The sequence below is a fragment of the Thunnus albacares genome, chromosome 9 (assembly GCF_914725855.1).
Source record: "Thunnus albacares chromosome 9, fThuAlb1.1, whole genome shotgun sequence".
Lineage (NCBI taxonomy): Eukaryota > Metazoa > Chordata > Actinopteri > Scombriformes > Scombridae > Thunnus > Thunnus albacares.
Window position 1 is genome coordinate 16,489,572 of NC_058114.1, and position 60,981 is coordinate 16,550,552.

At 43.1% G+C, this 60,981-nt stretch overlaps 1 protein-coding gene across 2 annotated transcripts; it reads right to left on the reverse strand.

The window, feature by feature from the left end:
- Nucleotides 1-458: 458 nt before the first annotated feature.
- her6 (hairy-related 6) lies at nucleotides 459-59,175 on the reverse strand. 2 transcript variants are annotated; one of them, XM_044361666.1, is made up of 6 exons: nucleotides 59,109-59,175; nucleotides 58,383-58,547; nucleotides 1,954-2,595; nucleotides 1,678-1,773; nucleotides 1,467-1,554; nucleotides 459-1,298 (listed from the first exon to the last, which is right to left on the reverse strand). In XM_044361666.1, exons 3-6 carry the CDS (start codon nucleotides 2,059-2,061, stop codon nucleotides 757-759), a joined length of 834 nt encoding a protein of 277 aa, XP_044217601.1. In that variant the 5' UTR covers nucleotides 2,062-2,595; nucleotides 58,383-58,547; nucleotides 59,109-59,175; the 3' UTR covers nucleotides 459-756. The 2 variants fall into 2 exon arrangements, with proteins under 2 accessions (XP_044217601.1, XP_044217602.1); XM_044361667.1 differs by lacking the exon at nucleotides 59,109-59,175 and adding an exon at nucleotides 58,912-59,004.
- Nucleotides 59,176-60,981: the final 1,806 nt, after the last annotated feature.

A 60,981-nucleotide genomic window follows, 5' to 3' on the forward strand; every position in this document is an offset into this window, starting at 1 on the left:
TCTTAAAGAAACTTAAGTAGGATGCATGCCTCTTATTTAACACCACACTGTTTTTTTGCACGGTTGAAACATAAACCTTACTGGATAGGATGGAGCAACCCTTCCTTTTTATGTTTACAACAAAGTCTGATAACTGATGCTGTTGGTGTGAGTTTTTATATCAATTTTGTTCCTCATTGCGCGCAAAAGGTAGTTTTAAATACTTGTTGATTTAATGTGTAGATGACCTCAATAGAAAGTAATTTTCACTTAACACATAGGATGACTGAATTGAAAAAGTTTCTGGTAGCTCATTAAATATGTGCCACCACTCTCAATTTTGCTTTTAAGCACATTCTACAAAAGTAGGCTACTAAATAAACCACATTAGCAGGCTGAAATTCGTAACATCTTACGCACCAATAAGGATATCAGGTTTACTTTTTCCAAATAAATAGGCAAAAACAAGCGCACATTTGTTCATATCTTTACAAATTTATTTGTCTTCCAAAACGAAGAATAGCATAAGCGCATTGAACATATCTTTGGCATCACACAGTAAAAAAAGACAAATATATAAAAAAAAATGCAGTGAACGGACTTCCACAATACAAATCTCATTTCAATATGAACTTTACTCCCTTGTTAGCTGTACAAATATAGTGCATACTCTTTCCATTTTACAAGAAAAACAGATTCAAAACAACTTTTCTAACATTGAACAAAAACAGAACTATTAAGTGTCACTTTCAGAGTCTTTACGGTCCTTTCCACATTTCACCAGGGTCGCCACACTGAGTCCGTGTTGCCTGAAGGGGCTCCGGGAGAAACCGCAGCCGGCACAGGGACCGGCGTGCTGACGCTGTTGGCATACACAGGAATAACGGGGCCGTTAGGCGCAAATGCCGCATTGGGTATGAGGAAAGCAAACTGTCCGTCTGTGGCAGGCACAATCTGGAAACCGCCGTACACTTTGGTGGCGTCTGAAGGTAAATTGGCCGGCGAGGATCCCCCTTTACAGGGCACCGCGTTCATGGGCAGGACCTGCGGAGGTGAGCTGGGGATCTGCACCATGGACTGGCCGAAAGAGGGGTGGGTTGGCCCGGCGGTGGAGGGGAGCTGGTGTTGGTGCTGATGCTGGCTGGGGTAGTTCATGGCGTTGATCTGGGTCATGCAGTTGGCCAGGTGGCCGAGCAGCCGCGTCCTGACCTCGGTGTTAACACCTTCGCAGGTGGAGAGGAACCGGGTGACTTCATTCATGCACTCGCTGAAACCGGCACGGTATTTTCCCAAGACGGTGGGGTCGGTATTTAGCGCAGCTGTGGAAAAAACAGACAGGAAGAATAAGTCAGGATATCCAAATATCCACCGACTTTTGTATCTGAAAAATTATCAACGATCGCACTGGACAGGATTGTTGAGAGTAGCCCAGATATGAACAAAAACGCACAGTCATGCGACAGATTAGTCCGGAAAATGCGACTTACCGGTCATCTGAGCCCTCTGGAGGTTCCGGAGATGCTTCACCGTCATCTCCAGGATGTCCGCCTTCTCCAGTTTGGAGTGTCTGGAGCTCTGAAGAGACGGAAAACACACATGGTTAGGATTACGCGCTCTCTTGTTCACTGTTTGACAGTGGCAGTTTTGATTTGCAGGTAAAAAATCTTTTAATAACCAGGATGCCAAGTGAGTACTTACATCTTTTTTGAGCGCATCCAGGATGAGGGTTTTCAGCTGCCCCAAGCTCTCGTTGATTCTGGCTCTTCTCCTCTTTTCCATAATTGGCTTGGATGACTAAAGACACAAACAAAACGAGACAAATTGTTAAGTATCCGCTCTTGTTTCGTGCGTAAAAGTGAAAATCCTCGCTTTGGACGAGGAGCTTGTGCACAACTGCGGTCAACATGAATTGTTTGAGGATGTTTGCTTTTAGATGCCGGTGAATGTGAAACGCTTATAAATAAAAATACTAACCTTTCTGTGCTCAGAGGCTGTCTTGGGTTTATCGGGAGTTGTGTTCATGCTTGCCGGGGTTGCAGCAACCGGAGAGGAGGAGGTTTTTTCCATCATATCGGCAGGCATCTTTTTATCGGAATTATCCCACAATACCACAGCAAATTACGGTCCACTGGTGCAGGTAAAGGGATGATGAATATTTTCAGGTTGTGATATTCAAAAGTTCCCTCTCCCACAAAAAAAAAATCCTGAGATATGTATCAAGTTAAAATCCGTTAGAGCGGTGCGCAAAAGCAGCAGCAGCGGTTATCAGGAGCGGATGCAGAGTCTCTCTGTTGGGTTCTCTGCGTGTGGCTTGTATTTATATCTTGCACTGCACGCGAACGGCTCGTGTGAAACTTCCCAAACTTTCTTTCCCACAGTAACTTTCCACCAATCAGGGCGAGGGACACGCGGCCCGAGGGAGGACGGCTCGTGGTCGGCGCCCTCCCATTGGTTGTTTGGCCGCTGGAGCTGGCGGCCAATGGCGCGCGGCCCGGGTTCAGGGCACAGCCGGGGAAACTGCCTTCAGTCTTCAATCATCGCACCGTTTACATATTAACAGTGGAGCCGCTGACTGGGCACCGCCACCAGGAGCGGGCTGAGGGACTTTTTTTTAATCTACCAGACAACATAACATAACAGATAACAGCAAAAATATTACACAATAATACGAAAGTATATATAAATTAATTGTTAAAAATACTACAAATCCAAATACAAACAGCAATACAACATCTTTACTAATAATAGGCTAAACATAATATGCATGTTATTATTATTCTCTTGCCAGACATCAGCAACACTACACAATCAAATCAACTTTTCTTCAGCCTTGAGCAGATTACAGTTCGGTTTGTCTCCACAAAGTTACCTTCTAAGTCTTGTAGGCTGTAGGCTGTGCAAAAAAGCTTTCCGAAATTAATTGAAAACTGCTTACAGTGAAACAAAAAAATTAGTAAAACTCTGAAGCACTTTTCTAGTGTAAAAACCACCACTACTGGGAAGTGGTAGGCTATCTGACAGCCGGGGTTTCAGTCATGTGGGGGCACAGGAGGCACACTTTTCATTTCAACAAAAACTTCCCAGCAGATAGTTATAGTAAAATTAAATTGGCGAAATAAACAACTTTGGATGACAACTAAAAACCAAAGGAGGAGACAGACACCAATCTTCAGACACATGCAGGAAGACAACAATTATATTCCTAAAGTAACGTTAATTTAGCCTGCGCTCAGAGGAGGAAATAAAATTAAATACGCACATTACATTTCCATGTTATTTACCACTGTAGTTCCTAACTCTGTGGTACAAATTTTGGCATTTAATCATCTGTCGGTGTTGTGAATGTGGAGCACGTGCCAGGATGTTTTATGAGCGCGGTGGTTGGAGGTTTGGCCGCCGGGCCAGGGAGGAGGGTGGAGGGGTGAGGGGAGGGTATGTGGCGGCGGCGGCGGTGGTTTACATTAGAGGGGAAGGTAAATAGCAGCTGCTGTTTTAAAAGCCTGGGAAAACCACGCCTACAGAGAGAGCTGGATCGGGCTCCCTTATCGGAATGTGAGCCAGAGCAGAGATATTTCTGAGCCCGGAGAGCTCACACGATCAGACCGATGCCTCCTCCTCTTTCTCCTCCTCCTCCCCGCTTATGGTCGCCCCACCGCGTTCAAGGCTTTTTTAGATTTCAGGTCATAATTTCATTTCCTTATCTTTATTGCAGCTGGAGAGACGTAAGAGCAGACACGCAGTAAAGAGAGAAAGATATAGGGCCCATTATTGCGTCTTATAAGTTTATTGACGGACAGCAGCTCCAACATTTTTTTTTAGATTGTGCGCCTGTGGTTACAAACAGGGAAGTTCATTTGAACCTGCGTTCTTGGTAATGCATTTCACCGAGTGCAGGACTCTTGTGGGTGTTTTAAGTTTGAAGAGTCCGTGAGGTGATCAACATATTGGTTCCTCGACCCCTGCGTATATATATAGCTTAAATATTAATTTCAGAAAAACCGAACACTAAATTCAGCAGAAGACTGATGAGTTTACTGATTTTATCATTAATTATTTATGTTTGATCATATTGTTGTCTTTTTTATAAGAGAAACAGTATAAAAGTTGCTTATACCCGCTATTATAATGAAGAAGACAAGAACATGGGTCATGCGTAATTCCGCAGGCTTTAATTGAAAAGTGAGCCAACGTAAGGAGAAGTATAACCAGGAAAAGTAATGTCATTCTCTCATATTAAAAGCAACTAACCCTTTATTTTTTTTTGAATATACGGAGCTCAACGGATGTCTCTCTGCTGAGCTCACACACCTCCAGCTGCTGCAGAGACCGCGACACGTGGCGCGCAGGCGACCAGGGGAAGGCGCTCCTCTCGCCGGCTTGCCGCCTGGATCTGCGGGGCGTCGCCGGCGGCTGGCCGCAAGATCGTGAATTTGATAGGCAACACGGAGCTCCGGTTCCCCGACTGAACACGAGAGAGGCGCAGAGATGATTTTAGGTTTTCTCCAAGCCTGCATTTGAGCACGCAGCGGTAAATTACAATGTCTGCAAACTATAGGCTATGACATCACCACCAGCAACTTAAGGATGAATTTTGTCATCAGCAGGCTAAAACATTCACCTGTGCTTTTTCTGACATTCAAATCATTTTATTCTCACAAGACTTTGAAACTATTATTGACTTAATGCCACCCAGATATCTGTCTAAAAAGTCACGTGAATTCTTGTTATGTGGTGGATTACAATAAGATTTACACTCTATAAGCTATAATGTCAGAATGAGTAACTGGCATGTGGAGACATCAGTGAAACCACACACGTGTCTTGTGTGTAATTGCAAACTTAGCTTTTGGCAAGAGGGAGGCTGGTCTGTACATGCACCTAAACCATATAATCCTAAATATCATGCACAACAATACTGCCTCTGTCAAACACATCACTGACATGTCTCATTGTTGTGAACTGCACACCTGAGTCATTTTTCCCTGCACAATGACACTGACAGAGTCCCAAAACAAATGTATTGATGTGAAGCAGACAGAGTGTAACACTCTCCGCCCGAATGACTTTCTCACGCTCATGTTGCAAGAGGTCTCCGGTGGTGAACTGAGTCATGGAGCCTTGGGTTTGTCGGTCCCTCCCTTTCCCTGAGTTTAACATCTTATCGGGCGCACCTGGCTGCCGTCAGTCCCCCGAGTGTTACCTGTTGCTATGTGTCAACTCCTCTATCACAAGAAATCTGTGGGAAACAGGCCGACTCAGGGAGCATGGCTCTCTGTTGTGAAAGCTTTTGATCACATGATGTTCAGAGATACTTTACTGATGAAAAGCAAAAGATGACAATTGTCTGGCCAGTAGACAGGAAAACAAACAACTGTTATTATTTTACATTTTATATTTGGGACACCCAGCCCTCACTCTCCAAATTCTCACATTCCTTTACCTATGATCCCTTCCCCTGTCCCATGCACCAACCCTTATCCCTCTTGATCTTATCCTCTCTCCCCTTTTTATCTCTTTATTTATATCATCCCTCCCCACCTCCCTCCCCCATTTATCTCCCTCTTCCTCTTTTCTCATTCCACCGCTCCCAGTCTTTCCCAGGGCTCATATCTTTATTGAGCCCTATCGACCATGGACCTCCACACACTGCAATAATGCAATTAGGCAGAGAGATTGTGGGGCTAAAGTGTGTGTGAAAGTGTGAGATATTGCGCTTACAAAACAATCTGGCCTGCTGTCACCCACTGCTCATGCATTAATGTGTAAGCCATTGGCGAACAGTACTGCTGCCAACGGGCACTCCTAGTGCCACAAGGGTGACAAGGTTGTGTGTGTATGTGTGTGTGTGTTCAGTGGGGTGAGGAGTTGGGGGTGAAGCTTAAATGCCTATGCTGACATTTAAGCTTCGTTAATGGCTGGCAAGAAGAGTGGGAAGTAAGCGGGCAGACAGGCAGGCTGTATCAAGGCCAGCCTTGAGGTGTCATGTGGCTGCCACTGCCAAACTGAGGGTGGCACTGTGTTGACGCAGCCTGCTTTCCCAAGAGGCTGCCACACAGTGGCTGACTATCTGACTGACTTATCCAGCAGTTCACAGTGTGATAAGCATGTTCAACAAGTCACCAGAAGTTCATCTCTATCAGAGATGAGTGGCCAGTGTGTGCACTGTCACTGCTTGTCAACAGCCAATGAACTTTGCAGTTCTGCTTGGAAACTGCAAAATAGATAAGTGGCTCATAATAAACATTCAGAGATTTCCATTTATCTTGAACTTTACTTGAATTACTACAGGAACAAAGATGCTTGGCAAAGGGTTGCTTCTGTACTTTTATAATTTTTATTTAATTGGTACAGCTCAAAGGTACCCAGTACAAAGGAGGATTGAGTGTATTGTGTGTGAATTGTGTTCTACCAGCATGCACACGAAGATGCACAGAGACAAAACCAGCAGATGTGTGACATGATTCACATTTCTGCTGACTGCAGAGGGCAGTAACAGATGTTAGTGGTAATGTACTCCAAAAAAGAAGCAATGTGCCAGTAAAAAAAGATGATGAAAAACCACAAGCTGATAAGAAAAACAGTGTAGATGTCAAAACAATAACTGTATATAAATCTTTTATAAGGTAAGAAATGCAGCAAAGTTAGGCCTCGATGTTCACAAAATGTGTCTTGGTGAGAAACGCTGAACATAGTATGTGCGATAAAGATGCTACATGGTAGCATGCAATAAATCTTTCAATCGTAAATCTTTGCTGTACATCATAAATCCTTTAATTCTTCAAAACAAAGCGACACTGTGATAAGAAATTTCAAATAAGCAAAATGATCTGATTCTCCTATTAAAAACATAAAACATAAAAACATACTGCATCTACAAGAAACCATTATATGATTGTATTTAGAGGTTCCAGCACCACCCACAATCAGCTGGAATAGAGTGACCCGTCAACCGAGTTGCTCACAGTGTGAGCACAGGGTTACAGCAAACAAAGGGCTGTGAGAAAGCGATAAGGTCTGACAACTTACAGAAAGCGCTAAATGATAGCAGAGCCAATCGTTACCGATTTTGGAGTGTGTGAGAGAGGGAGTAAGTGGAGCAGCGAGTGAGAGAGTGTGTGTGTGTGTGCGCGAGTGTGTCATAAATGTGTGTTATTAGTGGGAGTGGAGTAGGACCTGTGCTCAGCTGCTGTTAGCGAGGCCAGCCAAGGCTTGGAGAGCAGGATCAAAGCAGGCACAAAGAGAGAGAAGGAGAACTGACAGATCCTCCAAGCAGAGAGAACAGAAGGAGGAGAGAAGAGAGGAGATGAGGGAGTTTGGAAGCTCTCCAGATACAGCCGCACACATCGCTTACCTCCCCTTGCACACACACTTACACACACACACAAACCGAGGTGCCTGGAGCAGCCTGGGAGCAAAGAAAACAATAAGTACAGTGAATGTACTCACGCTTGTTTTTTCTCGCACACACACACACACATACAGAAAAGATCAGCGTGGGTCACTGTAAGCCTCGCAGACACAGGCGCTGGGGTCCGTTTTGGCTGGCTAAAACAGAGAGAGAAATGTTTTAAGGCCTCAGTGCTGGGCTGTAGACTGGAGCCTCCCTAGGCGGCTGCCACCGCCTCCCTCCACTTCTCTCCACTTCAGAGACCAAGATGCTCGCACTTCCTTTAGGGGTCTCTCTCTCCCCTTCGCTCACCGACACCTCCCTCAGCTTCCATCCATCCACGTCACTTCTCTTTCTCTTTTCTTTCCCTCCGTCCGACCCTCTCCTTTTCTCTGATGCCTCCTGGAGCAGACCAGCTCTATTTGCATGTGTGGGGGAGGCGGTGTAGCATCGAAGGTCAGAGGTCATGGTGAGTCAAACCCAGCAGCAGTGGAGAGGAAGTGGTTGGGGAGAGGACCAGTGAGTTGGCCTGGGTCTCTGGTTAGCATGCCTGAGGCTGGAGCAAACTGGGAATACGGCTGCTGCTGCTGCTGCTGCTGCTGGTAGTGGTGCGGGTGGGGGTGAGGGCCACTCATGCAAATGCAGCGTAACCACCATTTACTGGATGTTCTGGCTGTAGACATATTTATATACAGAGTTTAAACTGTCGAACTACAGGAGAGATAAAAGATAACATAGCATCAGATTTGGGTCAGATGTTCGGGATCCACACTGGCATATATTTACATTTTGTTGAGGTTGATAATGTATTGATGGGCTCTGCTCCTATGGCTAAATATGTATGGATGTACAGTATGTGTTTTCCATTAGTTGCTCAGAGCAGAATCACTGGCTAAACAAGACCGGGCTCGGAACAAAGATCAGTCTTTAGAACAAGACATTTTCGATTTGTCTCAAAGACACTTTTACACAAGCAGAAAACACTGAAGCTGAAACATTAAGTTTCTCGTCGAGCCCTTGAACAGATCTGCCCCTTTCTTTTTCGATCCATTAATCATCAAGTCCACATAAAATTGAGTGGGGGAGAATCTCACTTGTTTACTCTCAGCGAGCACTGGGACATTTGAATTACAGGTGCATGAAGCCTCCCTATTTCCTCCTGAGGAAGCCGTTTGTTGACTGTAGATAAGAAGGCCAGCCTTTGAAGAGGCAGGCACACATGCACACACACATAGACACACTCAGCTCCCTAAACTGACAGCTTGATGCTGTGAATCATTATCTCTAATAGGCCTAGTTTAGTGTAAACAAACACATGCAGAGTAAGAGAGTAAGAGATAAAACGTGTCAAAATCAGGGTTTACTCATATTTGCATAAAGGTGATGAGTTTGAATTCTTTGTCCGGGAATGGAGAGGTGAAGGGTTATAGAAAGAGAGATGAAACCGTTTCATCTTTTCCATCGCTTGTTTCAAGACTGGATGGTCTTGTCACAATGGCTGCTGCATCAACTGTATCTCTGGACAATGATCTCGCTGTAGACATTGAGTAGTTGAAGGAGGACTTTAATGTGCACTGGCAAGATGTATTTGTGAATGGAAAATGAAATAAAGAGCAAGAGGAAAAGCCTGATCTTACAACAAATACATATTCATAAATAAATCAACACTGCAGTATAAAATGATGGTAAGGTTCATGCCCTGTGTCAGACAGCCAAGTGTTCTTAAGCAAGATGTTAAACTTAACCAGATCAAGAGCAGCTGTTCTGTACAGCAGCTGACCTTTGACCTCCCTGGAGGGAAAAATGCTAAAAGAAAGTTTCGCCATGGGAACCAATATGGTATTACATTGTTATCAATCAAATGTAATTATAACTTAATGTCTTGAGTAATAATTCATGAAATTTCCAAGATTTCCTTATGTGCTAACCTGGCAGAGGGCGGAGCTGTCTGCGAGGATGCCCTGGGAGGCCTCGGAGCCCTTTTTGTCCTCCTACCTGGGCCAAGGCCAACCTTATCAGACATGAGGGCCTGAGGATTACCCTCCCCCAGAGCATTAGCCTCCCTCCTGGAGAAAAAGGGCAGCCATCTCTCCCTCCTCTCTTCCACCTCAAGCCCCCATATCCCCCCCTTCGGCCCTCAGCACTCCACCTTTCCCGTGGGAGTTTGCAAAGCCAGGATAACCTTGAGACCTCAGCTGGTCTGCTGCCAGAAACATTAAAGAAATTCCCTCCTTCCCTCCTTTTCTCTTTCTATCCTCACCTCTCCTGTACACCCCCACCCCACCACCCCTCAAGCCCTCCTCCTGATCACCGGGACATTACTCTATTTTTTTCCTCAGCGTACCCCCCCTTTTTTTTCCTCTCCTTCCCTTCATTTTTGGGCCCTTTTTTGCCTTCTCAGCCTCCTCTGATTGTGACTAAGATTAGCCCTTTTTCTCTCTCTCTCCCTCCCTCATTTCCTCCTTTCTCGTCTTCGACAGGAGAGAGAGGGTGGGGGCTCAAGTAAAGTGAAAGAAAGGGCTGTTCACATGATCTCCTGCGTAGTTGACTATTATCTGTAGATTGTCGAGCTGCCAATTTCAATTTAGCGAGCCCTGTTATCAGGCCAAAAATAAACGCCTCATTTGAAAAGTGGAAATCAAACTGTCCCGACAGGAGGGATGACTGACGTTGATTGCAAACTAACTGTTTTGGTGGCAGCCTGCACTTTGTGTGGCTTTTGTCTCTTGCCTCTCGCACCCCCTCTTTGCCTCTCTCCCTATTCTCTCTGTCGGCTTCACGGCTGTCATATTCCTTTAGTGCTGGAAAGGTCAAGTGCTGCTTGCTGCCTGTGAGATCTGAGGGAGCTCAGGGATATTCAGCTGCCCCCCTCCACCTCGCTTTGTGGCAACAATGCTTCTTGCTGCGAGCTCCCCTGCACTGCCACCAGCCAGCAGCAGCAGCAGCAGTAGCAGGCCGGGTTGCAGAGGAATGCGTTTATCCCCTGTAGTTAGCTCCCTCCTTTCATGTTCCCAGCTCCTCCAAGTTGATCTGTTTTCAACGCGCCGCAGAGAGGGGCCCCATGCTCCTGCAGGATAGCAGCGGGGATCAGTTCACAATGTTTACGGTCAAGAGAAATGATAAGTAATGAAGACGAGAGGGAGACAGAGACCGAGGGGAAGAGATCGGAAGAACATCAAAGAAAAAGTAATGATTTACATCTTGTCCAAGTTGGAGTACATTTTCACTCAGTACTTTTTACTCCGGTCTGGTAATGTTACAGTAGATTGCCCTCAGACATGCTGAGTTTTTATTCTGCAGTTCAAAACGGAGGCTTTCATGTGGCCCTCAGATTTCGACGAGGAAATGGAGAGAGTTTACAAACAGCCGGGATGGGCTTTGTAATAGTTTCCCATGACATCACTACTGATGGGGCCTCAAGGGGCTTTGAACCGAATCCTCTCTGAGACTTCTCTCTCTCTCTCAGACACACACACACACACACATATGCACAGGTATGAGATCATCACTGCCACATTCTAGGTTTCACCTTGCTGCCCCCATCCCCTCCACAGTCTCTCGCTCTGTCATTTTAACACCCTATCTGCTCCCTCACCTCTCCTTAGGCCATATTCTATCCTTAGACTAAATCAGGCGTTGCGGCGCACCTCAGCAGGGTTGTGCAGAAGTGTGCGGGGATGTGGGTGTGTTTATTTGCAACTGCCGTGAAACAATCAGAAAATAACGTTATATATCTCTCATTCACCTGCTTTCTCGCTCTCTTCATTCACTCTCTAGCTCGCTCGACCTCTGCTGCCCTCTCTCTCTCGCCGGTGCTCTCAGCTCGCTTGTGCTCCCTCTCTCTCTCTTTTCTCTCTTTTTCCATCAGCAAAGCCTAACATTACTTTTAACATTATCCGACAAAGAGAAATGGCCTCCCTTCATTCTAGTAACGTCTTTGTCCTTCATCATGGCAGGGTTGTATGACTCTGATCAATCTGATCGCCAGCTGTGATTGGCCACTGCAGCGTGGCCTCGGGTTGCGTTTCTCCAAAAGTTTATTCTGGTTCAACTTTCTCACCGCAGGCCGCTGTGGCGCCCATGCAGCCCCCACGCCCACAACCTAAAAGCATTACCCCCATTCAAATGAATTGGAGGACTGGCGTTTTTGCTGCAATACCTGATTTGGTGTAAATTCAGCCTTACTGCCACACCCATGTCAGGCTCCATTCTTTCCCATCAGAAAGTATCAGCTTTCAACGAGGAGATGAACTAACTAATGCTGCTGTAAGATTGCAGTCCTGCTGGCTACAACCCTCAGCATCACACTGGTTTCAGCAATCAGTTTGTTTCCTCCACCCCACCGATGTATTAAGAAAACTGGATACAGCGTTGGGGGCATGTCCCAATTTTGCCACATTGTTGTTGTCCTGAGACCAATTTAGTATGATAGCCCTGGGACAACAGCTGCATCAGCCAATCAGTGATTGTGATGTCATCAGAGAGAGCCCTGCTGCCGATGCCTGCATTCTTTTTTTCTTTTTAATTAAATGGCTGTGCAAAAAGGTACAAATTACACATTAAAAAGTGCTACATCCAACATGGAAAGTTTTAAAGTTTACTTAGTTTTCACTAGTCTGCTACTACAGCTTTATTATTATGATGATATTAAAATGTATATTTGCTTTTTAGAGTAGCATTTTTCCACCATGGAAGTAAGGTAACATTAGCTTGCATAGGTGAGCTAACAGTTAGCCAGGTTGCTACCAGCCAAAACTGATGAGCATTACTATCTTTCTGGTTCAAATTGAAACAATCTGAAAGTAATATTTAGATGTTGATATTTTTATATCCTGCCTTCCAACCGCATGTGCATCAGAGACTTCTGCCAGCTGAACCAACTAACTTCCAGTTTAGCCCTCCGCTAACTTGAATGGGGATAAAATCATTCAAGCGTGCGGCTTTTCTAGACTTTTAAGATGTTATCAGACCAAATGGATCAAATTCTGATTCTGAAATAAGTCATTTCGTGAGGGTTGTGATGCTCAAAAAAATGTATCCCCCATTTTACAGCTACTCATTTTCCCACGATTGTTTGCAGGAAAAGTGCTTTTTGGGCCCGTCGGATCCGCAAGTTGTAATCACTGGGTTTGGCCACTATGTCAAATTGGCTTCAAAGCCTTCCTGGTGCACTTCTTGGGGGCTTGCTCCACCCACTCAAGCCTGCACGCAGTCATCACTGGGCAAAGGATTATGGGAAAGGCCATTGACATGTAAGTGGTTGGGCTGGAGTCAAGTGTTGCTGCTGCAGCATTGATTTCAGTGATTTAAAAGGGCTGGTTTGCTCACCACAGTTCCTCAAGGGCCATTAGAGGTGCTACTTGCTTCACAGCATGGTCTAACAATGAAGAGAATGATATCTACTGTACATAATCTTTATTCAGTCAACACAGAGCTGCACCGTGCTGACTACTTCTATTAACCTCATACACCTTTCCACTCAACTTAATCCATATTGGATAAGAAATTCCTTTAAGCCACCTTAAATGCACCACCTACAGGGGTAAAGTAAACTGGCTGCATCAACATGTCTAAGTTCTTGAGAGGCTGATAGTATTATGTGGGGGACCCTCTTAAAGGCATAGTTCACCCTGAAATAATATTCTGACATTATTTACTCTGTTGAAATTCTGAAACACAATTAAACATTGCAAGACAACACAGCAGGTTATAGATTGAAGTGGCTTAACTCACTGTGTGTTTGGTGTCCCTTCCAAGTTCAGTTGCATATAGGGTGAGAGGGGGTGAACTTGCATTTTCATTTTGGGGAAGACTATTCCTTTAACTATTATCCTATGTAGAACAACACTTCTTATTACGCTACTGAAGTGATGCACTGCTTAACTCCAAAAGGGTCAAAAGATAAAGAAAAAAAACTTTAAGAACAACAATGACCACCGGCATTTTCTTTAAATGTAAAGAGGACAAACACAAAAAGCTGTACTCTCCCTCTTGTAAACAAAAGCAACTAAGAAAGCGGTAATATTATTCCAAGGCCTTGTTTACAGTTCTAAAATATTTCTGTGGACAGAGGCATTACCTGTCCTTGCTCTCTTTAGCCAAGTAAGAAGATATTCTCAATTGTTTTTATGCTGCTATCCTGCCTGTGGCACTCTTAGCGTGGATTGCAGGGTGTGTGTGTTCTTCCGCTCTCTCTGTATCCTGCTGCATTGTCTCTGACTTCATTCTTCAGTCCTTCATTTTCTCTTTCCAGTTCATAATTTGTTTATCCATATGGACAACATGTGAGCGGATAAATTATTGATTTTTCAAAACAGTGAAAACTCCTTGATAGACACTTGTTGGCTGCTGTACTGAATGTGTAATCTTAATGTTCTGGGGCAGATCTTTCCAACTACTCAAACATTGTTTATGGTTTCATGAAACCACATTTAGCTTGCATGGCAACTACAGTAAGGTTAAGCTATGGTTTAGGTTAGACCATTTAAAACACTTGATTAAGGTTAGAACAGAGACACAATGCAAACAAGCAGCCGCCATCTCCACCCTCTCATCCTTGCTTTCTGCTGCCCTATATGACAGTCACAGTCCTTTTCAGCATTGGTACTGAATGTTGCTATTGAATGTGAATTATTAACGCATATTTATTGCATATATACATGTGATTTGTTGGAGACAGTGGTGAGGCCATTCCTCATCATACATAATTCACCTCGCTAGCCACAGTGAGGGGTCAAGGGTTCAGAGAAAGGGCGTCACTGAGGAAGCTGGGCTCATGTCCTGGAGCAAGGTGACTTAACAGGATTAAACAGCAGCCTATCAGATCCATTTGGGATAACAACATCTGTCAAATGAACCACTTCACTGGCTAGCCTGATAACTGTCCTGCCTCTACTTATCTAGAAATCAACCCTCTTGTTGCAAACACATCAGGAGCAACTTGAAAGGGTTTGCCTTTGGCTCAGTGAGCCATTGCAGTGGAGTCTTCTCGGGGCTATGAGGAAGGCAAAGGGCAGGGCAGGGCAGGGACACAGCCTCATTCTGAAATGGGATTTTTCTCCATTCGGGAGCATATTTTACGCTTTTTTTCCCACCTGTTGTAGGCACAGCGCAACGCAGGTGCCCTCAGCAGAGGGAGTCATGCTTGGCAGGAAGTAAAAAGCCAGTCAAACAGGATTTAGTGATTCGGTGGCCTGTTAAAGGTCAGTGACCAGTAGGAGAGATATTCAGGCAATTATTGCCAGCCCCCAGGGATAGTGCTGTACTGTGCAATGATTTTAGTGTGGTAGCCAGAGACGCAACTGCAGGTCACAGGGCCTCTCTTGGGCCAAAAAAGACATTTTGCCACAGCAAAAAATGACTATTCAATTTATGACACTTTGAACTATTTCTTTTAAAAAGCCTTAAAGAGCTGCATCAAGAGGTTTTTTTTTTCATACGATTCATGTGAGCCAGCAGTTGACTGAGTTTAGCAAGAGAAGGGCAGTAATGATCTTGCATTCCTGCTAGAACAGCTTTCATTTGCAATAATGTGTCACCATATTTGGATACTTTATACATTTTTATTACATTCATGAATTATTGGGGTGGAGAAGTACAACAGGGACATGTTTCCCACACATTGGCCAATCACTCCCCTGAGATGGCAGCTAATCCGCACCCGCCCCGGCCAGGCATTTGCCCACCCAGACCCTACCTTGTTCAGCCCTCAACTCTCGGGCCGAAGCTTATGCTAAAAGCCTCACTTACAGAACAATATAAAAGCTCCAGTGCCTATGACTTATCCCTGCTCCAACTGAAGTTAGACATCCTGTACGCCCGGCCCCAAACTCCCACTCTCATCTCACCCATTGCCTCATTTCAGCGCTCTCAGACGCAGTTCTAGTCAAATCCTCTGACTCACTCCCTGATCCCCTTTCCCTTCTTTTCTACCCAATCCCCCTTCTTCTACTGAGTAACTTTAATTGTCCTGGGAAAGTCACGGTTGGTCCGCGGGGCACAAAGCACCAGTTTATAATTAATGTTACAGAGGAGGGATTACAGGAAGCTCTGGGCAGCCTGATTTGAGAGGCTGTGACAGACAGTGTGTGATCTTCCTGCTTGAGCCCGACTCAGAGGGTCGTGAGCAAGTGTGTATGTGTGTGTGTGTGTGTATGTGTGTGTGTGTGCAATCCATCAGAACAATGGGGGATCTCCCTTCCTTGCACAGGCTAATTTATGCCTTCATCACCCAGGCCATCTGCACCATCCACACATGTGATACATCCTCTCTCTAAACTGCGCTGGAATGTGGGCAACAGGTTTCATTCAGACCTCTGAGTGCTGTTTATGTGATTGAAGAACCCAAAAGAGGTCTTGTGCTGTCCTTCCCTCTCATGGGTGTATGGAGGCAGAGCTGGAGGAGGGGGGTTTAATGTAGGAACAAGAGGAAGAGGGGTGGGACCAGAGCTCCTGCCAAGCCAGGTGTGAGGCTGGGGGCAATGCACGTAAAAACATGAAGCATTGCACCACGCAGAGCGAGGCATTATGAGCAATACAGAATCACGCACATATAGGAAATGTTCATTAGACTGCTTCTCAGTTTCTGCACAAGCAAACAACTGCTTTTCTTGCTTATTTCCATTAAAGCGTCAACTTGGAGACCTCAACTTGAGACCTGCTAATTGGTTTTGTCATTCAAATCCGGTTCAATGGAAAACAGAGGAACCTGGCTAGATGCCTTTTAAGATGAGAGAGGAAAAGAGTAAGCGCAATAAAACTGTGCTGAAATTCAAATTATTTCAACAGTGATGAAGACAGAGGAGGAGGAGGAAGATCAAGAATCCGCGGGTTCCTCTCAGGTCTTGCCCTCTGGCACTAAGACAGGAGCCCGGCTGCCTGTCTTTCATCATCAGCATGCAGGATCAGAGCGTGTCTTACACATCAACTCCTCTGTGTGCCTGTGTGTGTGTGTGTACATCTGTGTGTGTGTAAAGAGAGGGCACGTAAGGGCCCAGACTGCCTGCAGGGCCCCCCACGCAGATGAGCAGGGGCACAGGAGCGCTTGGCAGAGAAAGGAGAGGAGTGTGTTTATGAGTGTGTGTGTGTATGTGTGTGTGTGTGTGTGTGTGTGTGTGTGTGTGTGTGTGTGTGTGTGTGAATGCTTGTGTGTACTCGGGGGAGAAAGCATATGTGTGTTTGTGAGTAAGGGAGGGAGGTAAGGAGGGAGTGAGTCAGCCAGCATGGGCATATTTTGTCTCCTCCCTCCTTCCTCACCTCTCATTTTGTTCCCTCATCCCTCCCTCTGCTACTCACTCATTCCATCCACCCCCCCCCACCCCTTCACCCCCATCCCACCACCCCCTATCCCCCCGCCGCCTCTCATTCTCAGACAGTAGCAGCCGGGGGCCAGGAGCCTGCTGGTGGAGGCTGCATCGATCTTTTCCCAGCTGTGGGGGCGGCTGCAAAACACACACACACACACACACACATCAGATTCCTAACCTTGAAGCAGTGGCGGTGGATGTAAGAGGGCTCGAGGTTCGACCTGGTGTGACTCTCTGAAATCTGCCAGGCTTTCTTCAGCTAACCTCTAGAAGCTTGTCCAAAACCCACATGGGCACCCACACAAACACTTAATCGCACACATGGAATCAAACTGGAATACATGTATGCATGCTAAATATGGGCAAACCACAGATATACAGTAGCTGCTGATTTGAATACAAAGTAGAAGATTTTACAGGCTGCACATCTGCGAATTGTTAAGATGATGAATAATAATTAAACTAAATTAAATATGCAACAGGCAAGATCATTTCAGGCCGATGAAAATACAGTGTTTACTGATGCTTAGTCTCTTTTCCCCTTTAATACAGTATATTGAGTGTTCATTATGAATTCTGGCCTGGTTGGTAAACATTTCAAACAGTTACCTCTTGTTACTATTTGTGACTGTGTCTGTGTCCAACATATGAAGCCAGTACACCTTTAAATACAATATACCAAAATCAACCAGCGATCTTGGGTCATATACAAACAAAAACAGGATGAAAATTAAAATCAAAAGGCACCTGTATTAAGACGACAGAGAGTGCTTGTGAGTGTGTGAACATGTATGAGTGTTTTGTGTGTTTGTGTCCTGTCAAATGTGCTGTTAGTAAAAGATGCTGCATTCAGGCAGACTGGCAAGGTCATCATTTAATCTCTGCAATATGTTCTATAATGGTTCACCACTTCTCATTCATAGCAAACACCATAAGAAAAGCAGGCTAGGGTGGTAATAGACAGGGGGTGGGGGGGTCCTAATCCTTAGCAAAGCCCCAATCAAAGTGAAAAACATAGGCGACGGAAAAGACAGGGAGGGGTGCAGGTCTTAAGAAAAAAAAAGAGGAGTGGGGGCACTGATGAAAAGCCAAATATGCGACATTCACAGAAAAGGAGGCCCTTGTTGATGTGCGGAACCTTTGAAGAAGAAAGAAAAAAGACAGAAAAAAATGTGTGTGCTTGTGTGTGTGTGTGTGTGTGTGTGTGTGGAGGGAAGGGGGGTCCACTGTATTGAAGCACATTATGTCATGGCAGTCAAAACAGCGTAAAGTTGACAGGATGGGACCCCTGCTGACACACACACACACACACACATAATCATAAGTTCCCCCCTCACCCCCCTCCTGGCAATGGAGCATGCAGAGTGTGGGAAACAGCGGCAGAGGCACGCGCCAGATAAGATCTTGCTTCTCAGGGCCTCTCCGGAGATGCAAACAGGACCCTGTTGGCACGCAGCAGCCCCCCCACCACCCATCCACACACACCCACACACACACATAAACACATCCTCTTTGACCACCATAACCCCCAGTGACCTAATACAGCCATGCCACTGAGTGTGTGTCATCTACTTCCTCTCTTGTCTTTGCTTGTGAAATCACTCACCCTACAGACTGCTCCTTTCAGCTATATTTGACCCCCATAGGGCCACCCACTCTAAGAATTAATGAATTCATGGTACTGTAACACACTTCACATGCAGCATGTGGCATCTATAATGTGTTTACAATATTTTGTTGCTTTTCAGGATATGAATACCACTACAAATCCTCATCTACTGCTCTACCACTTAGATTGTTAATCCCGATGCATTAGTGTGTAAGCAGCCTTTTACAATGTTTACTGTGTTGTGAGGTGGAGCTAGTTTTGATTATTTTTCATACAGTTAGTGGTTTATCCCAGTGGTCCCCAACATAGGGGTCAGGCAGGAGGTTGTGAGATGATTAATGAATCAGAGAAGATCTGCAACACAAATATGTGTTCATTTTTTGGGGACTGTTCTATAATCTTTGCATTTTCTGTGAAATATTGGATACTTTTACATCTCTTAAACTTGATCAGTTCACCTCTGAAACATGACAAAGGGTCCAAAAAATACTTTTGTTGTTTTTGGATCACAATCCAAAAATGTGGTTTAATCTAAACCAATACATTGTATTTTATACACTTTTGATATTTTTAAATGGAAAATCTGGAAATCTGAAATGTAGTTACTATAGCTGTCAGATAAACGTAGTGGAATAAAAAGTATAATGTTGAATATACAATGAGTAGAAGCAGTAAAAGATAAACACATTGCTCCACTCTGCTACTCTAACTTATGTTTCAGTCACTCTTTCACATAAAGTGACCCACAGACATACATACATAACATTTGAGGTATGACAGTGTGACTTGTTGTTTGCATGAGGTCAGTTCATCCATCATTCAGACTGAGCTGATGAAATCAGCCATCATTGGCATGATCATAGTGGTAAAAACAGGACAGTCTGGTGCTGAGTGAGATCCTGATTCCCAGACATCATCCAAGCAGACGATGACTAATCTCTGACTGGTGGGATAGTCCCTTGTTTACCGTTTATGTCGTGACAGTCCTTACATAAAAGTAGATACAATGAGTGAGCAGAAACAGATTTTGTTTGTTGTTTGAGTTGACCTCATTTGAAACTGATTATGTGTATAACAGCACAGATGTTGTTCATATTTTATTTGGACAGCATTATATTGGTCATCATTTTACTTTAAAGAGGATATAATGAGGTTCAGATGAGGTTAGGGTTATCATAGTTTAAAGAGATGCACCCAATAGGTCAGTATCAGCATTGCCTGACATGCTCATCACATTAGCATTGAATTATATTATGTAGTCCATCTAGGAGATAAATTTCCTATTAACACCTTTATCACACTTTATTATACGCAACAGAAATAGTTTGTACACAGCTTATCAATATTAGAAAAAATGTTTCTCAGTCCAATTCTTGTTGTGCTGTCTCTGTTAACCACAGCTGTTAAAGACTCAACAAAGTGGAATAAGACTTTCTTAAAATACTTTCAAAATGGCTACACACGCAGACACACACATACAAATATTCTCACATGTAGAGAAATGATTCCTACTGGAAAAAAACATACATTCTTACACACACACACAACCTTGCAGAAACACGCGCATGTTTATGATTACATGCTCACACTCTGCTTATACAAACCTTGCAATTGTCCCTATACTGTACACACAGACAGTCATGTGCACATGCACTACATGTTCACTCACTGCAATCAGCATGCACACGCAGCACATCCGCCAGACTCCCTGTGCCAACATATCCAACCTCTTCCCTACCCACAAGCCAAATATTTACTCTTGTTCAGATATGGGCCTGAATGACGGGAGAACATTTCAGCACTTTCTTTTTGCCCTTCATCTCTTTCATTCCATACACTTACAATCTTGCCTGTGGTGAGTGACTTCCTACTAAGGGCGTATTCAGACCAACATTAACACAACATCAAGAAACGCAGCTTCCTCATTTATTTCAATGAGAACAATGCATCTGCACCCTGAGATCGAGCAAAAAACATGCAGCGTCACCTGGCAAAAAAATGGAACCTTGCTCAACTCCTCTGCACCGCAATGCAATGTCATCTGACATCTGACACCGGACAGCCAGTGAAATAGGAGCAAGTGCACATTTGTTGTAGATTACTGTTAATGTGAACTGTGTATTTCTACTATTTACCTCATGATTGTGGCTGCGATAACTTTCCAGTGTTATATAGCAACATGCCCCATCCAGACAGCCCCTTGCATTTTTTTAATGAAACATCTGGGCAGCAGGATTTACTTACCTTAAACTAGCAACAGATAAGTATCAGTGCACGTCCAACCTCCGCATTCTCACAAAAAATACGTTACATTTTCTTTATCTTTAAGTAACAATGCATCCAAAAGTATACAAGCTGAAACTTCACAGCTGTGAAATGAGCAGCTGGATGTCTTTGCTGAGACTCCATGGTTGTGTGGTGAAGCTACAAAGTTACATGTTGCCAAATACAGAATTTGATAAGATCAAGGCTACATAATGCATCCCAGCATTATGACATGTCCTCATATGTAGCTTATAGAAAATGTGATGTTACAAATCATATATTTTGAATTTGACTTGTAAATATTCATTTCAGACTTTAAACATAAAAACTTTTGCATAATAACGCTAAATGGGGTAGGAGGGATGGAGAAGCAGGCCCCATTCCCTAGTTTAACCCCAAACTAGAGAGAATGGGGTAATGTAGAGTCAAGGGGTGGATGGCGAGGTCATTGGAGCTGTCGCAGTGGATGGACCCTCACCCCCCTCCCCCCCGACATGAACACACACCCCGCCCTTTCTCTAGGCCCCCGTACGGTAATTGGGCCCTCACATCAAAAAGGCTTCATTAGAAGGACTCCAGGAACTGCTAATCCCCTGCCTTCACACACAGGGGGGAGAACGGTTTTGTGGTGCATGGCGTCCGCCAAGCCGAACAAAACATCTTGAGGAAACATCAAAGCGCTCCTCATCCGCGTCCCCCAAACTAAAGACTCATATGTGTGTGTGTGTGTGTGTGTGTTATTCCTTTGCCTTCACTGCGCCATGGCTATCTGCGCGTGGAGATGGCTGAACAGGACAGACATTTTTGTGCCGGCAAGTCATCTGGAAACAAAAGAGCATTTCGTCTGCCTTGAAAAACATCAGACATCAGTGGGAAACAGTCGCCTCTCGGGTACAATGGGGTAACCCTGATTTTCCAACTCACCGTTTGGGTGGGGCCCCAACATACAAACATGAGCGTTCACTTTCGCTCACCAACACACTCCTGCACTCATTGACTTACACAACCACACAAACCAAATGACACACAGAAACGACTTACCTGACAACCAAAAAAAGAGGAGATTAACACTTCTGACGAGGTTACTTTTTTTATCTTTAATGTCTGCTTTTATGTTTGCCATGAAGATTGCCCTGTAGCACATAAAGTTAATTGCACTTAAATAAATTTTTAAAAAAGCACACACTAATCAAAGAAAGGTAAGGCAGCGTGTCATGACAGATGTTCGTCTGTCAAACAGAGGATTAACATATGTACACACACGCACACACACACAATATATAGATATATAGAAATACACTTTAACTTAACCTTTACAATGCTGCAACAGATGGTTATATACAGAGGCAGTATGTGTAGTTCTTTATCTTTATGGATGTTTTACTGTCTGTCGCAGAAAGAATTGATGCACTCATTAAAAATGAATCCCTGGCTCGATCTCTGACATGAGAACGAACGTACAGGTGATTTCTAAAAGCAGCCTCCAGCTCCTCTGAATAACACCTCCATCATATCATTCATTTTCTTTTATTAGCACATTAAACTGTTCAGCAGCTGTCCTCCTGATGTCTCCATTGAAAAAAACATACACATAAAACTGGCAAAAGATGAGAGGCACTGAACTACCAAAACACACCTAGACCAGCTTGTACTACAGCATCACACAGAAAAGTGTTTTCTCACACACACGCACCAAAACTCCAGTGTTCATTCCCACCCATCCCTTCCTATCTCAACTGACCTGGCTCATCAGTCCAGCTGACCTCTCTGGCCTCAAACACATACACACACACACGTACACACATGTGGTTGAGGATGTGCTGACAGGGAAGAGACTGCCGGCTCTTAATTAGCAGGAAGTTGCAGTGTCAAGGTGTCACAGGCGTGTAGTGCGGAATAGCAGGGCTGCTCTGTCCCCCTATTGATTCCCTCGGGGAATACTTTGTTGTCGCTTTCCCGGCATCAAACGCCCGCCTGCCATTCCGCCACCTGGACCGCAGCCATTTTCCTCCCCGCTGTGTTTGGATTCTCTCGTAAATTAGAAACACAGCCATTTAGAGACTCAGATGTTCTAATTTTGACCCCATGCTTGAAAGCAGGAAGAAGAGGGAGGGGGGGAGAGAGGACATCCTAATTGGCAATTTGGGATCCTCCATAGCGGATGGGCACTCGAGTAAGAAATGATTTGGCCTGCCTACTTTCATCTTCCCATCTTCTCCTCATGCCACCTCCCTTCACCCCAGGTTTCTCTTGCAACCATTTCTTTTCCTGCTTGTCAGGTCTTTAACTTGGGTGCTTGCACACACACTAACATGCACACACACACTCAATCATGAGCGTGTATGGGTGGTCTGTGTGTCTGTTGGCAGGGGCGAGCCGGTGCAGCTTCACGGAGCGACTCTTCCCAGGCTGCGTTGTAATTGTCAAGGAGGACGACCTTGGCTTCCTTTTAAAATCCTGCGGAGCAGAACATTTATTTAAGGAAGCACTGAGGGCTGGAAAGGGGGTGGGAGTGGGGGGGGCTGTTAAGTGAGGGGGGAGAACGACAGGACGGACCCACAGCCTTGACATCAAAGACTACACAAGGTAAGACAGAACGGAGAGAAAAAGTGACAGAGAAAATGAGAGGGGAACCACAAGACCACATTCCTAATTTTTTCCCTGTTCTGGATTGTTATTATACATTTCAAGGAGATTAGCGTAGTCTGTCTTACTTTTCCAATGTTAATATTTTGTCCTTTCTTGCCCATGATAACCTGGACTAAATGGATTGCCACAGAGGAGATACAGAGGATGAGACGGTGTCAGTATCCGGTCACATGACTGTATTTGATAAAGAAAGAATACAGGGACCCTCATTTAATAAGTCTTTTACAGAGCCAAGGAGGCAAAGAAGTTTGTGCAATTAAGACAGTTTGAATTTTTTATCTCCATTAAAGTTAATTACCCTGAGGGAAGTGAGGAGCTGGTGAAGCAGTATGCTACATCTGAGTGAAATTAGATGCATTAGACCTAAGAAAATAGCTGAATATCCCCAAAACTCAGTCTGAGGTGGTCATTTGATTCAGCATTTTTCATGGTTTTAATTTTGAGTAACATTCACATTAAAAGGGGTACTCCATTTATATTTAGTATTGCACTTCCATAAAGTTGGGAATTTCGGGGGTCAAGCTCTAAAACCATTGTATCCTACATTTCCCATAATGCAGCTGATCTTTTATTAGACCCTCCTTACCTCCTATTTGTCCACCTCTAGTTAATGTGTTAATGCAGGCTTTCTGTTCAAAGTGAAAAGACAAATCAAGCTGAGATAACCCTGATGACATCATTGGACATCAGGGTTATTTAACTATAAAGGAGGGTCTGTCTGTCCTTCACTTTTCTCGACAATCATTCATCCAATCTACTAAACACTTGGCGGTTGTATTGCTGAGGACCCAAGAAAGTGCAGTGTTGAGTGTGAGGTTGTTTGGATGAGAAATGTTAAAGATATCATTAAAAGAAAACATTTAGTGTATCTTGACCTCTCCATCTATCTTGACCATGGATGTATTAGAAGAGCTGGATATGGCACCGCTGCTCAGCCTTGCAGGCAATTTTTCCTAGTGGTCACTTTTGGTATTGCAGCAAAAAAACATTTTCCCCATAGACCACCATTGTAAAACTGTTGAGAGGACACCTCAAGCTGCAAACAACATCAATTATGACTCTTTCTTTTATGAATTTTTGATCCATGGAGGTTTTATATTTGTAAAACGTTCCTCAAGCTGAGAAAAATGGTTTTAATCTCACGATTTAAAGTCTATGGACTAAGCGGGAACTTGTGGGTGGGGCCAGCGGGAGAAACACTCCTGCGCATATTCAGAAGGCCGCATACAACCAGAAGTAAATCTGGAAACTAGAAATTTTTTTGGCGTATGCGCCAGATGAGCAATTCTTATCGGACTGAATAGGTACCATTTTCAGTCCAGTATCCAGCTCTTATAATAAATCCATGGCGCAGATGCATAGCTGCAACATGCGGCAGCCAGGTGTCATTTCTGTATCTATACAGAAACAGCAACATCATAATGTTTTACCTGTTATAATACATTACTCTTAGTTTCATCACTGTTAAAAAGGTTATCGCTTTGGCTGTTTGTCTCTCTCTCTCTGCTCTCTCTACTCTGTCTACCTCTCTACCTCAGTCGTCAGCCAATATTTGATTTTCTTGACAACTGCTCATCCAATCAACTTCACACTCGGCGGGTGTATTACTGAGAACCCAAGGAAGTGCAGTGTTGAGTGCAAGCTCATTATAACTGATAAATTATTAAGGATTATTACATTTTGATGGAGCATTTCTATTTTAACCGGCACAGCTTTTCTAGCCTTTACGGCACTGGTTTAACAGCCCAGGAAACTCACAGACCAGTTGCATGCGTTGTAAATCATCTCACGTGATGCTACTCATCAAATCTGTGCATTCCGATAAGCATTGTGACTCAAGTCAGTGAGTAAGATACACACATACACGGGAGAGACGAGACGAGAGTCAGAGAAAAGTAATTTTATGTGACGTGCTCTAAATAGATCAAAGTAGACAGCGAAAACAGAGCTTTTAATCAAGAATGAACAGACTCTTACATGTTCATTCTTCCCACAGACAGTTCAAAACCAGTATGTCTCATATGTTCCGAGACCATGGCGATTGTGAAGTGCCACTACGAGACAAAGCACAAATCTTTTGAGCAAACATATGCACTCAAATCCAAAGTGAAGGCACAGAAAATAAACAATCTATGATCAATCCACAAGATGCACATTTTTTCAAAAACGCTTTGCTATGTATTCATTTTTAAATGCAGCCCTTTTCTTACTGGAAATGAGAAAAGAACATTTATTTACTATTAGAGTATTGATTATTTATATCTGTGTATAATAGAATGTTAGTTTCTTTCATGTTGTTGGTATGTATACTCATTCACACCTCACATCAACTGTATTCATTTTTCTATGTGTTGAAGCAGCAGCCAGAGGCCAAGCAATCAGCCCGTTCTAAACAGGTACGTGAACTTTGGAAAGCGCCAAAGAAAGAGCCACAGAAGACATGATGCAAATGTTTCCAAAGGCTGAGCAGCACTCCTCATGACAAGTAAACTGATCTTCATGTGTAAAATTGGTGGAGTGCTCCTTTAACAATACCACTTGTTTGACATGGAGGCTGACGTGTACTGTGTACTTTTTAAATATCTAATTATAAAATGGTTAAACAATTATTTTGACAGTAACTGGTCGATACTTTAAATGTTATATGAGGTATCTTTAATAATGACAGTGTCACTGAAGTTGAATGCCTGTGCTTAGATGTTACTGGAAATACTCAGACAAAATCTCCTTAATCATAACACATTAACCCGCTGGTCCCTGCAGCATTAACATGGACTGGGAAGCAAAAAGCTCCAAGCATGTTTAAAAAGCCAGTAATGTGTTTGTGCACAGGCCAAGTTGAAAACCACAGCTGGTATAGTTAATAAAAAAGACGCCTGTCCCTCAGCTTGGTGGCTCGTCTCTCTACCTGTCAGGTCTTTTGTGTCACTGATCTCTTCTGTCTGACAAGCCAAATGTGGCTAAGAACGGGTTAAACACTAGTGCATGAGGCAAACACATGTTAAGACACACACACGCGGGGCACATGCGAACACAGACGCACACTCCCTGACTTCCATAACTCCATATTGTTTTCGAGCGCCAAGGGTGGAACCTTCCTCCCTCTCTGTCTATCTCTCCCTCCTTTCCCTGAGTGCCGGTGCTCGGTCGGCCGCAGGGCTGAGGAATGTGTGAGAGCCATGTGTCAAATCCCCAGACTGTGGGAAAGTGCTGCTCTCTGCTGAACTCCCTCCTCCCTCCCTCTCTCCTTCCCTCCATGCCTCCCTCCCTCGCTCTCTCATTTCGTTGGACTGCTCTCCAGGCGAGCGCCCTGCCCTGCTCCAACCCTATGCGAGTGTGTGTGCATGCGAGAGTGTGTGTGTGTGTGTGTTTATGCGCGTGCCTGTGTGCCTGCCTTGCAGCACACAGGAAGTGAGCGGAGAGCGTCTGCCAGCGGAGCTCCGCCTGGAACTGCCGCTTCCTGCAGACAGTTTCTATGCCAACACCAAGCCCTCCACAATACACACACACATTTCACACTCACACAGGCAACCTCCTCAACTCCTTGTCAGAAACAGCCAAGACGCCCCGAGAAGAAGGGAGGCTGCTCTTTCCCTCCTTTTCTCTGTGTGTTTATCTCTGTATCCCATTCCCCTCTCTCTGCCTCTTCCTCTTCAACACAAACACTGACATCTTCTCTCTCTGTGTACACTGCTTTCATCGCTGTGAGGATCCGGAGCTGCGGCAGCTTTCTGAATTTCTCTGATGCTTGCCAACAAGTCAGATAGTTGCTTCAAATAACAAATTGTTCAGCATAAAACTATCAATCTCCCCAACATCAAGTGTATATTATCTGCCGTTCTCCTCTTAATAGAAAGTTCACTTGGCAAACTGAAAATTTCTACTTCCATTTTGTGTCTGTGCATGTTCTGAGCTTACAGCCAGTCTGGTCACTCTTCGTTGATGTCTTCACCCCTTTAATTCTCTCAATCTCTTCCTTTCCTTCTGTCTCAAATCAGATCCAATAGCATTTTTCTGGTATTTGCATACTTGTTAGTTAAATACTCAACTGCTACCCCCATAGCTGTTATCTTTAGTGTTTTGTGTCATGTTGTCCTCTAGCTGTAACTGTCTACGTTGCTGTTGTCTTGGTGACATTTCCCTTCAAAGACACTTTTAATCTTCATAAAGTATTCAAGAAGATGTGAACAGCTGTTAAGGGAAATCATTTCTGCACAACTTATAATAAACTTATTTACCAAATTGCTGTTGTGTTGCTGCACACACATTTTTCCATGTTGAGGTCTTGCTTTTGCACCTATTCCTTGGAAAGATATTTCTGTCAGTTATTCTTGTTATTGATGCACGAGGTGAGGAAGTGAAATTCTGTTTTTATCTCAGTCCATGTGCGGTGTGAACACTGCCAGCCTTCGTTGGAAAGCCAGATTTATCTGCGCTTGTTCACTTATGCAACCAGTCAAGACTTTACTCTGGTTTTACCTTCCTTGTCTGTGTTTTTGTATCTCTCTCCTGTCAGCAGGTTTTACAGAACAATATTTCTGTCAATCATCCCATGCTCCTCCGCAACAGGGCCTAAAAATACACTCCTCACACCTGCCGTACTTCACCCAGCCTACCCACATGTCATAAAACATGTCTGCTGAGACACACACTCACTCTCTCTTTCACACACAGTACTGATGACATAAGCAGTCCTCAGCCCTCATGATCTGTCTTCCAGCTGGAGGAAGACGAGCAGATCTGCAGTTTCCTGTCAGCGACATCCAGGGTGTCGCAATATAAAGCCTGCTCTCCAGTCTCTACACCTTCTCAGCAGCTAAAGATACAATGCATTCATAGAGATTGTACCGATGCATTAAATCCATAATATTCTGCTTAATAGTTTGCAAATTTTGATTTTGTTTCCTTGCATGCTTTTTAAACACTGTAACAGTATTAATAATAGTGCAACTATTTGGGAACAAAAAGACAGCTGTATTTCTGTTAAGCTGCAAACGGTGTGCCCACTTTCTAAAGCCTGTTTTCCGGAATACAATAAATCAAACACACACATACACACACACACACACACACACACACACACACACAAAGCTATCCTGAGTGCGAGCCAGGCGCCAAGAGCAGATCCTCAATTCATCCAAATCTCCCTTCTCCATATCAACGCACAGACAGCGCCAAATACCCCCACAGAAATAAAATACAAATATCCCTGGGAGAGAAAGAGAGAGAGAGACAAGAGGAAGAATAATGTGTGTGTGTGTGTGTGTGTGTGTGTGTGTGTGTGTGTGTGTGTGTGTGTGTGTGTGTGTGTGTGTGTGTGTGTGTGTGTGTGTGTGTGTGTGTGTCTGTTTGTGTGTGTTATACAAATGCAAGTCCAAGGATGGGTGCAATTTAACTGAACCAGTGGGGAGAATAAGTGGCCAAGGGTTTCAAACACACACACACACACACACACACATACACAGCCCTGGCTCTCTCTGATGGTTGAATAAGCTGACTCTGTGCCATATTGGTTTGGGCCTCCCCCTCCTGTGTTAGACCTTGTTAGCCTGCCAGCCCTCAGTCTCATTCCCACACTCCCATATCTGGCTCTGTGGCTGGCGCTGGGATTCCCCCTCATCATAGACACACACACACGCACACACACACAGACACACACTTCCATCACAATCAACTTGGGGTGGTCATTCCCTTTTTATTTGACCCTTTTCTTCACTCACTCATTCCTAACAGTGATCAACCGTCTCTCCAGTCTTTTCCCACACACACACGCACACACACACACGCACACATACACACACACGCACGCACACACACACACACACACACACACACACACACACAAACACACAAACACACACACAGTCTCATCCCATTACTCTGGTTCACTGTTTCAGCTACCCATTTGTGTTAAATCACGGCAAGATAATATATATGGACAGAGTTGTGGTTACTTTTTTGTTTCTTGATGTTAATGTTTTAGTTCTTCAGAGATGTTCTTTCAACCTTTTGCCTGCTGTGTTCACAGCAGTAATGCAGTGTCACCGACAGTATATTGTTATTTCTTAAAATAACAATAATATTCCATGTTTTGTTTGTACAAATTCACATGTTCCTAATTTTAATTCTTCTCAAAGATTTCAAATTAAAAAGGTACTGTGACAACTTTTCTTTTCATAAAGTTTAGGTTTCTATAGCTTCTTTGTCTATTTGATCATGGTGAAAGCTAATGGTCGTGCTCATCATCTATCCATCTCTTCTTCTATTAATTCCAAACATACTCCAGTTGTTGCTGTCGTGAAGTAGAATATCCCTTCCTGAGTGCCCTGGTGGCCTAATGGTTAAGGAGCATACCACATAATCGCAATGTCCATGGTTCAGCTCTCGGCCGGGGGGCCCTTGTTGCATGGTATAATCCTCTCTCTCCCTGTGCTTCCTGTCTCTCTCCACCTGCTGTCAAATGAAAGGCAGAAAGCCAAAAAATATCTTTAAAAATATTATATATATATATGTACGTGTGTGTGTGTGTATATATATATATATATATATATATATACATATATATATATATATGGGTTTTTAAAAAATTAACTTACAGTTGTGCTGTAGAGAAAAATAAACCCATGTGCAGACATTTGTGTTTGAGGGACATTGCAAACCACAAACAATCACTGAAAAATAAAAAAAGCTGTGACCTTGTGTTTTCTTATGTGCTGTGTTGCAATGATATGACAGCCAATCAAGATCCTAAAGATTGTGCTGTTTTTGGAATTCAAGAGAATTTTTGTGATGTTTGGACACTTGACTTGATGGTTGCAGTGCACTTTTTATATACAGTATTAGTGGTTTAGAGTAGTTAAGTAGAATGTCCTTGTTAAAGGGTTAATTAGCATGGTGAATAGTTGTATGAGTTGTTTCCTTCTTTTCCCTCCACTCCTGCGTTGTACAGTATGCACTGACTGATAAGCCCATACACACCCAACATACCGCTGAATGATGAGACGACCTCTTCCACTCATAACAACCACTGCTGGCCTTACTGGAAGTAAGTGCCAAGTGCCTGTTAGTCAGACTCCGTGTGGGAAATGTTTGTGGTTTTGACAACGATCAAGAAATGGAGATAATATGTATAGATTACAGTTTCTTACTTTTATTTCGTCTCAAGATCCAGAACAGCTGGCAAGGTTACACATCTGCAGGAGGTTGATGGAATTTGATTTGATTATTTTTAAGAAAACAACAGAAATGTTTAAACTTTTTTTTATATAACTACATATCAGGAGGGTAGTGGAGGCATTAGAAACACTGCATTTCTTAGTACCATGCTGGATAGGATAGGAGGATCAATCACTATTACAGAAGAATAGAAACATGGCAGCCTGTCATTTCCACCATCAACAGCACTGAGCTAATTAATTAAGGAAAGTGTGTGCATTTATGAGTTCCATAAAATTAGAATATTTACATTACTCTTTTAAGACAAACTCATGTGTACTAAACAAACACCAAAAAACATCTATAAAGGGTCAAACTTGACTGCAGGCTCCATTAAAGCCCACTTAGTGGCCCTGGTGAAGAAGCTCGGCTTTATAGCGCTGTGAGGGTCAAGAGAGGGCAGATGATTTACAACCAGCAAAGGGCTGGACATGCTCAAACACCAGTAAATAATCTGCAGAACAGAGTTTAAACAATCTGAGTTTCCACCGCAATCCATTAATTGGACATTAAATAATGACATCATAGAAATAGCTGAGATATTTCAACTTATTATCTATTTGGGGGAGGCAGGTGAGGTCTGTGTGGGCAGCTCAGCACAGAAAATTTTCTCTTTAAGCTGAGGTCATGCTGGTTGTGTGATGATGAGGTCAAGGAAACAGGAGAGTTATAGCTGGTGATGCACCATTTTATATGGTTTGAAGTTACCACTATAATGTCAAAGCTAGCAGACTGCTTTAGCTGTGATTTGGATTCAAAGCAATTATAGCATTCATTGGAATGGTTAGTGTGCATTTATAGCTGAACTGACAGCCTTGACAGACTTGCAAGTGGAAATATCTAATAATTTAAGAGGGGTGGCGAGGCAGAAAGGTGAAGACAAGGCGGCAGTGAGGAAAGCAGTAGGAGTGGGTGAGGAGAAACAGAGAGGGGAGGAGGTGCTGGAGAGGGGTAAGGGAGGCACCACGGTCATCTTATCAGCCCTGCGAGCCGTGAGTGATCTAAGTGGGCTAAGAGAGGAGAGGAGGGCCTCTGTTGTGCCCTGTGATCCAAGACTCTGTGCTTTATGGCATGCTCCAGATCTCTATCAGTGTGGGAAAAGACTGGGAGGCTAGCGGAACTGTGCTTATGTGTGTATATGTGAGTGTGTCTGCACACATGTTTGTTTGGTTTGCATGCAGTTTCTGCCACTAAAGCAATCAAGAGGGCAGAGGCTTGTATGTTTAGAGACTGTGTGTGTGTGTGTGTGTGGCTGCTGTGGAGCCTGATAAGGACTATAAACATCATCTAACAGCAGGCAGGCAGGTTCACCCACACTGGACGATAAGACAGAACTTTGACCCTTCACAAATCTAACCGACCATTTAATTCACACAGACACACACACTCACACTGCGTTAATATGGTGCCATAAAGTAAAATATGCTTCTGTGTGTCGCAATTAAATCTAACGTCACTGCCATTCCATCGCTTAAAACCCTGAAACACATGTCGCTCACAGGGAGCTCTAGTCATATGAATACCTTGTCATCAGATGGCTATAAAACACACCAATCACTCATTAGTAATGTCCTGTGGTGGGGGTTCCAGACTATTAGCTATCCTTCATGCCTGCTGACTTTAACTGCCATCAAAGGATGCTCACACTGCATGATTTCACCAAGTGAGGCCTCTTAAAGGCAAACAAAAACTAAGAGTACATGAGCAGGGACGGACACACCCACCTACCCAGAATCTTATCCTCTCTAGATACAGACACTGTCGTGCCTCAATAAACCTGCAGTGGGGCTGTGGGGTGATGAGGTCACAGCTAAATCGGTGGCAGGTTTAGCTATTAGTTGAGTCACAGATGAGTTCATAAGAGAGGCGCACTCCAGGGGGTCACTGGGTAAATCATGCTCCATTTCACCAATGCATTCGGCTGTACTGAGGCACACAGACACACACACTGACGCCACACACAGCCAGACTCATGAAGACACCAGACTCCACGATGACACACTCCATCAGGGCCACCGTGAGTCACCTGTGCAGCCTAGTAGACAAGCAGCCTGAGGCGAGGCGACATGAGATGTGTGTGTGTGTGTGTGTGTGTGTGTGTGCGTGCCAGTGAATGTGTGCGTTCTGCATGTCTGGCTCCAGTGATATCATCATTAGGAGACAGCGAGGGCCGAGCTGTCTGATGGACGGCACACTCCACCCCCCCCTCTGATCTGACCACCCCTCACCCAAATGACCGTTACTGCAGTTCTTCATAAAATAACGACAGAACAAAGAAATGGATTAAGGGAGGCAGGGAGGGAGTAGCAGGGGAGAAAAGGAAGGTATGGATGGTGCAAAAGCAGCCAGGTCGTGGCCTGGTGTTACGCCAGCCTCTAGACTCATCTGTGGGGAGGAGACCTGGCCTGCGTTTGGCAATCAGCAGCCACTTACACACTAAACTAGGAGTCGACACAGACATTAAACAACCATTACATCAATAGTATGGATTGGCCGCACTTTAAAGGTGTACTTATCATCTTTTTTATGATCAGCCATAACCACGATAAATAGCAGCTCTAGTAAATTTAGATTTCTCTGCTGCTGGTAAAGAAGGAGACAGAAATATAACACAGGAAACTGCACTCAGTTTTATCTGTGGGAATTCAATTTGGGATAAAAACTTAATTCACATAAACAGAAAAAATACATACAAGCAGTGCTGAAACTAAAGATGGTGCATGTTGTGTTTTAGCATCAAAACATAATAGTCAATAAAAAATGAACCGACCATTGCTGAGCTAAATATCAGCATTTACACTACACTTTGTGCAAAACACTGTTTTTTAAGTTTGTGTTAAAACATGATTACCCTCTTTATTACAGCAAGGGGAAAACCTTTGACTAATTACTTACTTACTGCCAGGTGTTAGGTAATAATTAAAGCATGCACTAATTAGCAAGCCCAAAAAAGTCAAGACATGAACATCCAGAATAATATTTGCTGCTGGTTTTCGTACAAAAAATACATTTAACCTCATGTCAATATTTAGAAGTGTTAGCTAGATAGTTATTAAATGTAAGCATCTACATGCAACTTTACATTTCAAAGTATATTTGTTTCAAAGTTATAGTGTATGTAGCTACGTTGATGTCACATCAGCATCTGAAGGCTGAGAAATCTCGGGATGATGGAATTTCTAACTTTCCAACATGTCTGAAATGCAGCATACTAGCATGTGTGGGGGCAGAGCTGCATTTAGTGGAGGTATAATTAGTGAAGGTGCACCTCATTGCCTCTCACACTTAAAACATGTCTGCCTGCCATAGGAGTGTATGTGTTAAACAGTATAATTTAAAATGGCAAAATGGCAAAGCTGCACGGTGGAAGTACAACACCTAAACCATGTAGGTACAAGGCAAGTCAGTGAGAATCCTTCATTGTTTCAGCCTCTACTAATCTTTGTCTTATCATCAAAGACACATAGATCCCTTTCTGGGACATCATACTTACTAACTATTTGAGAATTTATGCCAAAATTACAGTTTCTTGTGTCAAGAAAGCTGTCCCCAACATCAAGATGATCTTTAATGCTGTGTTATCATGATTCTTTCTATTTTCACTGCTATTTGGAATGTGTGGAAAATGAAACAAACCTGACAGCTTTGCATGAAATCATACCAGCCATGTCTCCCAGTACTGTTTACATACAATACATGACGGTAGGACGACAGTACATAATATAAATAATAATACATTTTATTTATACAGAACTTTTAAAAGGCACTCAAAGACACTTACGTCAAATTGTGATGCTTGATTATCATTTCAGTTACTTGCTTTTGAAGGCTCTGTAGTGATATTACTTCTTCACTGTCATCTCAGTCCCCGCCACCTGCCTACCTGCATCATAACACCCAACCACATGAGCGGAACATATTGCCTTTGGCCACCATTGAACTAAATGTCAAACTGGAGCATTGCCAGAGGAAGACCATAAAGTAGCCACCCAGGTCATAGGACTAGGATCATCATCTCAACGCTCACAGATGTTATTACACACAAACCTCTGCCTGTCACGTTACCATGAAATTTAGGTCAGCTGATGCACCATCACTGTGTGAGGTGGCTGAATACAGAATGGCTCCTGCTGCTACATTGTAGAGTTTCTATATACATAAGCTAGTGTGTCACTGGGCTTAAGAGGTGTTAATGTGTTTCACACCTTGAGGCTAAAGGCAGTGGTTTGAGTCACAGCTTCCCTTCCCAAACAGTAGCACCCATCTTCTCTACTGAGACATTGTTCATCTCAATAAGGTCCTTGTGCTGCCCAGCAAGTGAAAATAGGTGTCTGTTTACACTTCTGTCCTCACCCAGATTTATAGTCCTCATCTCATGCTGAAAATGAGTTAGGAGGTTAATGTCAAAACAACACTAGATTTAACATTCTTTCTTCCACAAAGTCAGGTGATTTTTTCAGCAATTCACATTTAAATACAAAGTCAGCTGAGAGGCTCTGGGCCAAATGGGAAGACTGTTTATGGGCAATGAGCAAGGTAAAGGTCACATGACCAATGGAGGCTGCAATAACTACTTTTTATAGAAAATGGAAAACTATGGACCAACCTTCCATCCCTACGGTCTTACATACAAAACAATAACTTGTGAAATTTTCCATTGAGGATTATATTTGAATCATAGACACATGTAAAAATGAAGATTTTGAGAAAAACAAACTGGGGCTGAATATAGACTGGACTGAACGACAAAATGTGACATATTATCATTCATGGAAATACAGTCAATGCAAACATAACTTCTATTTACTGCCTTCAGTATACAAGTTACTTTGTTCTATGTTACAGTTCTGCTATCACTGAATTTTCTTCTGCTGTTGGGCCAGCACAAACCAAAATCTTTGTTCAAAATGCCTTACTGGAGTATCAAATAGTGAAGGTGTAGCTCAAACATAACGCAATTTACTGGCATTAAGCACACTAGTGGGTACAGTGTAGACTAGCTCAGCGATGTCTGTGGGTCACATAATGCTCACTTTGGACATTATAGTGGTCCCCTACACTCTCCAGGGCCAAATGCTGCATAACTACCACTGTTGGGCACACAGATGGTTACCCCTCTCAATTTTGTTACCTGTATATCATTAGACGGGTCTTTTATGTCTGAGTTCAGTGACTGTCATTAACTTAAACAGTGGCAACTATTTTTTTTAATTTAAAGTGAGCTTCTGACCATTAGAAGTATTTAAATACATAATCAGTTCAGTTCATGTTATACTTAAATGGTTAGGCATGCCAACTGCAAGACTATATATTGTATGAAAAAAGAAAAAGTTCTAAAGCTACAGCCTCTCCTTTCTAAAAGCTGCTCAACATTTGTCAACAGGCAGAACAATTCACTCCAAAATGTAAATACACCAAAACCCACTTCTTCATTAAAGCTCATCTTCAGGCCAGTATGCAAATCTATGCAAACACCAATCTAAAGAATACTTGTTGAGACACAACGACTCAAGGCCCAAACAGTCATCCTTTAAAGCACAAACGGCAACAGCAGATCAAACATTAAACATCAAACAACCTCCCTTGACATCTTCCAACCTCAATCCGTGTTGGACAGAGTTTGCCGTCTCCATCTAAACTCATCTTAGACAAAGGAACTCTGCCTCTTATTGTGAGAGTGACAGAGAGGCAGAGAAAGCAGAGTGTTGACAAAGAGGATGGAGATGGCAAACACCTCGGGGAGCAGATTGGCTCATGTCCCACATCTGCCCTTCATACTGGGGCTGCCAGTGTAGCAGATTTGAAGAGGGATCGGGGTCGTTCTCAAGTGGGTCGAGGGCAAGCTGAGGTCTCTGTTCCGACATACAGAGTGATTAAAGGTTGGAATTAAGGGGACAGCAGCGCACATCAAAACAGAGAGCGAAACCTATCCATCTGGGGGAATCAGGATGGTGAGATTAGGTGTGTCCTAAGTAAATGTGTGTGGTAGTGGGTGTTTCAGCCCCACACCCCTCCAACACAGAGACTGAAACAGTGCACTTTGCTAATTCCAACAATCAAAAGACCTCCCTGAAAAAAAGGGACACTGAACCCTTTTAAAAAGGTAGCAGTAGCTCTGATCCTATATCTGTTCTCTGTACCGGATTGTATTGGAGACATTAACATGCAAATATCTGCTAAATCCAGCTCTGTCCAAGGCTGAACAGACCTTTCACAGCCCTATGAAACAGTAGAATATGGCAGGTCAGGGAGGAGTAATCCACACACAACTGATACCACCAATCCAGCGACAAAGGGTTTAGCAAGACCAGAACCGATACAAACCAAACCTAGCTGATACCTCTAACAATTGGACAGGTCTTCAATAACACTGCTTGTAACTTAGATTTGTTTTCCTTACTTTTGCCTATTATACATGTTAAGTGATAAGCATCTAATTCCCAATTCCAAGTCTCAGCTCTCTATTTACCAAATAACTCTTATTTCAGACTTTGATATCAAAATGAATAAATCACAAACACAGAAACAAAACTGACCTAACCTCCTATTCCATCTTAAATGATTTCACTACCCACTAAAAGAAGATTTAAAAGGCATTTGGTTGAGGGAGCTCCTCTGTTGACCATATCACTGTGAGGAAAGATTTTAAAAAAAAATCTTCTTTTTCCTTCCTTTACCTTTAATGATGCCTTCTTGTTATCTAGCCATGCCTCTCAGGGATGCGCCTGCCTCTCAGGCTTTGAAACTAGTTGCATTGTTTCAGGCAAGGTTCGCGCTGAGGTTATGGGTAATTGCAAAAGCTGTTTTACATTTCAATCGGTGGTATAATCTCCAAGTCCCCATCTTCCCCAACACAAAAACACTGATATCCCCCTAATTCAGGCATTTAGATGTGATAATGAAGGGATCGGTCTAAAGTTTGCAATAAAGCACGAGCAGTTCCACCGATTGTGATGATGCTTTACAAGGTGTTTAGCTACCAATGTATGTCGTAAGATACTAATGGTTGATTTTTCTGGTGTTTTTAGTTGTTGCCCTAGTCTTGCATTTTCATTGCATTCTCTACTAGAGAAATTGCATCAGAATAATTTTTTGTTCATTATTTCCAAGAAATCCTTTATCTACACTCAAACACCTTGTGAAACTTAAAAAAGAACAAAGCTCATCTGTGTGTTTTCATGTCAGTCTTCTTATATGATGTTCATTTGACACAAGGGTTTGTCTGTCAATTCCTCTTAATGGCTGACCACTTCTCATGAACTAGAGTAGGTGCTGTCTCACTTGGCCCTTGATGCTGAAGGACTCTGGGCTAAATTGGCTGGTCGTCCATTGCTCATATTAGAAGTTTTATTTTTATTTGTGGCTGGAGGAGGATGCCTCTCTTTGAGACTCCTAAAGAACTGACACTTAACAAAGCCTCTTTCTCCTCTCTGGTTTATCGCAGAGTTTCCTTATGACTTTGTCCCCCTCCACCTCATGCCACAATAAAAGCCCTCCGAGACATAACTAGGGGCCAGGGTGAATTAGCATGGCCACAATGGACATTGGGCACAGTGGCCCAGACCTCCACACTTTACAGTCTATCAGGTCTGACCAGCGGGGCAACCGCTCTTCCTAAAGACCCACCTCTTTACATTTCTATGGAGCAACTCATTAGCTAAGTAGAATCCCCTCTTTCTTACGGCATCTTGCGTCTTTGTCAAAGGGCCAGTCTTTGTCTCTTCTAAATGATCCCACACAAGGCCCATTTTCTGGTTAATACATATTTACAGCCATGTAAGGTTTTTGTGGGGATCCTGTAGTTTTATTTTCCAGGCCATCATTCTAGACACCACAAACCCATTACCAAGCTGTTTAGGGTAATTGTTTGACTGTATAGTAGTTCTATTTGTGGAGCTCAATGACTCAGCATCTTTAGAGTGGGCAGATGGCTAGACAACACATGCTGTGGATTCCCAGGGACATCCTGACGCATTTGTAAACCTGACTCAAACATTTTTGTTGAAACTTTGGTTGGCAACTGGATAATGGTTGTACAAGAAAATTGAGCTATTAACTAATGTCTAACTGCTATGTACTTGCCACATTTACAGTGATTTTTGGAGGAAGGTTAAGCTATACATTTTATCATGTGACAAACCCTACAAAGACCCATGTTGATATTCAAGGAGTTGTTGTTAAAGTTGAAATGTTTAAAATGTAGAGAGAAACCTATTTTGGCTATGTTCTAATGTCGTTTTTGGTGTGTGTGTTTACAGTAGCCTCCTGGGGGGTAGGGTCACCCAATGTCCTGAGTGAATTAAAGGGACCAGCTGTGATACTGCCTGAAAGGAACATGGAAGCAGACAAAAGGAGAGATCCCTGTGCTCCCCCAAAAGACAAAAGAGACAGAGACAAGAGGCTGAAACCACACAATCATCTCACCATCTACAATGGCCAAGCTCCTGTAACAAGCAGGATCAGGGGGATCGGCGAAGGGCTAAGCCAGCCGTGGCCACAGGTTTCAGTGCAAGCCATTAATTCCACTCTGCTTAGCACACAATTAATTTCACTCTCATGCAGCAGCTCAAAGCTTCCCTATAAGAGGAGGGCTGATTCCAAAACCAAGATTAAAAGGTGAGGCCGTAAAGACTCCACTAAGAAGAGCTCTGAACAGATGCTCATAGACCAAAGAAGTGAGAGCAGAAGAGGACTATGATAAGTAAAAGTAAACTGTGAAGGGCTGGAGTCAAACACAGTGGCCCTTCATACCATTATAGTATCAACTGTGGCCAGCAGTCACTACTGACTCAGAACTGACTGGCTGTGGACTGACTGACTATGCCAGTAAAGCAATTTGTCAACCCATGCAGAGTTCTTCAATCTTCTTTTTTTGTTGACATTGTATGAAAAGATCCTTGGGACTAAGTCAGGATTTGGATGTTATTAACATCCCAACAAAAAAATGAAACAATAAAGTTAACCAAGCCGAAAAAGGTGCCCCTGCTGACTTTTCCATTTGAGCTAATGTGACCAGAGTTAATGCTCCTATGGGCTTAGTTCAGCCACAAATGTAGCCAAACCCTGCGGATGGCTAATTGTTGGTGGAGTAAAGCACCTGCCAGAACCTGAGGGAGCTCAGGAACTGCAGAACGTTGTTTTTTTGTTTTTTTCCCCCCTCAAAGTAGAGCCCATGGTACTGGATTAGATCCCTGGAGTGCAGACATCCTCTTGGCTCCCCTTGTCTTGTGCCCCAATGGCTACCCTGCGGGGTAGCCATGATTTCTGTCTGCAACCCCTCAAGCCACATAAAGCCAGTTTACTCCCCCAAATTTGGTGGATTGTGCCAAAATGACTCGCACAATATCAGGCATCTGGCACAGAGGACAGGGCAACACAGAAATTTGCTAATAATGCACAAGGAGAGACTGTTAATTGCAATGTGTTGCTAAGCTGCCTTGTTATAATCAGAGAGGAGTAATGTTGCAAAAGTAGCAAAAGTCTCTTTTTAAACTGAAATCTATATTACCTTAATTTGACACTTTTGTCCAGGGCTACTTCCAAAAATTGCATTTAACCTCTGTAGGAACAAGAGTTGGATGACGTCAAATATTGTAAGTTTGTGTCTGTCAAACAAACTATGAGCAGGTTCAGTGCTGCAGTACAAGTGCTCAGAGGTTTGTTTGTTTTTTAATGAAGACATTAAAGTTAAAGATACAAAAATGTTTCTAGGTCCTGAAATTGGCAGAATGCCAGTGTGTGTTTTACAGAAAAAGTGGTGCTGGTTTTTTTTCAAAAATGCCAACATATATAATTGGTAGATTTAGAAGGAGCTTATATCCTGGTCAGAAAACATTTAGAGTATTGTTTGGATCTTGAAAACTTTTCTCCTGAGGGTGGTTAATGAAAAAAATCTTCATTCCTACATTTGATCATTACCAAAGTAACAAAAACAGTTGGTTTGTATTAAATATCAAAGACAGACCCACAGTATGCTCTCAGTGACTAATATGTTTGGCCAGTGAGCCAACTGAATATTAAACTCCAAAGTCACAACTATTCACCAAAGATCATCCATATCAATTTAAACTTGAACAAGTGAAAAAGTCAATCGGAGTCATGGCCTAAATATCCCTTAATATTTACACAATAATTCAGATCATGATGACCCTTCTAACTTCTCTGAACCATGATGTAAGGCTGCCATTGGCAACATATTTGCTTGAACATTCATCCATCTCCATCCAGTGGCACATACATGAAGGCTGACAATGCTTTGCCTGTGGGTCATAGCTAGAGAAGAAAACAGTGACCTGGGTTTAGTTGATGACTAATGCCCCACAACCAATCGATTGCCCAGTGAGGGTCAGAGATAAGAAGCTGGACCCGTTGGCCAGAAGAAGCCTGTGACCCCGCAACCATCCATCTCTGTCCTCATCTGGTCCTGCTGAACGTTCGTTGCTCAGTTCTTCCATTAAATTCTCCTCCGCTGACAAAGCAGGCAGATGCTGCTATCTGTTTGTCTGTCCAGCTTGGCCTATTAGGACATAATACCACGCCCACCTCCCTCTCTCTTCAGTCCTCTGTGCAGCTTGGAGACCTTGGCCCATTGCAAAAGACATAGAGGACATTGTACCGAGCCTACAACCCCTTTCAAAGTGTTAGGGCCCCAAACTAAACTTCTCCAGAGATGAGTAATGGGATCTACTGGCCCATATTGAATATGCTTTGAAGACATTCCTGGGGTTTTTGAAAAATAACACAATAGCTAATTTCAAAGTGAGGTCAAACTATTGACTTTATTAGATTCCACATTTTTTCTGTCGGAGGGATCTAATTTATCTATTTATATATTAAATAGAAAAAGTGAAACACAAATAAATAGACAACAATCTTTAAAATAACAGAGTAAACAGAAAATCAGTCTTATGAGGAGAGACAATACTTGCAGCTGTTGGTTTTTAATTCTTGTATCTTAAAGCAGGCTCAGGAGGAACAAAATTGTATCATTGATAATCAGGAAAAATGAAAAAGCAAGAAAAAGTTCAAAAAATAAATCTTGTCCCATTAAAAACAAATTTGGATTTCTCATAAAATAGAAATAATACTGAAACAATAAAGGTTGGAATCATTATATTGGAATCACTACATTTACATTTATTCATTTGACAGATGTTTTTGTCCAAAGCAACATACAAATGAATCATCATCAATCAGTCAATGAAGTTATATGATGGTCTGTTATGGTTTGTTCATGATGTGACTTGCTTTAAGACCAAACATTTCTGTTCAGAAATGTTAGATCTTAGTGATGACCTGCCCCCATGTTTGGGCCTGGGTCAAGCAAAAACTGGTTATATACCCAACAGGTGAGGTTTACTGCACTGGGAGTCTTTGAGACTGTCCTCCCAAGAAAAATGACAAGATCAGTTGTTCAAGATGCCCCAAAGCACCTGTTGGGGTGGATGGATGGGTCAGCAAAACTCAGACTTTAACACGGGGGATCACTGTTTGTTTCCCGTTTCCAATCACAAGTCAACTTAGATTTTTTTAAACCATGACTGCAAACCATGTGGTTATTATAGTAATCATGACGACAAAGGTCCATTTATCTTAATGTAGTGTCTTAAGTATTAACTTTAACCCAAACCATGTTTCCCTTAACAAAGTAATTGCGAACGCTAAGACTCCTAGCGATGTTGTCCTGTTTGCTAAAGTCAATTCACTGAGTAGGACATAATTATATAAGCTTAAAACAAATAATGACAGAATTATTTGCTGATATGAGACTCACATCTGATCACAGGGTCATGAAGTTAGTTTGGTTAGACCTGTACGATTGTGATATTACGCAACAACCCTCTGAAAAAATGAGAGACGGACATAAAGAATGGTCAAATTATGTATATGACGGATGATGATCACAATTATTGTTGATCTCTCTCTTAACGGGACAACCAAATTGCACTACATCAAAAAGCGTCTCATTGCATTGCAGCTGTTGTCAATATCTCACAAAACTGGTGATATTTCCATTACATTGTATTAAATTTCCATCACTTTATACCTCTCTCCATACATCCTCTAACATCCCTGTGTTGTATAAATCTATGATGTAGGAAACTCTAAATCCCATTCTCAACAAGATTATCCGTCAATTCAGGTGAGCTGTATCCAGGTGCTTCTCTTTCTCACGCTGTGTTCTGTAATGCAAACGCTCCCAGCTGAAATTCAGCTGAAATTCAACTCAGCCTTTCTGTAAACCCAAAGAGACTCAACCCACTCCCCAAACAAGTAATTTGCCTAAGCTGCCTGTCAGTCGGGTGCATTTGTTTGCACTGAGAGTTTAACTCCGCAGGGCATGGAGGATGCTAATTGTGTTGATTTGGAGGGGGTCCCTCAGGTGTGTGTGTGTTTGATGGTGGGGGGGAACACCTGTATGAATACACTAGCGTGCCTTCAGTTTACACAGAGCCAAGCAGGGAATCACTGGCACACCTTTTCTCTTGATAGGCAAACAGAGGTTCAGGCTTCATGGGGTTAGCATCCTGCAGAGTCTTTCTTAGTTTGGTCTAATGTTAGTAATTATCCTACCAGTGTGAACCTCATGCCATTAACAAAACAGAGGTGGAGACAGAGGGAGGAAATGTCAGCAGGAGCCTGAGTTTGGACCGACCTAGTACCTGACATGACAATGTGACTGAATTGGTAAAACCTGGAGCAAACACGAAAGGTTAACATTATATGTAAATTAAGTAAGGAATAGCTAATTTACTAAAGCACAGTTTCAGCAAACTAAAAAAAAAGAGGCTCATATTCGAAATCTTAAACTTGTCATGATATTACTTGAACTTTACTAAAACCTTTAAGAGTAGCTTTTCTATTAAGGCTATTCTCACCACTTTGGCAAACACAAAGCAGAAAGCTGGCATGTAAACAAAGCCCCTTTAAAACAGTACCGTCTTTACCCTGCCCCCTTGAAAATGGCCCAAATTGCAGCACCTAAAAAACCTAAAAAAGCAAAAAAAAAACCCCACAAAAACGGCATCTGTGACATAATATCAAAAGGGCCATTTTCTTACATTCTGGAGGGGCTAAGTGTTGGCTGAAGTGGTCAGCAACCATTGGAGTGGTCAGCGTGGAGAATTCCCTGTGCTCCATCATTCTGATGGCTGTGTCCAATTGCTTTATACCAGAGCAGCAGGTAGTCCTAGCTGCTGGGGTCGCAGCTCTGACGGCCTCGCCCCATTGGCCCAGGGGCTCTAGCCAGGGTTCACGGGTCAGGGCCTTGTCCGGACATAGGCTTGGCTCCTGGCCAATGGGTCGAGTTGGTCAGTGGTGGGGAGCAATGGTGGTCAGACGAATGATTTATAGATGCACCGGATGGAGAGAATGCTAAGAGGCCGCACTTAAATCTGGCCAGGGTTTTTCTTAAAGTTTCTCTAAAGGCACAATATGTTCATGCTTTGCTTATCCCCCACCATAAGCACTTGACTTGAACTTTTTGACTTGAGCTGTCAGCTTTTTAAGACGTTTTTTTTTTATACATTTCAAAAATCGGATGCCATTGAGTCATCTTTTATTTTTCCTCTGCATATGTTTCCCCTGAAACCTTCTGCTAATGAACAAAACCTGGGCTAGCTCACATCTTTAAAAATGTGGTTTCAAAATGATCTGTTGCCAAAAGTAAAAGACGAGCTTGATCTGTCATTCTGTCGCGAACTGTTTATCGCTTGCCAACCTATTTAAGTGATTCCATCAAACTGGGACACTTCAGAAGTAGGTTTACAGGCTCACAAGTTTTCTGGTCATGGAAGGCAGGCGAGCTCTGATTGCCCTGAAGGGCGTTTTGTTCTTGTTAGGGTATTGTGAACAGATGGACTTCATACCCACTCGCCCAAATCAAAGATGGCATTTGTTTTTCATGTTGGGTGATTTTAGGGCTACATGGACGATACAAACAAAGCCTTTTTTAAAATGATCTCACAAAAATCAAATCAAGAGAGACATTATGCTATCCAGGATTTGCAGATGACTCACTTTAGCCTCATTTAGCTAAACCAAGAGAGCATAATGGAGGAATTTGTTAGAAAACCAATATTCAAAAGTTAGAAATTATGAGCACAAACAGCTATACATGCTTTGTATCATCACAGAAAGTAAACATTTGGCAACAACATCATAAAACATCAAGGGGAACAGCTGCCTGGCTCATATTCCCAACAATGTAAACCATGGAGTGAACAAACTACGTAATTCAATATAGCCACGAGGACAAACTATTGGGCGACATTTCCCGCATTAAAGGAGTCATAAACCATCCCGTGACTAGAGCAATGGCCCAGCATGTGGTTTATTTTTGGGGGACACACTTAAAGGTCAGGCGGTAATCCACAGGAGTTTGTGAACGTATTCTCTTGGCAGAATCACCAGCTGCCATTTGTGCGTGGGTGGACAGTTTGTCTCCGTTGGCCTGCAGAGCTGAGGCCTATGGCCATGAAACCGTCCTGCCCTTTCAGCTAATTGTTTGTGGGTTGCTTTTAAATTTATTGACAGTCTTGGTGATATAGTGCTTCTTTTGTGTCGTCAACCTATTGTGAACAGCATTAACTATGGCTCCTGCTTCCCTGCACTTGTGCTCCATGGCTGACAAGGGGCCAGAGAGCAGTGTGATGCCCAGCGGGAGTGCCCTCTCCGTGGGCAGGAGAGGAGACCTTTACAGGTGCCTCAGCTCTTCTCTTAGCAACGCCCTGCTGCTGAAAATTTGTTGTCCCCCTGTGGGTGTCTTTCTGAGACTGTCAGCTGTGGGGCCCCTGATGGGAGATTTGTTGATATGATAACTCGATTAGGCCCCAGAATGGATGACATGGTGGCAGAGAGCAAGTCTGCAGCTCCCAGGGAGGTGCTGACTCCTCTCCTTAACCTCTCCTCAGGAGACCAGCGTTCTGCACAAGCCAGGCATGTGGCTCCCAAAAGCCCTTGCTGAGCCTCTGGTAATCAGTCTCCCAGGCACAATGGTGCAGTTCACTAACCAAGCAAAGAATCATGATCCTTTTAATAATTTAAGTATAGACACAGTATGAGACTAGAGGACTTCACACAAAAGAGAATTCACTAATTAAGAGCACTGAATGTGAAAGTTCCTTATTATGTGGATTTTATTTCAGGATTTATCATCCAAGCTTGCCTCTGTATCTTACACCTTATTTTCCTAATTGGCCAGGCACCATTTCCCAATTAACTCTAAAATTGGTTGATGATTGCCCTGAATTGGCACCAGATACCAGCGTACAGCTTAAGCAGGAGTTGAAGATAAAGTTATGGACTCAGTAAATTGGTAATTAATTTTAAGCCATCAAAGCATGGCTATTTTGGTCGCTGGGGGAGGGATATGGATTGAATCCCAGGTAGTCAGACTGGTATTATCAAGTAAGACTCTAAGGATACATTAATGTGCTCTCAACACTGATCCACTTCCGGAGTAATCTCAGCTCACCGGTGTCAGCCAGGGTTGCATTATAAACTCTTTTACCCAGTGGTGAAGTTAGAGACTGAAGGTGGATTTAAATCAAAAGAGCTCTTCTCCCTCGACGCAGCTGCTAAAAGCTCTGGCATATCCGCCCAGGTGTAACAGGGTCAATCAGTAACCACTTGAGAGTTAATTAGAGATAAAGTGTATGTTAATGGCAAGGCTTCGCTTCACTCAAACATTCCAACACACCCGACTTGTACACAAGGTCTGTTTGCTGACGGGTTGGTTGCCACTTGCAAAATACCCAAACTTCTTAGACTTATCCCACAAAAACTCTTGGCCCTAAAGGTAAAACAATCATTAAAAAGATATGTTCCTACTTATCCTTTGTCTCCCTACATCCCAAAATTACAGCAGAAAGCTACACAAAGTGATGCTTTGGTCTTCAGACAATAGCAACAAAGTTTTTTGTAGTAACTGACACGGTAATCAGTGAAAGCTAACAATATGACTTCCAGCTAACACCATAAACACTCAAGTCTGGAGGATCAGTACATGTCAAGCCAAGTCAGTTTTATTTGTATAGCCCAATATCACAAATCACATATTTGCCTCAGGCAGCTTTACATTCAGTACAGCAATACAACATCCTCTGACCTTAGACCCTTCGATTTGAATAAGGTAAATCTCCCTAAAAATCCCTATAAAAAGGGGAAAAAATGTAAGAAACCTGAGGAAGAGCAACAGAGGAGGGATCCCTCTCCCAGGACACACAGACATGCAATAGATGTGTGTACAGAAAAGAACACAAATTACAGAATACACGGCAAGCGCGCTCACCAGCTGTCATATGTCATGCTCATATATACGCATAGTGGACAAACACACACACACACACACACACACACCTCCCTCCCACCATGCCTCTACTCAGCACCACAAAGCCAGGCAGCGGCTCAGACAGGATGTAGCACATGTGTATCATATTAGGCAGGCCTTCCCAGCCGGCAGGACCGTAGGTGATATTAGATCTACAGCTGGCCCACTCCCTCCGTCTCTCTGAGCTGCTGCCCAGCCTCCAGCCATCTCAGACTGATATTTCACACATCCCTCCGCCCGTCTCACAGCCCCAGTCACAGGTGGGAATGCCTTCACGCAGACCAACAACAAGAGAGCCTGTTGTAATGAGTATGTGTGTGTTTTTCCCCATGGAGGAATCACAGACAGGGGAAGCTATTCAGCGTGCCCCTTCAGGTCAGGCAAAAGATGTGGAGGGGCTGACCCGACATGGCCCACATCAAAGCCCAATGGACACAAACTGGAGCAGGAGAGTTCAGGGGAACATTTCTGTGTAGGGAAAGTGAGCAGTTCTGTGTTTATCCATGGTAGAGAGAACCTGGAGAATGTCACTGAGTGCCAGCCGGTCACCCCTGAATGACTGCAGGAAGTAGCAGCTTGATGCTTGCCATCTGTCCACATCTAGGGTGATCATGGGAAGAAGTCTATTCTATCCTTATGAACACGTGGTGTGTGATAAACTCACAGGTGAGTTTGAAATACTAGACTTCTATGTTGGACATTTGTCAGACAACAGACAGGATCTGCAGGTAGCCAACAAAACAAGCACAGAGCGTGCACTCAAGTGATGGGGATACATACTTCATATTCTCATTTGTGCCATAAAACATCTATAAACATGTTTTCCACTGCCACTTATTTCCACCAGTGTCTTTAAAAAGAGGAGGCTGGAAAAGGCATCAGTGGATGATCCACACTGTTCCTGACTGATTAGGAGATTCTGCTTGTGGAGATATGAAACACAAGGTATTGATTTGTGACTGTGACCCCAGGCTTTGAATGGAGTTGAATGTCAGACAATGACTGGTTAATGTGTTCTGGTTATCAAAGGTCACAGATGTAAAAGCAGGGAAAACAGTGGTTTGGTAAGTGAGGGCGCCTGATGCCACTGGAGAGGTCAAGAGAGACGAGCAAGATTCATGTGAGAATAAATAATTCATGTATCTTCATTCAATAAATCTAAACCCTTATTTTACTACACTAAAATAAATACTTAGCTGTAAAACTGTTACAACGTTACACAACTGTTACTAAGTTTTTAAGTCGGTTGTATTCCATAGTTTTAAACTATAGAATATAAGATCCATGTTGGATGCATACAGATAAACTAATAAATTTCTCCTTAAGTAAGTGTGCATTACTTCAATAATATATGGAGTATCTTGTGGAACTTGAGCGCAAATGATTAAAAATATTATCTTATCTTAATACATAAATAGTAATAGAGAGGTAAAGTCATGACATCACATCCAGGCTAGCAAACTAGCTTCTGCAGCTAAATGCAATCTGTCACTTCTTTCTTTCATCAGTCTTTCTGAACCTTCTGAAACTGAAGGTTTACTTTTCATATTCTAAGACAAATTGGCATCCACCAGAGCACTTGCTGTTATAAATTTAACAGTTGTACAAAGATAACTGTGAGCATACAAAAGACTACAGATCACATGAAATTTTACCAGCGTGGCAGTGCGAGTATTTATGTCATCATAACTTGGCTTTGTCCATATCCATAAAATTCACCAATACTCTTTCCTCTGAAGTTGTTTTTTCAACTTACTAGCTGTAATCTCTGCTGTCAAAAAACTTCAATATCGTTCAGTCCTCTCTGGCCTACAGACATGTCTAAACTTGCTGTGGCCTCTCGACCTCTGGACTCGCCTCCTCCGTCAAGCAATGACATTTAACTCTCAGTGTCTGGTTTGTTAAAGGCCACTAATAACAGAAATGTTGAATAAATAACAATATTAGATTGTTTGTTTGTTTTATTACCATCTTTATCTAAATATAGCAATGAACAACATTACATACTGTCGAGAAGGCTGTTTTACAGCTAGATTGTTAGTTAAATGCACTATTATAAATGTCAATGGGATTGTCTTACTTCTGGAACAAAACCCGGATGTTCCAGTTTCACTTCAGCTCTGTATAACGCAATCTCTGAACAACATCAGCTATATCAAAACTGGAGGACCACATCTCAAAAACTGAAAAAGGCACTTAATTCGAGAGTAACCATGGAAATAGCAAACAACAGAGATATAGTAAAACTGTAATCATTTCTCTAGTTAGCTTGAGCTTCCATGCAGATTGGAGCCCTCAGCACATGCTGCTTGGTGCATCGGCCGAGCTGTGATGCATTAATTAGAACACAAATTCATTTCGCATTGATATGAAAGGCACAGTCGCCACCCTCCTACTCCTCGCTAGAACACTTGCTGTCATTTTCACACAGACTCACACTCACCACACTTCAGCTTGTGGTGTCGTGAGTGACGCAAGGAGGGATGTCGTCAATTAACTGTGGCCTCTTGAAAGATGAAATGACTCAAAATATTGTTTTCTTGCCTATTTCCACAAAAGGAGCAGTGTTGACATAGATGGTTAAGTACATCTGAGATCCAGAAACTATATGAGTTTAAAATGAAATTCAACAGTGCCACTGGCGTGAAAATCTAAATGTAAGGGTTCTAGTATGCCTGAGATAAGATGAAACTTAATTCCTTCAATCACCATTGAAATTATTGAATAACTAACTGCAGCTGTAACAGAAGCAGGACAAAAATGTACCCAACTGAACAGCTGCTATTGATTTGAAAGAATCTGTGCTATGTTAACTATCGATAGTTTACAAGTTAACAAATGTTGGCAGTTTACACATCTGCAGAATCATCAAGAGCATATGCAAGACATGGATATACATGAAACATATTGATCTAAAAATGTAATATGTTGTATACTAATAATCATCACAGTAGAGATGTCATTCAATCAGAATAATTACAATAGGAAGATAACAATGGTGCTACATCTGCATATGACTAATGATATTCATGTTATCAGTGGAAATGAACTCAAATAAACCTGCTTGTTCATGCAATAAAAACCAACAATGAAATAATGCTGATAAAAGGGGAAATGTGACTTTCAGGTTACATTTATTACATTGATGGGAAATGTATTATGATAAAAGTGCTGACAGGATTACACACAAATTGTTTTTACTTTAAAAGGTTTATTACCTTGATGGCAAGTCACCACATTCTCTAATAGTTATAACACAGATTTCTGACATCATACTGTCCTCTGGCTGTCCTCGCCTAACTCTATCACTCAGTATTTGTGTCTTATATGGTTTGAGTGGATTGGCAGCTGAGAATATTTCCTTTTGAGAATCCTGTTTGATTTAGTGCTGGGCCTTTAACTCACCCTGAAATCAACTTTATGTCTCCAGATTGAAATCAAGTCACTCACTGGCGTGCCAGTCCCCTCACACTGACCTCACACATACACATGTACAATACGAGGGCCTGTCAGCCTATTTGCCCTGACAGAAAACTTAAACTAGAGAAGGAAAGGTGTTCTATCATCTCTCACCAAACTGTACAACAGAGGAAGAAGAAAACAACCGCACCTGTTTGTGGGTTTAGGCCATGTTTAGTTTTTCTTTTCTATTATATTCTGTAATATGTCATATCTTACAACAGGAGCTATACCTTATCGCATCTTATCACAACTCATCCAGACTGCAGACATGCGAAACCACAACTTATAGAATAAGGCTGTTATCCTGGATAAGTGACACATTCACACTACTAACTGACTTTCTGGAGACAAACCGTCTGGCAGTAGATGTAAAGCATGACTTCATCACGTTTCATCCTGCACCAATGAGTGACTGTTTTAGCAAGTACTTCTCAGACGTCAACACCGGTGAGTATGTGCTATCCATTTAACCCTGCTGTCATGAGCACGTGCAAACGTCCATACTGAGAAGCAATCAATGGCAAAATATGGCATTCATAAACTGAAAATCAGTTTGAGGAGCAAGCAGTACAGTACTTGTATTGAGCTGTTTAACCTCGGTGTCCAGACATAGTCAAGAGCAGAACCACCCTGCTGCGTGTACACATCCAAAACATGTCATTTGAAATTGTTGTTTTTAAAGGTTGGTGCAGCGTCAGAAATAATGTGGACAGTTGTGGTGAAGAAGGAGCTGAGTCTGAAGGCAAACTTCTCTGTGTATGTTCCAAACCTCACCTTCGGTCATGAGTTATGGGTAGTGACAACAGTGAAGATAAAAGCGTTTACTTTGAGTGAGCAAGCTAGAGGAAATAGCTGGGAAGAATCTTGTTACCTTGATTAGCCTGCTGCCACTGCGAACCCAGATAAGCAATCTTGGCATTTTTCCCCATCAGCACACACTGTTTCATTCAAAGGGGTTCTGTAAAACTATTACAGGCTGCTGTGGCAGTCAGATGCACACATGCTCTACCTCCCAGATCCTCTAGTTCAGTTTTATCAAGGGAAATCAATTCTTCCTGTCTTTCTCACACATATACTGTATACATATGCAGGCCTGGGACAGAGAGAGCCAACCCCGCCTTGTGCTGAAGCCTACTGTGTCTTAGGCACGCACAGCTCTACTCTAAGTGCACATCACAGTGTAAAACTGTGGTTTTCCAACAATCATTGTAATGTGTAATACAGCAACAAGCCAGCCAAATGTAAACTAAACCATCTTCCTGCTTATCTGTGTCTCCATTATGATCCCTTTTATTAATGTGACCAGTTTGAGTCATTTCAAAGCTGTATAAATGAATTTAGCTATTCATATCATCTATCAAAGACATTTTAGAAGTGGGCTGGCTCTTATTTAATGTTCACATGGAAGCAACAGCAATGGAACAGAACTACCTAATCACACACAGACGATAACACATTTCTCCATGGTGCCGCTTTAAAGGAACCCCAAAAAAGCCCTCAATCTAACCCACCAACACAACCCACCAAGCAGAAAGTGCGCAACATTGCAGATTGCTGAATTAAAGACAAATGCTTCTATTCAGTATTTAGATGAAAAACAAAATACAATCATTTCTACTTTACTTCAAACAAGTCAGGCCATAACATTTACAAGGGAACAAATTCCTGTCTGAGAAGATGAAATATTTTTTTTAACCAAAGGATGGCTTTTTTGTGGGTGCATCCCAAATGAGGGGGTCAGACAAGTTAAGGCTTGTCCTAAAATGGACACATGTTCTCCATTGTCAAGCTGACTTCTTTCCCAGCTAGGAGATCAATGCGACCTGTCAGAAGTCACCCACTTGCTGTCAGACCTCAGAGTGATGCTTCAGGGGAGTCGGGGTTAGGGGAGGGGAAGAACAGCGAATTGTAGCGAGGAATCTCACAGGGCAGTCTGCATTTTTGCATTTTAATTTCAGAGGAGGTGGGGGGTAATGGTTAAGAATCGCGGGCCCCCTGGAGGTGGTGATTGGCTGGAAGCATCCTGCTTGTAGCAAAAATTAGGGTGCAGATAAAAGCTGGCAGATGTGGCAGATACAGTGTGTTGGCATCTGTTGCTTGTTACAGTCACACTTGGTAAATTAATAAGTGTGGATTAAAGGGAGACTTTCTGCAATTTCTGTGGCTAAAAAAGATGGTCAACAAGAGGAAGTTCTTTAGCAACACACATAATCAACCTCAAATTTAACTTATTGGCCCTTTAAATTGGCTCTCAAACAACACATGGTAGTATTGAAACCAGCAACAAAACACCAGAATACTTGTTTTACAATTCTGACGTCAGTGAAGCTGCGGTCAGTTTAAGGTCAGTCTCCAGCAGTAGAGTTGACTGGCTGGCTGTCAATCAGTCAGGCCCTGATCTAGTGGCCATATGTGATGTGGTCAGTGTTTGGGTGCAGCAGGTCTGACGGACAGCTGCCCCTCCTTGAGCCCCGGCAACAGCACCTGCTTTGTCTGTCGGCTCTGCTGACACGTGTCCCTCTTTGTGGCCCCACGCAGTTCCCCCACTGTCAGAGCCAAGAGGGGCCTCAACAGGCAAACACATCCAGGGCTTTTACCTAAGGTGCTGACTGACCGACAGGAGCTATGCAAGGAGGGGTCGGGGGGGGGGGGGGTTGCTGATGAAGGAAGGATGGAGTTGGAAATGTTGAGTCCTGTAGAGGTTGTGCAGAGGTGAGAAGGAGGAGGTATGTTAAGGCCTTGGGCATGGGCAAGGTATGATGCAGGGTACAAAATTCAGATAAACAGCTACATGGTGACTTTCACAGCATGGAAGCGGAGCAAACAAGATAAGCAGGACAGCTAATCATCTGTCAACTTTTACGACCCAGAACAGATGAGCAGAGCTGCAGCAGAGAGGAGGTGGCCAGGGCAGGGAGGAGTGATTGGCGGCTGGAGGGGGCGGTGGGCGGGCAGCTGTCAATCACCCAGCCTAGTGAGGCCTGGGGCACACCTGTTCACCTTTGCATAGGGCTGGGTGACCCTTTTAATTGGAGGGGTCAGTGCAGGATAGTGTGATGAGTAAAGCAGGATGGGGATGTTGTTATTCTGCAAATAAAAGGACTGCTCACCCCCAATATAGATCACCTGAGTGATAGCAGAGCAGGTCAGTGAATCAAAGGCATTGTTGTGACCTTATGCATTTTATGGCCCTTCCATCCAAAGTTAGCTTATATTATACCAGCTATAAACACACTGAGAAGTAACACCTGTAATTTTACTCCGTTACTTTGTTTAGCTTAGAGCCCTTTATTCTCTGATCACAGACAAAGGCCTGTCGATCCCCATTAAAATAACCTGGGCAACTGTGTTGTTTGTTTATTTTACATCATTATCAATGACAGAGCTATTCAGATTTTACCAAACTACCATGACTAACAGAAAATACTGAACATTGCATAAGGATCACATTACAAATACATCTAACTGCTTTCAACATTATATAAAGACGATATTTTGTAATGTACTGAGGTGCACAGCTCTGTGCATACACATTATGCACCCTATGTAACCTGTTTAATGTAAATATTAAACACTGTACTCATTCTGGATCTCCGCCCTGTGGCGTTTCCACTCGGCAGGCAAACTTTCTCATGCTAAACAAAGGAACTCATTCACTGACCGCCGAGCACGGGTGAACAACTGTACAACTGAGTAGGTGTGGGAACATGAACCATCCATCCTGTCCACATCTGCAGCACACTTCCTCCCCCACAGATGAGGCAGCTGTTGTACAGTAAACTTTGCCGTGCAGCACCCTCCTCGATCAGAGCACTTTCCCCATTGTTAGGATGAAAAGCACCGCAGCGGTGGTGGCCCCAGTCCTCAGGAGCAATGCCTGGCTGGAGCTTATTTTGGTTGGGCTTGCCCAAATAAACACACCGAGACCTCGCAGCCACAGCTGTGGGCCTCTCCCTGGCTGACCTCCTCTCCTGTGACTCCTCCACTCACAGAGAGAAAGAGAGAGAAAACAAGTGAGCGAGAAAGAGACAACTAACCCGAGCCAAAGCCTGCAGAGGTTAGGAGGGCCAAATGCTGCTTATTATCAGAGTCAGGTCTTTCCCACGCCTGCAGGCCTCGTGTGTGCAGCCGGCGGCATGCCTGCTTGCCAGAAAGTGTTCTCAACTACAAACTCATCTACAGTCATCCTCCCACTGAGGGAGGGGGATGAGGTTTGGTTTCTCACTGCTGGACAGAGAGGAAGGTTTATTCAGCAAGTTTCTGTGCAAAGACCGTGAGGTTTAAAACCAAGAGGGTGAGAGGAATGCAGAACGCCTTTCTTCTTTTAACCTGCTGCTCTCAGAGTGGATGAGAGTGTGAATTTGGAGTTTGACAGCTGAGTAAATTGGACTAATGGGCTGAGCTTGCTGGAATGAAGGTCACATTGTGCTTGTTCCTATAGACCCGCTTATGGGAATAAGGCTACAAACTGCTGCCTTGCTGCAAGAAATGAGGGCATGTTGCTGAAAAAACACACCTGCATATTGGCATCAAAATTTCATGAATGGATCTTCTTGGGCAAAAATATCCCAAAGCTAAATATTTATCCAAATTAGATGAGAAATTGGCATTGACACTAAAATACAGACATTGTGTTATAGACATACTATTAGGCATTAAATTTACCTTGTTTTGCATGTGTTACATACAAGAACAATTTGCAGATGATAGGTATATATTATATTATATTTATATTATGTTGAGATTTTTTTCAACAATATTCAATATTCATAATCATAATTTCAGACATTTAGATGCTTAAATGTATTCAAAAACTGTTCTTCAGCTTTTACATTTTTAAAAAAAATCTCTGTTTAATTGTAAGAGGCAAAATGTTAATGTGTCACTAATGTTTGTGAGTTTTTTTTGTAGATACATTTGAGTCAGTTTGCATATATTTAATTCAGGATATCAAGCCCCGCACCCACCTACACAGTAAAACACCCACAGCCACCCACTGAATTCCTCCTACATACAAACCCACACACACCCACCACCTCATACACACGTATCCGTCCACTCACAAAAAACACCCACGCACACACATCCATCAACACTAATGAATGCTCAATCACCCGCCCGGTAACTCCCACGCACACAAACAGACACACCGACTCATTCCCCAACAAATACAACAGCAGCCCATGTCCTCCTACACACAGACACATACGCTCACACACTCTTTACCCCCTGCCTTGCTCCATTTGCACCGTCAGCCTGATGCAGAGCTGAGTCAGCAATCACCCATTGGTACGTGTGTGTGGAGGAGCCTGCAGCCTCTCCAGGAGCACTTTGGTGAAGGAGGGAAAAGGAGGGACAGATGGGCTGAGAGAGAGCTCCTGGGCAGGTAGTCATCCCTAGAATGTGGGGGAGTCTTCGGGGGGTCTTGCCGGGGGATGAATGGCCTTTAAATGCCCCCCGCCCACACCCACTGAGTGTCCGGGGGGGAGCTATTGTCACTAAAGACTCACCCTCCCTCCTCCTCCTCCTTCTCCTCCTCCTCCTCCCACTCTTTATGCTGAGTGGGTGCATCACAGGGAGATCACCACCTACAAACACACCTGCAGGAATGCACTGGAATGAATATGTAGGGTGTCAGCAAATGGACCGACATCTGTTATGTGAAGACACGCAGCCTTCCTCGGTGAATATGAATGACATCTCTCCAAATTTCCCACTGAATTAATGGGATCTTCGTAGTGCTTTTTGCTGCAAAAACAAGGATATGATCCAGCTCTACAACTGACACTAAAGTCGCTTTTAACTCATGCCAGACTGTGCCCTTCTTGCAACAACCTGGGCAGCCTGAGTTTAGCCCACAGAAAATAATTGAAGCCAGGAATAAAAAGGTTCACCAATAGAGCAGAAAGAGAGAGTCAGAAGCTTGGGAGAAAGTTGAGACCGGGCATTAAATCTCTAGTCCCTTATTCTGTCAGCGCCACCACCGCCACAGAGCCACGTCAAAAAATTACACAGCAGCTCCAGCTAGCAGGCAATTACAGAGTGGGGTCTATGAGTGACGCCTGTGTAGGACTGGCTGGCACTCTGTTCACTGACAGGTACTCACAATTTACAGCATAGGGTTCATTTTCAGATGAACTCAGTCCAAGAGCTGGGCGCACTCCCAAGGCCCTCTTTCTGTTTCTCATGGTCGTAATTACATTAAATATAATCATTCAGGCCCAAATTGCTGGTTAATGTCTGTGGTTGTACTCAACCAATGACTGCTAGACTCTGAGAGGAAGAGAAAGCAACAGGGAGACTGAGAGGTTGAGAGAAACCCATAGAGAAAGAGGGAAGAGATAAAGGTTGTGATTGCCAGGGACTCCGTCTGGGCTTGGTGGCGGGCCTGATGGCACAGTGTCAGTGTCGTTGTGTGGGTGTGTGTTCAGGAGCGGTTTCAGCCCAGACGGACGTGACACACACATTCAAACGCGTGTCAGGAGGCCACCCACGCCTGACACAGGGAGATTGCCAGGCCCTGACACACGGAGCGTGGTGAGGTGACAAGTTCGTCAAGAGACGGATCAGTGCCTCCTTGCCACATGTCAGTCACTATCTCTCACAGTCATGTCTCACTCTCCCCCTTTACTCCCCCTTAGCTCCTTCCCTTCTCTCATGATCTGAATATGTAAGACTAATAATTTGTGTTTCATAACCTCAATACAAATCCATCTTCTGAGGCATGTATTACTGGCAAAAAATTGCAGAGTTAAATGTCAAATATCTGACCTCCTCAGAGTATCATTTTATATTCCTAAAGTAGATGATAGAAAGCTCTCATGTCAAATAATGTCATTCCATATCGTTTACCGTAACATCACACAGGAGAGCTCATTTTTCACATTTAATAACTTTAGACAAAGCCCAGATGTAAAGACAGTGCCACTGCCAGTGGCTGATATTGCCAAGACTTGGTAATTTATTCGCCTCCAGATCCTTTTTCTCAACAGTACCTACAACTGTGGACTGACGAGCCTCCCTTCAAATGTTCCTTGTGGTTTCTGTTGGGGCGTTCAAGACCTCATGCAAATGCTTAATCACCTCACTTTACTGTTTGTCCCAACTGGCAAAGTAAACAAAAGGCACACTTGGGCAGGCGTCTTAAACAAGCTGAAGAGCGTAGGAGGTTTCCAGAAATAAACCACAGCATGCAGTAAAATCACAGCGGAGGGAGGGTCAAGTGTGCCAGATTTCAAAGGGAACCCATAAAAAGACAATCTGGTTTTCACATTTTGACGAAGGAGGCAAAATGTGGCTGAGATACCCTGCCACCGCCGTTTCCAGCAAAGGGTGCTATCGCCAGCGCTTACTGTAATTCAATCTCTGTTCATGCGTGGGGATTTACGGCTATTGTTAAATCAACGGCTCTCAGAGCTTGTAGTCGAAACCCAAAATGATTAAGGTTTTCATTTCTAACAGTCACTACAGCAGCAGATTTTGATTAATTTTGATGTCTCAAAAAGGAGAACAGGGAGCAATCATTTGAATTGACTGTTACTTGGTTGACATGGAAACCTGCATTTTTTTTCTGTCTTGATGGCACATGACTGAGAATTTTAAAAATCATGCACAGATCTTTATAGCACACATATCACATCACAAGTAGTATCATGTCCAAGTATTATATCACCTGTAACAACAACCATCTGTGCCATCAGTCACTCTCCCTAACATTGCCTTCAGTTAAAGATCTCTGGACATCTCACATCATGTGCATGTACACTTGCTATCTCTCTCCCAGACCATCTATGAGACCTCAGCAACACACCAAACGGGATAATCCCTTGTCAACATGTTACTGATCCTGGGATTGGGCTGCCCCTGGGCCCTGATCTCCCCTCTGCCTCCCTCCTTCCTTCATCACTGGGTCCCTCAGGCCGACATGGACCCTGACAAAGCCCTAATCCATCACCTCCTGTCAGTGAAGGCCGCACTGCAACACCCCCCCTCATGGGCCAGCATTAGCCTAATCCACTGGGCCAGGGCTCCATGAGAAAGGAGCGCCCACATGGCTTCACCCCAGTTCTGTTTACTCGTCCCATCTGAGTCAACACACTCCCCAGAAAAGAGAGGAACACCGTGAAGCTCCTGGGCCTATCCTGAACCGTCCACTGCACCCACCAGCAGAGGAGGCTTTACCTTGGGTGGTGATGCAGTCTGTCAGTCTGTAGGTCTGTCTGGAAGGCCTCTGGTGTGGTAATGTAATCCCTGGAGCAAACACAGACCTCCTGACTTCAGAAGGGTGTAGCCTACTGTTGGATGCCTCCCTCAAGGGGAAAAGTACACTTTGATGATGGTCCACATCTGTGAATCGACAGCGAAATGTATAGCCTTCAGGGTGCACTCACACTACATATATACACATGAAATGCATACAACAGCTAATGATAGTCACAGGGTGGAAACGGGAAATTACATATTTACTGTCAAAGTGGTGCGGAAGCTATTTGGTTTCAGCAAATAGCTCAAAGCACTTAGCTTAGTGTTTTCAAACAAGTTTTTGAAAACAAATATAATAAAAAAAGATGACACCACAGTTTGGATAATGTTTGCTAGAAAGATGAGAACTCGGTTGAGCTGACAGTTTTGTCAGCTGTCTCAGCAAAGAAATTCACATCAAATCTTCTTTTTTTAAAGCTTGATATGAGCATAATAGATAACAACTCACCACCCTACAAAATGATGTAATTTTGAGCTGAAACTTTTTGGCTCACCAGGTGGAAGCAATTAGAGTAATCACTGTCTATCACTATCTAATGTTAATGTTAATGCGCTAATTGGCTCATATCAGTGTTTTTGATCAATGTTCACTGTGTTGTTTTATTCTTTACATTCATAAAATACTAATACCATAAATACTCTTACCTAAACTGCTCCGATAGGGAGAAGCTGGCCCTCTTCTCTTCAGGCAGGTTTCAGTGACCATTCAGAGACAACACTTCCCTCTAGTGGTGGAGATATGAACAATTATTCAGTGCCAGAATCTAATGGCTGGATAATGAATGAAGAAAATAATGTAACTGAATTCAGATTTAAAGGATGCATTTTCAATTAATTAGTAAGTGGACAGAAAATCACATGTTTTATGATAAGGTACAGTGTATGAAAAGGCTCAATTTGTGCAGCGAACTTCTGAACTGAGCCTTTGATGTTACAAACACAGACACACATCGGCTCAGTTGGCTTTCTATTTGTTATTTGGCCTAATTGTTTCTTCTACTGTCTAATATAAACTTGGACAACAATCTGCTGCTGTAATAATTTCATCACCACTTTTGTTTCATTTGGGAATTTTAGTCTGACATCATGGCTTTTGCACACAACAAATACAGTGTACATGACACTGCAGGGTGAAACTCTCAGTAAATGTCAGAGGGGATATTAATCCTCTCTCAGTTTATCAAATTCAAGTTGTAAAAACAAAACTGCAGTTCACACAAAAGTGCTCATAGTGTTTGTGGGGTTAAATTAATATTACTCACATCCTGAGAGAACTTTTTAGGTCTGCATATAAACTTAAACCAAAATAACCAACCATAATTAATGGAAATCAGTAGTAAAAAGAGAAAGATTGTGTAAAAGAGAAAAATAAATAGGGATGGAAATATTTATTCAACAGTTGCTATGGTTAAAGATAATGAATAGTCCAGTTTATTGACGAATTCCAAACTTGTGTCAAGGGATATAATAACTACACTTGTTAAATTCAAGATAATTACCCCGTTTTATTGGACTCACTCAAAATGATTTAGACTCAATATGAAAGAAAATACCAAAAGCAGCCAAGAGGATTAACTAGTCATTACGTTAAAAACCTTGCTGATCATAAAAACAGAGATTGGAAGATTTTACTCACAGATTTATAGATAATATTGAAACATTTTCTTAGCTCAATATTTCATTCTACTTTCACCAAAATGCACTCGTAGAATTGACTGACTTGACTGCAAATTGACCCCAGACCCTGGTGAAAGCAGCGCCGATGCACTCGGTAAACATTCCCAGAGGAGAGGAGAAAACACACCTGAGCCTGGAGGTGTGTGAGCCACGTGCAGAGGGAACTGAACCAAGGTCTTATTTTCCTTAACACTGACTCCCTGGATGGCTCGTCCCTTCTCTCCTTTCTATGCTTGAGTTACCATCCCTTCTCCTGGCAGGTCTCCCTTAATTCCAAACCTATGTGATGACTACATGTCCCTAAGGGCCCATCCGCACAGAGTTTCACATTCTCTGCAACACATATTGTCTGGCCCAAGATGAACAGACAAGGAATTCTGGCAGGAAAAGGGAGTTATTCTGCCTGAAGGGGGAGAGGGAGCTGGTAGTGGGATATTTCAGGATCTCCTGGGGCTTTGTTGGCATCCCGTACGGCTTTGTTATCAGCTCCAGTGGGGAATTAGGGGATATTCAAGGGGAATCCTGGACTGCGGGTGGGGTGGACTTGGCAGTAAAATGTACAAGTAAAATGTGCATTTGATTTGTGTTGAGTGTATGGGGTTGTTATAGTTTTATTGGTTACATCAGGGTTTTTTTACTTCATTGCGAAATATGCTTTTAATTTCAGTAGAATTTCAGTTTGAGTAACACGTTTTATTGTTCAGTGATGATAAAAAAAAGATGTTCAGTACTTTTTGCTCAACTTTGACCTATGATGCTGGACATCTGGAGACTTTTCAAACTACTTCTCGCATTGAGCAATGTTTTCAACTTTTCAGCAATTCCGCTTTTATTTTTGTAC

Coding starts and splice junctions, on each gene's coding strand:
- her6 (XM_044361666.1), bottom strand. CDS start 2,061: ATGCCTGCCGATATGATGGAAAAAACCTCCTCCTCTCCGGTTGCTGCA. Junction 1,555..1,677: donor TGGATGCGCTCAAAAAAGAT/GTAAGTACTCAC, acceptor CCGTCTCTTCAG/AGCTCCAGACACTCCAAACT. Junction 1,299..1,466: donor CCAGAGGGCTCAGATGACCG/GTAAGTCGCATT, acceptor TTTTTTCCACAG/CTGCGCTAAATACCGACCCC.